Source organism: Oncorhynchus masou, chromosome 18 (assembly GCF_036934945.1).
Source record: "Oncorhynchus masou masou isolate Uvic2021 chromosome 18, UVic_Omas_1.1, whole genome shotgun sequence".
In the NCBI taxonomy this organism is placed as follows: domain Eukaryota; kingdom Metazoa; phylum Chordata; class Actinopteri; order Salmoniformes; family Salmonidae; genus Oncorhynchus; species Oncorhynchus masou.
The window spans coordinates 15891266-15963354 of record NC_088229.1 but is presented as its reverse complement, the minus strand read 5'-3'; the positions used below and the strand labels follow the sequence as shown (position 1 = coordinate 15963354).

At 41.2% G+C, this 72089-nt stretch overlaps 1 protein-coding gene across 1 annotated transcript; it reads right to left on the bottom strand.

The window, feature by feature from the left end:
- Positions 1-12507: 12507 nt before the first annotated feature.
- LOC135504071 (E3 ubiquitin-protein ligase MARCHF9-like) lies at positions 12508-46356 on the bottom strand. Its single transcript, XM_064922350.1, has 4 exons — positions 44542-46356; positions 15231-15386; positions 14531-14723; positions 12508-14049 (listed from the first exon to the last, which is right to left on the bottom strand). The coding sequence occupies exons 1-4, from the start codon at positions 44863-44865 to the stop codon at positions 13721-13723; spliced, it is 1002 nt and encodes a 333-aa protein (XP_064778422.1). The 5' UTR covers positions 44866-46356; the 3' UTR covers positions 12508-13720.
- Between the last annotated feature and the right edge of the window lie 25733 nt (positions 46357-72089).

Here is a 72089-nt window from a genome sequence, read left to right as displayed (position 1 = left end):
GACTAGTCTCTCAAAGAACTTCATGATGACGGAAGTGAGTGCTACTGGGCGGTAGTCGTTTAGCTCAGTTACCTTAGCTTTCTTGGGAACAGGAACAATGGTGGCCCTCTTGAAGCATGTGGGAACAGCAGACTGGGATAAGGATTGATTGAATATGTCCGTAAATACACCAGCCAGCTGGTCTGTGCATGCTTTGAGGACGCAGCTGGAGATGCCGTCTGGGCCTGCAGCCTTGCGAGGATTAACAAGTTCAAATGTTTTACTCACGTCGGCTGCAGTGAAGGAGAGTCCGCAGGTTTTGGTAGCGGGCCATGTCAGTGGCACTGTATTGTCCTCAAAGCTGGCAAAAAAGTTATTTAGTCTGCAGTTTTGGAGCGTGGAATCAGATTGGTCGAACCAGCGTTGAACAGACTTGTGCGCGGGAGCTTCTTGTTTTAGTCTCTGTCTGTAGGCTGGAAGAAACAAAATGGAGTCGTGGTCAGCTTTTCCGAAAGGAGGGCGGGGGAGGGCTTTATATGCGTCGCGGAAGTTAGAATAACAATGATTCAGGGTTTTACCAGCCCTGGTTGCGCAATCGATTTGCTACTAGAATTTAGGGAGTCTTGTTTTCAGATTAGCCTTGTTAAAATCCCCAGCTACAATGAATGCAGCCTCAGGATATGTGGTTTCCAGTTTACATATAGTCAAATAAAGTTTGTTCAGGGCCATCGATGTGTCTGCTTGGGGGGGAATATATATGGCTGTGATTATAATCAAAGAGAATTCCCTTGGTAGATAATGCGGTCGACATTTGATTGTGAGGAATTCTAAATCAGGTGAACAGAAGGACTTGAGTTCCTGTATGTTGTTATGATCACGCCACGTCTCGTTAATCATAAGGTATACCCCCCCCACCGCCCCTCTTCTTACCAGAAAGATGCTTGTTTCTGTCGGTGTGATGAGTGAAGAAACCAGCTGGCTGCAGCAACTCCGTTAGCGTCCCTCGAGTGAGCCATGTTTCCGTGAAGCAAAGAACGTTACAGTCTCTGATGTCACTCTGGAATGCTACCCTTGCTCGGATTCCATCAACCTTGTTGTCAAGAGACTGGACATTGGCGAGTAGTATGCTAGGGAGTGGTGCGCGATGTTCCCGTCTCCGGAGCCTGACCAGAAGATCGCCTCGTTCGCCCCTTTTACGGCATCGTTGTTTAGGGTCGCCGGCTGGGATCCAATCCATTGTCCTGAGTGGAAGGCAAAACACAGGATCCGCTTTGGGAGAGTCATATTCCTGGTCGTAATGATGGTGAGTTGACGTTGCTCTTATATTCAGTATTTCCTCCCGACTGTATGTAATGAAACCTAAGATTACCTGGGGTACCAATGTAAGAAATAACACGTAAAAAAATCAAAATACTGCATAGTTTCCTAGGAACGAGAAAGCGAGGCGGCCATCTCTGTCGGCGCCGGAAGAAATCATGGAGCATGGAGTCTGGAGCGCATCACAAATTTGACTAAATCACCTATCTTTCAGTCTAATCTGACTATTTACTTACTTTTCTAGCTCCTCGTCAGAAGCACGCTTTTTTTAGTAGTTATGCATAACTGTCCTCTCCAAGTTTAGCTGGTATTTATCCAGAAAGGATATGAGAAACGTGATTGGTTGATGATGGGTCTATGTCATTGCCCGCCTATAACTCGTCCTGCGCTGCGAAGAATGTCAGATCTCAACAACGAAGTGTTTAACATCACCAGTACCATATCCTTGTGATATACACTGCTCAAAAAATAAAGGGAACACTAAAATAACACATCCTAGATCTGAATGAATGAAATATTCTTATTAAATACTTGTTGAATGTGCTGACAACAAAATCACACAAAAATTATCAATGGAAATCAAATTTATCAACCCATGGAGGTCTGGATTTGGAGTCACACTCAAAATTAAAGTGGAAAACCACACTACAGGCTGATCCAACTTTGATGTAATGTCCTTAAAACAAGTCAAAATTAGGCTCAGTAGTGTGTGTGGCCACCACTTGCCTGTATGACCTCACTACAACGCCTGGCATGCTCCTGATGAGGTGGCGGATGGTCTCCTGAGGGATCTCCTCCCAGACCTGGACTAAAGCATCCGCCAACTCCTGGACAGTCTGTGGTGCAACGTGGCGTTGGTGGATGGAGCGAGACATGATGTCCCAGATGTGCTCAATTGGATTCAGGTCTGGGGAATGGGCGGGCCAGTCCATAGCATCAATGCCTTCCTCTTGCAGGAACTGCTGACACACTCCAGCCACATGAGGTCTAGCATTGTCTTGCATTAGGAGGAACCCAGGGCCAACCGCACCAGCATATGGTCTCACAAGGGGTCTGAGGATCTCATCTCGGTACCTAATGGCAGTCAGCCTCCCTCTGGCGAGCACATGAAGGGCTGTGCGCCCCCCCAAAGAAATGCCAACCCACACCATGACTGACCCACCGCCAAACCGGTCATGCTGGAGGATGTTGCAGGCAGCAGAACGTTCTCCACGGCGTCTCCAGACTCTGTTACGTCTGTCACATGTGCTCAGTGTGAACCTGCTTTCATCTGTGAAGAGCACAGGGCGCCAGTGGCGAATTTGCCAATCTTGGTGTTCTCTGGCAAATGCCAAACATCCTGCACGGTGTTGGGCTGTAAGCACAACCCCCACCTGTGGACGTCGGGCCCTCATACCACCCTCATGGGGTCTGTTTCTGACCGTTTGAGCAGACACGTGCACATTTGTGGCCTGCTGGAGGTCATTTTGCAGGGCTCTGGCAGTGCTCCTCCTGCTCCTCCTTGCACAAAGGCGGAGGTAGCGGTCCTGCTGCTGGGTTGTTGCCCTTCTACGGCCTCCTCCACGTCTCCTGATGTACTGGCCTGTCTCCTGGTAGCGCCTCCAAGCTCTGGACACTACGCTGACAGACACAGCAAACCTTCTTGCCACAGCTCGCATTGATGTGCCATCCTGGATGAGCTGCACTACCTGAGCCACTTGTGTGGGACTCCGTCTCATGCTACCTCTAGAGTGAAAGCACCGCCAGCATTCAACAGTGACCAAAACATCAGCCAGGAAGCATAGGAACTGAGAAGTGGTCTGTGGTCACCACCAGCAGAACCACTCCTTTATTGGGGGTGTCTTGCTAATTGTCTAGAATTTCCACCTGTTGTCTATTCCATTTGCACAACAGCATGTGAAATGTATTATCAATCAGTGTTGCTTCCTAAGTGGACAGTTTGATTTCACAGAAGTGTGATTGACTTGGATTTTCATTGTGTTGGCTAAGTGTTCCCTTTATTTTTTTGAGCAGTGTATATCCTTTCATAAAGCCAAACGTGACTGCAAGAGACTGGTTGGAATGCCTGACTGAAATACGGGACAAATCAACCTTTTTTTCTAAAGTAGTGGTGTTTGAATTTGTTGATCAAATGCGGGATATGCTTGTTTGGTTGCAGGACACAGGACAAAGGGACAAAATGCAGGACTTCCCCACACAATGTGGGACATGTGGTCACCCTAGTGTAGGCATGGGGGGGTTAGGATTAGGTTTGGGGTTGATGGTTAGGGTTGAGGATAGAGTAAGGGTTGAGCTGGGGTGTGGACATGAAACTAGATAAAGGGGATCTGCTGTCTGACCTGACTCATCTGCTTAAAGAAATGTATTTATTTTTAAACAAAAAAACCTGCATGCTCTGCAACACGTTGAGGAAGTTGTTCATGGGTGACGTCCTTGAAGATGGCTACCAGAAGGGTGGGCGTGATGGCGATGGAGCGGGTCAGCAACACCCGAGAGAAATGGGACAAGTGTAGGTTCAGAAAGCTCTGTAGGGACGAGACTGGGTTCAAAATCTTTAACTCTGATTTTCATTTAGCTACTGTAAGGTTTTATATGATGTTAGTGGTGATGAGGTGCTGAGCCACTGTCATTTTATCTTCTTACCATCACAAACGCTCCACAGCCTGATACCTGGTATTATTTAGTCATCGACAGACAGTTAAAGCAATTAACAGATCAATACATCTAATTGATCCAGGGGTTGACTTGTAAATAGGGCAGAGTTATAGGTGAGTCTAAGAGGATCTCATCTCTCAATTCAATTGACCTTGAATGAATAAATGAATGAGTTCTTGCACAATCCTCCATGACAAACTATCCTGAGCAGGTCCCAGTCATGGTTGTCCCAGGCTAGAACACACCGAGCCTACACCCATTCATTGTCTTACATCAGATCGCGTCACTCACACGCGACGCTCATCCCTTAAACGATCAGTGCAGGTGGAATCAACACGCTCTCTGATTTAAGACAATGTGCCTACACCAGGAAAAACCTGAATGTTGGCATTCAGCCTGAGGGTGAAAGGGCAGCCGTAACCCTTTGAAGATGTTCACCTGCAGTGTCTAATTGTTCAACAGGAACAGATCTAGATGAGGAATGTGTGTTGGTTTACAGACTTAATGCTGAAATAAAGAGCCACAAGACTTGTTAATAACGTCAACAACAACATCTAGAAGCAACACAGCAACTGAAATAAAATAAACTCAGCAAAAAAAGAAACATCCTCTCACTCTCAACTGCGTTTATTTTCAGCAAACTTAACGTGTAAATATTTATATGAACATAACAAGATTCAACAACTGAGACATAAACTGAACAAGTTCCACAGACATGTTGTCACGATCGTTATAAGGAGTGGACCAAGATGCAGCGTGGTATGTTTCCATCCTTTTAATTAGGAAGAGAAAAACTCAAAGAACAAAAACAAAGCTCACAAATGAAACGTGACGCTGATATAATGTTCACTGGCAAGTATACCTAGACAAGATCCCACAAAGCACAATGGGAAAATGGCTGCCAAAATATGATCCCCAATCAGAGACAACGATAAACAGCTGTCTCTGATTGGGAACCATACCAGGCCAACATAGATCAATAATCACCTAGATAACCCGCCCTAGTCACTGTCACGCCCCAACCAACACAGAGAATGAATAGCTCTCTATGGTCAGGGCATGACACATGTGACCAACAGAAATGGAATAATGTGTCCCTGAACAAAGGGGGCACTACAACTTGTCCCTGAACAAACAGAGGGCACTACAATGTTTATCCACTCAGAGAGCACATATAAACTCAGAAAAAAAGAAACATCCCTTTTTCAGGACCCTGTCTTTCAAAGATAATTCATACAAATCCACATAACTTCACAGATCTTCATTGTTAAGGGTTTAAACACCCATGCTTGTTCAATGAACCATAAACAATTAATGAACATGCACCTGTGGAACGGTTGTTAAGACACAAACAGATTACAGACGGTAGGAAATTAAGGTCACAGTAATGAAAACTTAGGACACTAAAGAGGCCTATCTACTGACTCTGAAAAGCACCAAAAGAAAGATGCCCAGGGTCCCTGCTCATCTGTTTGAACATGCCATAGGCATGCTGCAAGGAGGCATGAGGACTGCAGATGTGGCCAGGGCAATAAATTGCAATGTTCGTACTGTGAGACGCCTAAGACAGCGCTACAGGGAGACAGGACAGACAGCTGATCATCCTTGCAGTGGCAGACCACGTGTAACAACACCTGCACAGGATCAGTACATCCGAACATCACACCTGCGGGACAGGCACAGGATGGCAACAACAAGGAAGTTACACCAGGAATGCACAGTCCCTCAATCAGTGCTCAGACTGTCCACAATAGGCTGAGAGAGGCTGGACGGAGGGCTTGTAGGCCTGTTGCAAGGAAGGTCCTTACCAGACATCACCGGCAACAACGTTGCCTATGGGCACAAACCCACCGTCGCTGAACCAGACAGGGCTGGCAAAAAGTGCTCTTCACTGATGAGTCGCGGTTTTGTCTCACCAAGGGTGATGGTCGGATTCGCGTTTATTGTCAAAGGAATGAGCGTTACACCGAGGCCTGTACTCTGGAACAGGATCGATTTGGAGGTGGAGGGACCGTCATGGTCTGGGGCGGTGTGTCACAGCATCATCAGACTGAGCATGTTGTCATTGCAGGCAATCTCAACACTGTGCGTTATAAGGAAGACATCCTCCTCCCTCATGTGGTACCCTTCCTGCAGGCTCATCCTGACATGACCCTCCAGCATGACAATGTCACCAGCCATACTGCTCGTTCTGTGTGTGATTTCCTGCAAGACAGGAATGTCAGTGTTCTACCATGTCCAGCGAAGACCCTGGATCTCAATCCCATTGAGCACGTCTGGTACCTGTTGGATCGGAGGGTGAGGGTGAGGGCCATTCCCCCCAGAAATGTCCAGGAACTTGCAGGTGCCTTGGTGGAAGAATGGGGTAACATCTCACAGCAAGAACTGGCAAATCTGGTGCAGTCCATGAGGAGGAGAGGCACTGCACCACCCCCTTTGTTCAGGGACACATTTTTCCATTTCTATTACTCACATGTCTGTTTATGTCTCAGTCATTGAATCTTGTATGTTCATAAAAATATTTACACATGTTAAGTTTGCTGAAAATTAACACAGTTGACCGTGAGAGGACGTTTCTTTTTTTGCTGAGTTTATAATCACTGCTACAAGGCAGGCAGGTTACATTGTAATGCACATAAGATTGGTGATTATTGTCCTTGTGCTTGTCTCCACCCCCCTCCAGGTGTTGGCCATCTTCCTCATTATCCCTTGTGTATTTATACCTGTGTTGGACCAGCTCTGCAATGCCATCTCCTCCCAAGGAGCCCTCATTGGTAGACACAAGGAGATGCTTCGTGGTCTGATGGAAGGGTTCCAGGACGTGGCCGAACATCACTACCTAGCATTAGATGCTTTGCGGGAGCAATTCCTTTGCTTGCCTACTAGGCAGCCTACAATGACGGTAACCTCCCAGCCCCTCAGTAACCCGGCTGATAGCAGAGCCATCACCCCGGTTTCCCGGGAACTCCCCCAGAGTGCTACGATGGAGATTCCAGAACCTGCCAGGCCTTTCGCTCCCAATGCTGCCTCCTTTTCCAGCTGCAGCCTTCTTTGTTCCCCTCGGACCGATCTAAGATAGCGTACATTACTATGCTGAAGTCCGGTAGGGCACTCGCCTGGGTGTGGAAGCAAAAATCCGGCGCCTGCTCAGTCTGGAGGTATTTGTGAGGGAGGTGAGAAGTTTGAGGCTCTATGCGGTGCAGCAGAGGGTACCTGGAACCCAGAAGCGCTGTTCGACGCGTTCCTGCACAGATTATTGGCAGGGGTAAAGGACGAGCTTGCAGCCCGGGAACTACCGATGGATCTCAACTCACTCATCCCCTTAACCTTCCAGATCCATGGATGGTTATGGGAATGTAGTAGGAAGAAGTGGTCTGATCACAGTCCCAATCGCTCACTCAAGGATCCCTTCTTGCATCTGATGAACTCCGGAATTCTCAGAGAGGATCCGAGCTTACCCGAGTTCCTCCAAAAGACTCCAAAGACCGCTGATTTGCCTCTTCCCGAGCCGATGCAGCTCGGCAGAGCTAGGCTGCCTCCAGCCGAATGCGTACGCAGACTGAACACCCAGAGTTGTCTGTATTGCGGTACTTTCAGTCATTATGTGTCTACCTGTCCCAGGTGGCGTCCCTAAAGAGGGGGGGGGGGGGCACTGTCACGCCCTGATCTGTTTCACCTGTCCTTGTGCTTGTCACCATCCCCCTCCGGGTGTCACCCATCTTCCCCATTATCCCCTGTCTATTTATACCTGTGTTTTCTGTCTGTCTGTTCATCTTGCCTGTTCAAGCCTACCAGCGTTTTGTCTCAGCTCCTGTTTTTCCCTAGTCTCTCTTTTTCGCATCCTCCTGTTTTTTTACCTATCCTGACCCTGTACCCGCCCGCCTGACCACTGCCTGTCTCTGACCCTGACCCTAAGCCTGCCTGCCTTCCTGTACCTTGGCCGTCCTGTACCTGTACCTCTGTTCTGGAATGTCGACCCCTGCCTGCCTTGACCTGTCGTTTGCCTGCCCTTGTGGTTACAATAAACATTGTTACTTCACACAGTCTGCACATGGGACTTACTTTGATTCCTGATAACTGGTTTGGTTTCTGAGATGTGTTTGTCATGCAAACCCTAACTTGTGTGTTGTCTTTTGGACTCCCGCTGAAACAACCAGCCAACGTAACCAAACCTCCTATCATAGTACACTTTACTGTTCTATTTCTAGTGCTCCCTTACCTTCTCCATGCGTTTGTTCCTGGCCTGTGGGAAGACAGAGGTAGAGAAGAGATGTGGATGTTCTCAGGCTGGGGGTTTCTCTCTGCAAGCACAACGTGTTATAATTTAGAGTAGGTTGTGGTGTGGTAGGCTACACAAAAGATACCATAGCTTACTGTATACACAAAACTAATCCAACCCATGTAAAGAGAACTGGGACTTTCCACAAACTGCACATTACAGGGTCTTGCTGAAAAAGGCCACACACAAACAATTGAACTGACTGAGTCAAATAATAAGCATGCACATTTTAGCTGTCAACAATTCATTGTATTATGGTGCCAGTTAATACATATTGCCCTCAAACATGGTGACAATGGAAATATGTTTTATACTTCATGCACTGAATACAGAAATAGCATGATAATGCATTGAACACAACCTGTACAGTACACACGTTTTAATAGTCAATGTAGCAAATCAAATGGTGTCGCTACAGAGGTCTGCATTTTCCTCTAAAGCACTCAATATTACAACCCTCCTGGCACATTACCTGTCATCATAAAAGAGAAGATGTTTTAACTGAAGCTCTTCATCCTCGTCTTCAAAGCGAAAGGTAGGCTACCTGTCCATTTATAAGTCCTCATTGACGATCAGGTATTCAGGAAAATAGTGTGCCTTACTGTATTGAAATAGCCAACTTCGTGAGTTTACACCTCATCCATCCATTCAAATCATAGTTGCACCGTGTTAAAACGTATCTAGTCCACTGGTGTCTGAGCCATTGAGGTTGAGAGGAGGCCAGTAAAGGTGTGTTTACAAAGGCATGCACATTTTGATCTTTTTTCCACTAATTGGTCTTTTGACCAATCACATCACATCTTTTTACATCAGCTCTTTTTCAGAGATCTGATCTGATCTGATTGGTCAAAATATCAATTAGTCAAAAAATATTAAAAAAAGAGAGGGCAAGGCAAAGTCACATTTGGCAATGTTTGATATGAATGTGCAGTATTTATTTCATGTGCCCAGGCAGGGCACGTGATATAAATACTGCACATTCATATCAAACCTGGCTAGCTTTGTCCGAGCCTTAGGACTAGGTCATGTCTAGTATGATTACAGCTTTTGTCAAATTTGAAGTCAAAAGTTTATTTATTTTAGCATTTTAGCTAACCTTAACCCTAAGTCTTTTCCTAACCTAAACCTAATTCTCCTAACTTGCTACGTTCATTCTCCTACCCTGCTGCTTAAGTTATCCTAAACCTGCTACAAAAAGTCAATTTTGACAAAAGCTGTATCCCTTCTAGACAAAACCCTAGGACTAGAGCCGTTGAGGTAACAATGAATGTATGGCATTGGGGCACCATGTATCAGAATGATTAGGCCATACACCTGAATTAGACTGCATTATGAAGAGAGAATTAGGTGGTTCGGTCTCTAGGAGGTGACAAATGAGGCGTCCTTTCCGTCTAGGAGGCGTCCTTTCCACAGTATGCAGAGATCATACTACAGTTTATTACATTGTAATAATGGGCCTATAACAGAGATTCTAGTGTAGTAATGGGCCTATGACAGAACTTCAATGTAATAATGGGCTTTTGATAGAACTTCTACCTACACTACCGTTCAAAGGTTTGGGGTCCTTTCGAAATATCCTTGTTTTTGAAAGAAAAGCATTTTTTTGTCCATTAAAATAACTTCAAATTGATCAAAAATACAGTGTAGACATTGTTAATGTTGTAAATGACTGGAAATGGCAGATATTTTATGGAATATCTACATAGGCGTACAGAGGCCCATTATCAGCAACCATCATTCCTGCGTTCCAATGGCACGTTTTGTTAGCTAATCAAAGTTTATAATTTAAAAGGCTAATTGATCATTAGAAAACCCTTTTGCGATTATGTTAGCACAGCTGAAAACTGTGCTGTATACTACTCCTTTCACAGAACAGTGTGAACTGGCCCTAACCAGAATAAAAAGAGGGGGGGAGGCCCCGGTGTACAACTGAGCAAGAGGATAAGTACTAGACTAGACTGTCTAGTTTGAGAAACAGATGCCTCACAAGTCCTCATCTAGCAGCTTCATTAAATAGTACCCTCGAAACACCCGTCTCAACGTCAACAGTGAAGAGCCAATTCCGGGATGCTGGCCTTCTAGGCAGAGTTGCAAAGAAAAAGCCATATCTCAGACTGGCCAATAAAAATAAAAGATGAAGATGGGCAACAGAACATAGACACTGGACAGAGGAACTCGTTGAGACTGGAGACTTGCGAGTACTATTTAATGAAGCTGCCAGATGAGGACTTGTGAGGCATCTGTTTCTCAAACTAGACAGTCTAATGTACTTATCCTCTTGATGAGGACTTCTTGGCAATTTCTCGCATGGAATAGCCTTCATTTCTCAGAACAAGAATAGACTGATGAGTTTCAGAAGAAAGATCTCTGTTTCTGGCCATTTTGAGCCTGTAATCGAACCCACAAATGCTGATGCTCCAGATACTCAACTAGTTTAAAGAAGGCCAGTTTTATTGCTTCTTTAATCAGAACAACAGTTTTCAGCTGTGCTAACATAATTGCAAAAGCGTTTTCTAATGATCAATTAGCCTTTTAAAATGATAAACTTGGATTAGCTAACAACGTGCCATTGGAACACAGGAGTGATGGTTGCTGATAATGGGCCTCTGTACGCCTATGTAGATATTCCATTAAAAAATCTGCCATTTCCAACTACAATAGTCATTTACAACATTAACAATGTCTACACTGTATTTCTGATCCATTTCATGTTATTTTAAATTCTTAGGTCTTGGCCCCTTTTTTCTCCACTTCCTGTCTGAATGACGTGCCCAAAGTAAACTGCCTGGAGTTCAGGCCCTGAAGCCAGGATACGCATGTAATTGGTACCATTGGAAAGAAAACACTTTGAAGTTCGTAGACATGTTAAAATAATATAGGATAATATAACACAATAGATATGGTAGGAGAAAATCCAAAGAATAACCAATCTGACATTTTTTTTGAGAGAGACTGTCCTCTTAGAAATGCAAGAGTAAGGACATATTGAAAATTCCCTCCCTGGATGCAATTCCTATGGCTTCCACAGGGTGTCAGCAGTCTATGTTCAAGGTTTCAGGCTTGTAAACTTCAAAAACAAACAAGAAATATTAGTTTTAGTAGTGGGACACAGTCGTCTTGTAAATTTGTGTTTGCGCGCGCCATAAGAAGTTACTCACCTGCTAAAATCAGTTTCCTATTGAACATACTTCTTTTCAAAATAAATATTATAGTTTGATTACATTTTAGGGTATCTGAGGAGTAAATAGAAATGTATTTTGACTTGCTGACAAAGTTTAGGGGTAGATTTTTGGATTCCTTTCTCCGCTGTTGAACGAGTGGATTACTCAAATCGATGGCGCCAACTAAACAGACTTTTTGGGATATAAAGAAGGATTTTATCTAACAAAATGACACTACATGTTATAGCTGGGACCCTTTGGATGACAAATCAGAGAAAGATTTAACAGGTAAGTGAATATTTCATCATTATTTGTGAATGTATGAAACCTGTGCCCGTGGCAAAATATTTTGATGTGTGGCGCCGTCCTCAAACAATCACATGGCATGTTTTCTGTCACACCCTGGTCTTAGTATTTTCTTTATTTATTTGGTCAGGCCAGGGTGTGACATGGGTTTTGGTATGTGGTGTGTTTTGTCTTGGGGTTTTTCATAGGTATTGGGATTGTGGCTTAGTGGGGTTTGCTAGCAAAGTCTATGGCTGTCTGAAGTGGTTCTCAATCAGAGGCAGGTGTTTATCATTGTCTCTGATTGGGAACCATATTTAGGCAGCCATATTCTTGGAGTGTGTAGTAGGTGATTGTCCTTGTTCCTGTCTTTGTGTTTGTGGCACCAGATAGGACTGTTTTGGTTTTTTCACATTTCTTGCTTTGTAGATTGTTGTATTTTCATCTTTATTAAAGATGTACAAAACTAACCACGCTGCATTTTGGTCCGCCTCTCTTTCAAGAAGAAAACCGTTACCGTTTTCACTGTAATAGCTACTGTAAATCGGACAGTGCCGTTAGATTAACAATAATTTAAGCTTTCAGCCAATATAAGACATTTATAAGTACATAAATGTTTAAAATCCATAATATTTATGATTATTTATTTGAATTGCGCACCCTCCAGTTTCACCGGAAGTTGTCCAGTTACAATAGTAATTTACAACATTAACAGTGTCTACTGTATTTCTGATCCATTTCACGTTATTTTAACGGGAAAAAAATGCTTTTCTTCATAAAAACAAAGACATTTCCATGTGACCCCAAACTTTTGAATTGTAGTGTGTATGTAATTGTATTTACACCATGAAGCAAGATACAACTTGCAAGAGGGCAGTTTTAATAATAATAAGAATGAGGTAGTCATTTCTAACTGTATAAGTAGATATAAAGAAAAACAATGACACAGGAGTGAGATAGTGAATAGCAAGAGATTACATTGATCTCCAGCTTTAATCCAAATCTGAATCATCAGCACACAGCAGCAAGTCAGTCATCTTTGTTTTAGCTGAAATAACACACTGCTATTTGACAGATTCAAAAAACAGTTTGGTGCAATGAAACCAGATGAATAAAAAGCTTTTCTGAAAAGCACCATTCTGAATGAGCAAATTTGTAGAAGTGCTTAAATGTTATGTGATGATGATGCTGCATAAAAAAAATATATATCCATGCAAAATTCACCATGAAATGTACAGATATCTTTATTGCAGAGAAGATAGGACTAGGAGTAATTTTAATGTTAATAAATAAATAATCTTCATTTTGTAGTCTATCCATTGATCCTTGTATTTATTGTTTGCAGTAATAACTGCTGTTTTCATGTGATGTCTTAGATATGATGTATTTGTTGTTCTCTGGTCTGTAGCCTAATCATCATTATCTACAACAATATTTCAGAACTGCAAAACTCGTAAATGACTTATTATTCAGAGTTTGTTAATGTTTGGTGTGGCCGGTATCTCTTTAAATCATACTGCCACAAAAAAAATAGAAATGAGTAAAATGGAAATCATACCAAAAAACCCTGGAGAAAATACATTAAAGATAAAATAATCTTTGTGCATCCTGAAATTGTCCCGAAAAATCTGTTCTCACCTTGGATTGCGTTGTTATAAAGCCTTGCATGTTTAACGTAGCTCATAATATCAGTTCTTCAATTATTACAAATGTGCACCTCTAAACAAACTCCTGGAAAGATCCTCATAGTTCAGCATGTTCTGTCTGTTGTTGTTTCAGGGAAAACCACTGCTCCAGTAGGATAAATCCACTTGGGAGGAATCATGATGAGCCGAGCATGGCAATGGTCGTTACAATATCACAGTAGCTTGACTGCAGTGCGAGACATGGTCTTGTCTGTACATGTCATTCCCTGGGCTGGGTATTGAAATCCAGTTCCTCAATGGTGTTGACAGAATCACTTGAAAGAACTGGCCAGAAAGAACTGGCCAGAAAACACGATATCCAGTTTTAGTCTTTTCTTCCAGCCCTTCCACGTTCAGTCTCATACCGTTGTCACCCTCATCACCACCTCCCGGTTGGCCGTGGAGCCAAAGCGTGGGTTGTGAGGCCGTAGCTGGCTGAGGATGTGCAGGATGGTGTAGCCACAGTGGTGGTCCAGAATAGTCCTGAACCTCCGGTTCCGTCTCCCACTGCTGCCACTACCCAGGCCATGGGAGTTACTTCGTGAGCCCCGACCCCCACCCTTACTGCTACTCAGCGGGTCCCCCAAGTCATTGGCTTTTATATAGTTCAATACTTTCCACTGCTGATTGACAGCCTGCCATCGCTTGAATATCCGGTACACTGATGAGCCCTCGTGGATTATAAGGCCTGGGAAGAGAGAGAGTTTTTTATTTTTACAGATATGGGAAAGGCAAGATATCTAATGATTTTAAAGGCTTTTGCATGAAATACTTCCAGCAACTAATATGTAAGAATCAGCCAAATACTATAGCACTAGTATATATAACTGGCATTTGGCATAACCACACAGTGCAGATACAAAGCTAGTACCATCTGTTTTCAGGTGGGCAATGCACCATTTCACACAAAACAAATCTATCTACAAAGATTTCCGTGTGTGTGCGTGTCTGTGCGTGTGCATGCATGCCTGCCTGCCTGAATGCATGTGTGTGCATGCCTGCCTGAATGCATGTGTGTGCATGCCTGCCTGCATGTCTGCGTGCATCTTTGTGCATGCCTACCTGCCTGCCTGCCTGCGTGCATGCGTGCGTGTGTATTCATGGGCCTGTATATGAGAATTTGTGTGACCATGCCAACGGTCCAGTTTCACATGATTCATCCCCCTCACCGATGCACACGATGTCCATGAAGCCGTACATGCCGTAGCAGATCTGGAAGAGCAGGTCCTGACGCTGCCACTTGGCCGAGGGGCTGAGGGATGACCAGATGAGCCAGGAGATGCTGGCGATGAGGAACAGGGAGCCCAGGATGATGGCAGCAATCTGGACCTTCTCAATCACCGTCAGGGAGATGGCCTGCCACTGAACAGAACAGCCACAAGGGCCGAGACAGGGACAGTAAGAAAGGGACAATATGGTGAAGTCCAGTCCTCACACCATCATTGTGAGTGCCCACGATTTGTTCTAGCAAAGTGAGTAACTGTAATGCCTAGACTGGTGCACCTGAGCAGAGCACTGCATACTCCTGATTGCGGTATTGTGCATTGTTTAAATCGATGCATTAGCAGAAAACTGTGAGATAAGATCTGTGGCTACTAGAAAAAATATAAATTAATTTGAGATGAGAGTAGACCTTGTGCACAATGAAAATACGACTGGAGTGGATGAGACAGACCCCTAGCCCCTACCCCTTAGACACTTGTGTAGATCTGAAAGGATGGGTGTGAGCAATATGGTGAATATCTTGCAGTTGGCAAGGTGTAGCTACTATCGTATTGTACCGCATGAAGTACCTAGGAGATAAGGTCTGATTCTGGCCAGAGCGTAAGTCCCAGAGAATGAGGGGTTGGACAGGCTGAGGAAAGGTACCTGCAGTGGGTTCTTGGTGCTGATGGCCAGAACATGGTACTTGAAGTAGCAAAGCTCACAGCTCCAGGAGCCTCTCTCGCTGATCCAGCGGATGAGGCAGGGCTGGTGGGTGCAGCGCACAGAGCCCTTACAGCGACACGGGCTCAGCAGCTCTCCCTGCAGGAGACAGGAGTAGAAACAGAATTACTAGAACAGATATTCCTATTCAAGTCAATGTTCTGACGTGGCATAACATACCATAAGTTATTTCTGAATTTAAAATATTTTGAAAAAACAAACAATATTGGATTATGGATAGCCTTCAATGTCTCTCCGAAGCTACTGGTTTGGACGATGAGTGGGTCCACACAGGTTGTGGGACCTTAACTCAACATCACAATCCTCCCACTTAATGTAGACTTTGAAACTGTCAGAAAGCAACTATGAATGACCTATTCATTATTAAATAGAGTATCTTCCTCCTCTTCCACGATTTCCACCTTTGTTAAATGTTGGCTAACTTCCTTCTTAAAAAGTGCTGAAAACGACCGTATTTTAGCTAAATGCCGAGGTTGTTTCGTTACTCCTCATCAATACTGAAATGATTCATGTCTAGGAATCATTAGAGGTCAAATGATTAATGTCTGGAATCACTAGTGCACAAACGATTTATGTCTAGGAATCGTTAGTGCTAAAATGATGAATGTCTAGGAATCGTTAGTGCTAAAATGATGAATGTCTAGGAATCATTAGTGCTGAAATTATAAATGTCTAGGAATCATTAGTGCTAAAATGATGAATGTCTAGGAATCATTAGTGCTGAAATTATGAATGTCTAGGAATCGTTAGTGCTAAAATGATGAATGTCTAGGAATCATTAGTGCTGAAATTATGAATGTCTAGGAATCATTAGTGCTAAAATGATGAATGTCTTGGAATCAGTAGTGCTAAAATTATGAATGTCTTGGAATCACTAGTGCTGAAATTATGAATGTCTAGGAATCATTAGTGTTAAAATTATGAATGTCTTGGAATCATTAGTGTTAAAATTATGAATGTCTAGGAATCATTAGTGCTGAAATTATGAATGTCTAGGAATCATTAGTGCTAAAATTATGAATGTCTAGGAATCATTAGTTCTCAAATGATTCATGTCTAGGAATCATTATTGCTAAATGATTCATGTCTAGGAATCATTAGTGCTAAAATGATTAATATCTAGGAATCATTAGTAGATCAATGCATGCACCCATCTTGATTGTGGCCTGTTGGCCAGAACGAGCCTATTAGGACCCAGCAACATTGGCAGGGGTGCACAGAGATTCGAAGTGCAGGCAAGTGAATGGGAGGTGAGCCATTCAAACCCTACTGTTCACCTAGAACGTGTCTCAAATTGGAGGTCTATTCCCTTTATAGTGCACAACTTTTGACTAGGACACATAGGACTCTGGTCAAAAGTATTACACTATGTAGGGAATAGGTTTCCATTTGGGATGCAGAGACAGACTCTCAGTGAACTCAATCAATACAGGCCCTACTGCAGCACCTACGGCAAACATTGCCCTTTCAACAGACTGACTCTTGAGGAATAGGGAGAATGTTGAGCATTGTAGAAACATTTAAACAGTTATGTATGTGCCTATTTACACACATCTAAAAGGGCTGAAGTTAAAGTCCCAGTGCAGCCAAAATTCTGTTTTCCCTGTTTTTCCTGTTTTATATTATATTGTACAACAGCTGATAAATCTAACACTGTAAACGTGTGAACAAATTTTATCAGTGTTTCATGATTGTTGAAAATACAATATACACAGGACCTTGTAACCAGCAGGTTTACAGGACCAATAACAAAAAGAGTTCAAACCGAGGGAATTAGATCGTCTCCACACCTTATCCAAGAAGAATAGCTGCTGCCTCTGCAAAAGCTAGTGGGAGTTTTCAGTTTTTACTTTCAACCTCCATACTCAAGACCACCCAGTCCAAGCAAATTGTTTGCTTGAGAAACATTTGAGTTGCTAAAATGTTTTGCTCATTTTAATGGAAATCTATTACAGTAAGGTAGTTCATTGTTACCCAGAAATTATTTGATTTTGACATCAATTGGCTGGATTGGGCTTTAAAAGAGTAACCTAGTCATTCCTCTGAATGCAGTTTCCTATTAATTGCTAGCAGCATCTACAGCAAACATCCCATCTGGAGAGATGGGAAGGAAGTCAGGCTGCATCCTGAGGCTTCTCCCCCTTTGCATACTCCCCATCATGGATTTTAAATCATTACAATAGTGGAATATTAGAAACTACCCTCACTAATTAAGTTGGTTGGTTGTCTTGCATTTTTTAATTTTAGTCAAATAGCAGACACTTGTATCCAGAGCATAAATGTTAATTTGTACTGGTCCCCCATGGGAATCAAACCCACAACCCTGTCATTTCAAATGGCATGCTCTACCAACTAAGCCACACTGGACCGACAACTTGCACAACAAACTTAATTTGTTTTTATTACTTTACACATTTATTTTGGGATCCACCCCTGTAAACGTAATTTGCCTGACAATGTGTGTGTGGTTTGTGATTTGTTTATTTGGATTTCCCACTAGCTTTTGCAGAGGCAGCAGCTATTCTTCTTGGATAAGGTGTGGAGACGGTCTAATTTCATACAGGCACTATTTTGTCCACTTTCCCTCGCCTCAACACCTCTCCTCAATTACCTTTGACATTTTTCAAAAGGAGACGAGAGAGGATGGAAGGAGTTGACCAAATTAAATTGAGATAAGGCCATAGTCCCTGATGACTCATGAAAATTATATTTAATAGTGCAATACGAGAAACTACACTCACTGCAGAAATAATTACATCCCAAATCCTTTTCTTTATTTCCAATCACAAATGGAGCACAGTGGCTCATTTAACCCATGTTTATTCCTCCCTAAGTAACCAGGAGCCCTGTTTCTTGACAGGGGGACGATAATTAGACAAAACAATATTCTCCAGTTTTAAATGCCCAGTGATGTCAAAAAAGTGATTTTCCTGTGTGATGTATATATTTCCACACTAGGAGGTTGGAATAATACTGTGAAATTGTGAAAATTATGATAATGTCCTTTTAGTGTAAGAGCTCTTGAAAAGACCACCTGAAATTTCAGTACATGTGGAATGGTATCAAACACATGGCTTCTATGTGTTTGATGCCTTTTAATTTGCTCTGTTCCAGCCATTATTATGAGCAATCCTCTCCTCAGCAGCTACAACTGTCCCAGACAGTCCTAGCTACATTTTTGACCATTGTAATGGAAAAAAATAATAATCACAGTAAGGTACTTCATTGTTACCCAGAAATTATTTGATATTGAGATAAAAACAGCTGTATTGTACCTTCAAAATTGAATTCCCCCCTGTCTCGCTTGTTAAAAATGTGTTATTATGAGATACATTCATTGACTTACCACATACCGATTTGAGTGGGGGAGAGGAGCAACTTGCCCGTCAGTAATGAACGTTATATTAAACGAGCTGAAATGATAAAGACGTTATAATAACTGGGCTGAAATGATAAAGACGTTATAATAACTGGGCTGACATGATAAAGACGTTATAATAACTGGGCTGAAATGATAAAGACGTTATCATAACTGGACTGACATTATAAAGACGTTATAATAACTGGGCTGACATGATAAAGACGTTATCATAACTGGACTGACATTATAAAGACGTTATAATAACTGGGCTGACATGATAAAGACGTTATAATATCTGGGCTGACATTATAAAGACGTTATAATATCTGGGCTGACATTATAAAGACGTGATAATAACTGGGCTGACATTATAAAGACGTGATAATAACTGGGCTGACATTATAAAGACGTGATAATAACTGGGCTGACATAAAGACATTATAATAACTGGGCTGACATTATAAAGACGTTATAATATCTGGGCTGACATTATAAAGACGTTATAATATCTGGGCTGACATTATAAAGAAGTGATAATAACTGGGCTGACATTATAAAGACGTTATAATAACTGGGCTGACATTATAATAACTGGGCTGACATTATGGAAGTTATAATAACTGGGCTGACACTATAATAACTGGGCTGACATTATAAAAACATTAGAATAACTGGGCTGACATTATAAGGAAGTGATAATAACTGGGCTGACATTATAAGGAAGTTATAATAACTGGGCTGACATTATAAGGAAGTTATAATAACTGGGCTGACATTATAATAACTGGGCTGACATTATAAGGAAGTTATAATAACTGGGCTGACATTATAAAAACATTAGAATAACTAGGCTGACATTATAAAGAAGTTATAATAACAGGGCTGACATTATAAAGAAGTTATAATAACTGGGCTGACATTATATAGACATTTAGAATAACTGGGCTGACATTATATAGACATTTAGAATAACTGGGCTGACATTATAAAGAAGTGATAATAACTGGGCTGACATTATAAAGAAGTGATAATAACTGGGCTGACATTATAAAGAAGTGATAATAACTGGGCTGACATTTTAAAGAAGTTATAATAACTGGGTTGACACTATAATAACTGGGCTGACATTATAAAGAAGTGATAATAACTGGGCTGACATTATAAAGAAGTGATAATAACTGGGCTGACATTATAAAGAAGTGATAATAACTGGGCTGACATTATAAAGAAGTGATAATAACTGGGCTGACATTATAAATACATTATAATAACTGTGCTGACATTATAAAGAAGTGATAATAACTGGGCTGACATTATAAAGAAGTTACAATAACTGGGCTGACATTATTAAGACATTTTAATAAATGGGCTGACATTAAAGAAGTTATAATAACTGGGATGACATTATTAAGACATTAGAATAACTGGGCTGACATTATAAGGAAGTGATAATAACTGGGCTGACATTATAAGGGAGTGATAATAACTGGGCTGACATAAGGAAGTTATAATAACTGGGCTGACATTTTAAAGAAGTTATAATAACTGGGTTGACACTATAATAGCTGGGCTGACATTATAAGGAAGTTAGAATAACTGGGCTGACATTATAAGGAAGTTAGAATAACTGGGCTGACATTAAAGAAGTTATAATAACTGGGCTGACATTATAAACACATTATAATAACTGGGCTGACATTATAAAGAAGTGCTAATAACTGGGCTGACATTATAAAGATGTTATAATAACTGGGCTGAAACTATAATAACTGGACTGACATTATAAAGACGTTATAATAATTGGGCAGACATTATAAAGACGTTAAAATAATTGGGCTGACATTATAAAGACGTTAAAATAACTGGGCTGACATTATAAAGACGTTATAATAACTGGGCTGACATTATAAAGACGTTATAATAACTGGGCTGACATTATAAAGACGTTATAATAACTGGGCTGACATTATAAAGACGTTATAATAACTGGGCTGACAGTTATAAAAACAGGGCTGACATTATAAGGAAGTTATAATAACTGGGCTGACACTATAATAACTGGACTGACATTATAAAGAAGTTATAATAACTGGGATGACATAAAGACGTTATAATAATTGGGCTGACATTATAAAGAAGTTATAATAACTGGGCTGACATTATTAAGAAGTTATAATAACTGGGCAAAGATGTTATAATAACTGGGCTGACATGATAAGAGGATAGAATAACTGGGCTGACATGATAAAGGTGTTATAATACCTGGGCTGACATTATTAAGAAGTTATAATAACTGGGCAAAAATATTATAAAAACTGGGCTGACATGATAAAGGCGTTATAATAACAGGGCTGACATTATAAAGAAGTGATAATAACTGGGCTGACATTATAAATACATTATAATAACTGGGCTGACATTATAAAGAAGTTATAATAACTGGGCTGACATTATAAAGACATTTTGAATAACTGGGCTGACATGATAAAGGTCGTTATAATAACTGGGCTGACATTATAAATAAGTTATAATAACTGGGCTGACATTAAAAACAAGAAAATAACTGGGCTGACATTAAAGTGATAATAACTGGGCTGACATAAGGAAGTTATAATAACTGGGCTGACATTTTAAAGAAGTGATAATAACTGGGCTGACATTATAAAGAAGTTACAATAACTGGGCTGACATTATTAAGACATTTTAATAAATGGGCTGACTTTAAAGAAGTTACAATAACTGGGCTGACATTATTAAGACATTAGAATAACTGGGCTGACATTATAAAGAAGTCATAATTACTGGGCTGACATTATAAAGAAGTGATAATAACTGGGCTGACATTATAAATACATTATAATAACTGGGCTGACATTATAAAGAAGTGATAATAACTGGGCTGACATTATAAAGACGTTAGAATAACCGGGCTGGCATGATAAAGACGTTAGAATAACCGGGCTGGCATGATAAAGTCATTAGAATAACCGGGCTGTCATGATAAAGACGTTAGAATAACCGGGCTGACATTATAAATACATTATAATAACTGGGCTGACATGATAAAGACGTTAGAATAACCGGGCTGTCATGATAAAGACGTTAGAATAACCGGGCTGGCATGATAAAGTCATTAGAATAACCGGGCTGTCATGATAAAGACGTTAGAATAACCGGGCTGACATTATAAATACATTATAATAACTGGGCTGACATTATAAAGACGTTAGAATAACCGGGCTGACATTATAAAAACATAATAACCAGGCTGACATGATAAAGACGTTAGAATAACTGGGCTGACAGTATAAAGAAGTGATAATAACTGGGCTGACATTATAAAGAAGTGATATAACTGGGCTGACATTATAAAGAAGTTATTATAACTGGGCTGACATTATAAATACCTTATAATAACTGGGCTGACATTATAAAAGCCTTATAATAACTGGGCTGACATTATAAAAACATAATAACTGGGCTGACATGATAAAGACGTTAGAATAACCGGGCTGACATGATAAAGACGTTAGAATAACCGGGCTGACATGATAAAGACGTTAGAATAACCGGGCTGACATGATAAAGACGTTAGAATAACCGTGCTGACATGATAAAGACGTTAGAATAACCGTGCTGACATGATAAAGACGTTAGAATAACAGTGCTGACATGATAAAGACGTTAGAATAACCGGGCTGACATGATAAAGACGTTAGAATAATAACCGTTAGAATAACAGGCTGACATGATAAAGACGTTAGAATAACCGGGCTGACATGATAAAGAATAACCGGGCTGACATTATAAAGACGTTAGAATAACCGGGCTGACATGATAAAGACGTTAGAATAACCGGGCTGACATGATAAAGACGTTAGAATAACCGGGCTGACATGATAAAGACGTTAGAATAACCGGGCTGACATGATAAAGAAGTTACAATAACTGGACTGACAGTATAAAGAAGTTACAATAACTGGGCTGACAGTATAAAGAAGTTATAATAACTGGGCTGACATTATAAAAGACTTATAATAACTGGGCTGACATTATAAAAGACTTATAATAACTGGGCTGACATTATAAAAACATTATAATAACTGGGCTGACATTATAAAAACATAATAACTGGGCTGACATGATAAAGACGTTAGAATAACCGGGCTGACACGATAAAGACGTTAGAATAACTGGGCTGACATGATAAAGACGTTAGAATAACCGGGCTGACATGATAAAGACGTTAGAATAACTGGGCTGACATGATAAAGAAGTTCTAATAACTGTGCTGACAGTATAAAGAATTTCTAATAACTGGGCTGACAATATAAAGAAGTTATAATAACTTGGCTGACAGTATAAAGAAGTTATAATAACTGGGCTGACAGTATAAAAGCCTTATAATAACTGGGCTGACATTATAAAAACATAATAACCGGGCTGACATGATAAAGACGTGAGAATAACCGGGCAGACATTATAAAAACATAATAACCAGGCTGGCATGATAAAGACGTTAAAATAACCGGGCTGACATGATAAAGACGTTAGAATAACCGGGCTGACATGATAAAGACGTTAGAATAACCGGGCTGACATGATAAAGACGTTAGAATAACCGGGCTGACATGATAAAGACGTTAGAATAACCGGGCTGACATGATAAAGACGTTAGAATAACCTGACATGGGCTGACATGATAAAGACGTTAGAATAACCGGGCTGACATGATAAAGACGTTAGAATAACCGGGCTGACATGATAAAGACGTTAGAATAACCGGGCTGACATGATAAAAGAATAACCGGCTGACATGATAAAGCGTTAGAATAACCGGGCTGACATGATAAAGACGTTAGAATAACCGGGCTGACATGATAAAGACGTTAGAATAACCGGCTGACATGATAAAGACGTTAGAATAACCGGGCTGACATGATAAAGACGTTAGAATAACCGGGCTGACATGATAAAGACGTTAGAATAACCGGGCTGACATGATAAAGACGTTAGAATAACCGGGCTGACATGATAAAGACGTTAGAATAACCGGGCTGACATGATAAAGACGTTAGAATAACTGGGCTGACATGATAAAGACATTAGAATAACTGGGCTGACATTATAAAGGCGTTATAATAACTGGGCTGACATTATAAAAACATTATAATAACTGGGAAGACATTATAAAGAAGTTAGAATAACTGGGCTGACGTTAGAATAACTGGGCTGACATGATAAAGACGTTAGAATAACCGGGCTGACATTATAAAAACATAACAACCAGGCTGACATGATAAGGACGTTAAAATAACCAGGCTGACATGATAAAGACGTTAAAATAACCAGGCTGACATGATAAAGACGTTAGAATAACTGGGCTGACATGATAAAGACGTTAGAATAACTGGGCTGACATGATAAAGACGTTAGAATAACTGGGCTGACATGATAAAGACGTTAGAATAACTGGGCTGACATTATAAAGAAGTTCTAATAACTGTGCTGACAGTATAAAGAATGTCTAATAACTGGGCTGACAATATAAAGAAGTTATAATAACTTGGCTGACAGTATAAAGAAGTTATAATAACTGGGCTGACAGTATAAAGAAGTTATAATAACTGGGCTGACAGTATAAAGAAGTTATAATAACTGGGCTGACAGTATAAAGAAGTTATAATAACTGGGCTGACAGTATAAAGAAGTTATAATAACTGGGCTGACATTATAAATACATTATAATAACTGGGCTGACATTATAAAAGCCTTATAATAACTGGGCTGACATTATAAAAGCATTATAATAACTGGGCTGACATTATAAAAACATAATAACCAGGCTGAAATGATAAAGACGTTAGAATAACCGTGCTGACATGATAAAGACGTTAGAATAACCGGGCTGACATGATAAAGACGTTAGAATAACTGGGCTGACATGATAAAGACGTATAAAAAGTTATAATAACCGGGCTGACATAAAAGGCTGGCATGATAAAGACGTTAGAATAACAGTGCTGACATGATAAAGACGTTAGAATAACCGGGCTGACATGATAAAGACGTTAGAATAACCGGGCTGACATGATAAAGACGTTAGAATAACCGGGCTGACATGATAAAGACGTTAGAATAACCGGGCTGACATGATAAAGACGTTAGAATAACCGGGCTGACATGATAAAGACGTTAGAATAACCGGGCTGACATGATAAAGACGTTAGAATAACCGGGCTGACATGATAAAGACGTTAGAATAACCGGGCTGACATGATAAAGACGTTAGAATAACCGGGCTGACATGATAAAGACGTTAGAATAACCGGGCTGACATGATAAAGAAGTTACAATAACAGGCTGACTGATAAAGAAGTTACAATAAGTATAAAGAAGTTACAATAACTGGGCTGACAGTATAAAGAAGTTATAATAAAGAAGTATACTTATAACTGGGCTGACATTATAAAAGACTTATAATAACTGGGCTGACATTATAAAAACATTATAATAACTGGGCTGACATTATAAAAACATAATAACTGGGCTGACATGATAAAGACGTTAGAATAACCGGGCTGATATGATAAAGACGTTAGAATAACTGGGCTGACATGATAAAGAAGTTCTAATAACTGTGCTGACAGTATAAAGAATGTCTAATAACTGGGCTGACAATATAAAGAAGTTATAATAACTTGGCTGACAGTATAAAGAAGTTATAATAACTGGGCTGACAGTATAAAAGCCTTATAATAACTGGGCTGACATTATAAAAACATAATAACCGGGCTGACATGATAAAGACGTGAGAATAACCGGGCAGACATTATAAAAACATAATAACCAGGCTGGCATGATAAAGACGTTAAAATAACCGGGCTGACATGATAAAGACGTTAGAATAACCGGGCTGACATGATAAAGTTAGAATAACAGGGCTTATGATAAAGACGTTAGGCTGACATGATAAAGACGTTAGAATAACCGGGCTGACATGATAAAGACGTTAGAATAACCGGGCTGACATGATAAAGACGTTAGAATAACCGGGCTGACATGATAAAGACGTTAGAATAACCGGCTGACATGATAAAGACGTTAGAATAACCAGGGCTGACATGATAAAGACGTTAGAATAACCGGGCTGACATGATAAAGACGTTAGAATAACCAGGCTGACATGATAAAGGCGTTAAATAACCGGGCTGACATGATAAAGGCGTTAGAATAACCGGGCTGACATGATAAAGACGTTAGAATAACCGGGCTGACATGATAAAGACGTTAGAATAACCGGGCTGACATGATAAAGACGTTAGAATAACTGGGCTGACATGATAAAGACATTAGAATAACTGGGCTGACATGATAAAGGCGTTAGAATAAACCATTATAAAAACATGATAAAGACGTTAGAATAACTGGGCTGACGTTAGAATAATGATAAAGACGTTAAAATAACCGGGCTGACATGATAAAGACGACATTATAGAATAACCTGGGCTGACATGATAAAGACGTTAGAATAACTGGGCTGACATGATAAAGACGTTAGAATAACCGGGCTGACATGATAAAGACGTTAGAATAACTGGGCTGACATGATAAAGACATTAGAATAACTGGGCTGACATTATAAAGGCGTTATAATAACTGGGCTGACATTATGACATTATAAAAACATTATAATAACTGGGTTATAATAAGACATTATAAAGAAGTTAGAATAACTGGACGTTAAAGTTCTAATAACTGGGCTGACATGATAAAGACGATTTAGAATAACTGGCTGACATTATAAAGAAGTTCTAATAACTGCTGACATTATAAAGAGTTCTAATAACTGTGCTGACATTATAAAGAAGTTCTAAAACTGTGCTGACAATAAGTTCTAATAACTGGGCTGACATGATAAAGACGTTAAAATAACCTAGGCTGACATGATAAAAACTGACATTATAAAGAAGTTCTAATAACCAGGCTGACATGATAAAGACGTTCTAATAACTGGGCTGACATTATAAAGACGCTAGAATAACTGGGCTGACATGATAAAGACGTTAGAATAACTGGGCTGACATTATAAAGAAGTTCTAATAACTGTGCTGACAGTATAAAGAATGTCTAATAACTGGGCTGACAATATAAAGAAGTTATAATAACTTGGCTGACAGTATAAAGAAGTTATAATAACTGGGCTGACAGTATAAAGAAGTTATAATAACTGGGCTGACAGTATAAAGAAGTTATAATAACTGATAAAGACGTTAGGCTGACGGGTACATGATAAAAAGAAGTTATAATAACTGGGCTGACAGTATAAAGAAGTTATAATAACTGGGCTGACAGTATAAAGAAGTTATAATAACTGGGCTGACAGTATAAAGAAGTTATAATAACTGGGCTGACATTATAAATACATTATAATAACTGGGCTGACATTATAAAAGCCTTATAATAACTGGGCTGACATTATAAAAACATTATAATAACTGGGCTGACATTATAAAAACATTATAACTGGGCTGAAATTATAAAAGCATTATAATAACAGGGTTGACATGATAAAGATGTTATAATAACTGGGCCGACGATTATAAAGACGTTCTAATAACTGGGCCGACGATTATAAAGACGTTCTAATAACTGGGCAGACGATTATAAAGACGTTCTAATAACTGTGCCGACGATTATAAAGACGTTCTAATAACTGTGCCGACGATTATAAAGACGTTCTAATAACTGTGCCGACGATTATAAAGAAGTTCTAATAACTGTGCCGACATTATAAAGAAGTTCTAATAACTGTGCCGACATTATAAAGAAGTTCTAATAACTGTGCTGACATTATAAAGAAGTTCTAATAACTGTGCTGACATTATAAAGAAGTTCTAATAACTGTGCTGACATTATAAAGAAGTTCTAATACCTGTGCTGACATTATAAAGAAGTTCTAATACCTGTGCTGACATTATAAAGAAGTTCTAATAACTGTGCTGACATTATAAAGAAGTTATAATAACTGTGCTGACAGTATAAAGAAGTTATAATAACTGGGCTGACAGTATAAAAACATAATAACTGGGCTGACAGTATAAAGAAGTTACAATAACTGGGCTGACAGTGTAAATAAGTTCTAATAACTGGGCTGACAGTATAAAGAAGTTCTAATAACTGGGCTGACATTATAATGAAGTTATAATAACTGGGCTGAAATTATAATAACTGGGCTGACATTATAAATACATTATAATAACTGGGCTGACGTTATAAAAGCCTTAAAATGACTGGGCTGACATTATACAAATATTATAATAACTGGGCTGACATTATAAAAATGTTATAACAACTGGGCTGACATTATAAAGAAGTTCTAATAACTGGGCTGACATGATAAAGAAGTTCTAATAACTGGGCTGACATGATATAGAAGTTCTAATAACTGGGCTGACATCATAAAGAAGTTCTAATAACTGGGATGACATGATAATGATGTTCTAATAACTGGGCTGACACGATAATGATGTTCTAATAACTAGGCTGACATGATAAAGAAGTTCTAATAACTGGGCTGACATTATAAAGAAGTTCTAATAACTGGGCTGACATTATAAAGAAGTTCTAATAACTGGGCTGACATTTTAAAGAAGTTCTAATAACTGGGCTGACACTAAAAAAATTATAATAACTGGGCTGACACTAAAAAAATTATAATAACTGGGCTGACACGGAAAAAAATAGAATAACTGGACTGGCGTTTAAAAAGACGTTATAATAACTGGGCTGACGATTATAAAGACGTTATAATAACTGGGCTGACGATTATAAAGACGTTATAATAACTGGGCTGACATTATAAAGACATTATAATAACTGGGCTGACATTATAAAGAAGTTATAATAACTGGGCTGACATTATAAAGAAGTTATAATAACTATGCTGACATTATAAAAACATAATAACTGGGGTGAAATGATAAGTTATAATAACTGGGGTGAAATGATAAAGAAGTTATAATAACTGGGCTGACATTAGAATAACTGGGCTGACATTATAATAACTGGGCTGACGATTATAAAGACGTTCTAATAACTGGGCCGTCATTATAAAGACGTTCTAATAACTGGGCCGACATTATAAAGAAGTTCTAATAACTGGGCCGACATTATAAAGAAGTTCTAATAACTGTGCCGACATTATAAAGAAGTTCTAATAACTGGGCCGACATTATAAAGAAGTTCTAATAACTGTGCCGACATTATAAAGAAGTTCTAATAACTGTGACGACAATTTAAAAAAGTTCTAATAACTGTGCCGACATTATAAAAAAGTTCTAATACCTGTGCCGACATTATAAAGAAGTTCTAATACCTGTGCCGACATTTTAAAGAAGTTCTAATACCTGTGCCGACATTATAAAGAAGTTCTAATACCTGTGCTGACATTATAAAGAAGTTCTAATACCTGTGCTGACACTATAAAGAAGTTCTAATAACTGTGCTGACACTATAAAGAAGTTCTAATAACTCTGCTTACACTATAAAGAAGTTCTAATAACTGTGCTGACACTATAAAGAAGTTCTAATAACTGTGCTGACATTATAAAGAAGTTCTAATAACTGTGCTGACAATATAAAGAAGTTCTAATAACTGTGCTGACATTATAAAGAAGTTCTAATATCTGTGCTGACATTATAAAAACATAATAACTGGGCTGACAGTATAAAAACATAATAACTGGGCTGACAGTATAAAGAAGTTATAATAACTGGGCTGAAAGTATAAAGAAGTTACAAGAACTGGGCTGACAGTGTAAAGAAGTTATAATAACTTGGCTGACAGTATAAAGAAGTTCTAATAACTGTGCTGACATTATAAAGAAGTTATAATAACTGTGCTGACATTATAAAAACATAATAACTGGGCTGACAGTATAAAGAAGTTCTAATAACTGTGCTGACATTATAAAGAAGTTCTAATAACTGTGCTGACATTATAAAAACATAATAACTGGGCTGATAGTATAAAGAAGTTATAATAACTGGGCTGACAGTATAAAGTAGTTATAATAACTGGGCTGACAGTATAAAAACATAATAACTGGGCTGACAGTATAAAGAAGTTATAATAACTGGGCTGAAAGTATAAAGAAGTTCTAATAACTGTGCTGACATTATAAAGAAGTTCTAATAACTGTGCTGACCTTATAAAAACATAATAACTGGGCTGACAGTATAAAGAAGTTATAATAACTGGGCTGACATTATAATGAAGTTATAATAACTGGGCTGACATTATAATAACTGGGCTGACATTATAAATACATTATAATAACTGGGCTGACATTATAAAAGCCTTATAAAAACTGGGCTGACATTATACAAATATTATAATAACTGGGCTGACAGAATAAAGAAGTTTTAATAACTGTGCTGAAACTATAAAGAAGTTCTAATAACTGTGCTGACACTATAAAGAAGTTCTAATAACTGTGCTGACACTATAAAGAAGTTCTAATGACTGTGCTGACATTATAAAGAAGTTCTAATAACTGTGCTGACAGTATAAAGTAGTTATAATAACTGGGCTGACAGTATAAAAACATAATAACTGGGCTGACAGTATGAAAGAAGTTACAATAACTGGGCTGACAGTGTAAAGAAGTTATAATAACTGGGCTGACAGTATAAAGAAGTTATAATAACTGGGCTGACATGATAATGAAGTTCTAATAACTGGGCTGACATGATAATGAAGTTCTAATAACTGGGCTGACATGATAAAGAAGTTCTAATAACAGGGCTGACATTATAAAGAAGTGATAAAAACTGGGCTGACATTATAATAACTGGGCTGACGATTATAAAGACGTTCTAATAACTGGGCCGACATTATAAAGAAGTTCTAATAACTGGGCCGACATTATAAAGAAGTTCTAATAACTGGGCCGACATTATAAAGAAGTTCTAATAACTGGGCCGACATTATAAAGAAGTTCTAATAACTGGGCCGACATTATAAAGAAGTTCTAATGACTGGGCCGACATTATAAAGAAGTTCTAATAACTGTGCCGACATTATAAAGAAGTTCTAATAACTGTGCCGACATTATAAAGAAGTTCTAATAACTGTGCCGACATTATAAAGAAGTTCTAATAACTGTGCCGACATTATAAAGAAGTTCTAATAACTGTGCCGACATTATAAAAAAGTTCTAATAACTGTGCCAACATTATAAAAAAGTTCTAATACCTGTGCCAACATTATAAAGAAGTTCTAATACCTGTGCCGACATTATAAAGAAGTTCTAATACCTGTGCTGACATTATAAAGAAGTTCTGTTGGCTTGTTGTTGGTACCTCTGTGAGGAACGCATAAGATTAAGACGGGTCTTCCTCCACATAAGCCAACAGCGTCTGACGAACTTCAAGGCTGAAGGCACTCTGACTTCTGCCTCCTGGTCCGGGAACAATGGAGGAGCATAGCCAAACTGACACTCGTGCGGGGACATACCAGTGGAGGAGGAGCGCAAGGTGTTGTGCGCGTATTCGGCCCAAACAATAAAGGATGACCATGTGGACGGGTTGTCACGAGTCATACATCGGAGGGTGGTTTCCAGCTCTTGATTCATCCTCTCTGTTTGGCCGTTGGACTCCGGTACCCTGAAGATAGACTGGCAGAAGCCCCCATGAGTTGGCAGAAGGCCTTCCAAAACCTTGAGGCGAACTGGGGACCTCTGTCAGAAACCATATCTTGAGGAATGCAAGACTCGGAACACATGATTAATTACCAACTCAGCCGTTTCCTTGGCAGAAGGTAACTTAGTCAGAGGGACGAACCTGGCCGCCTTTGAAAACCTGTCGATTATGACTAGGATAGTAGTATTGCCATGGGATGGAGGAAGTCCAGTAATAAAGTCCATGAGATATGGGACCAGGGTCTGTGGGGAACAGGTAAAGGGTGAAGGAGTCCTTGAGGGCGGAGGTGAGAAGATTTGCCCTGGCAGCACACGGGACAGGCATTGACGAAAGTGGCAACGTCTTCTCTTATGGTAGGCCACCAGAACTTACGCTGGATGAACTCCAAGGTGCGACCTACGCCCGGATGACAGGTGAGGCGAGAGGAGTGCCCCCACAGAAGGACCTGAGTCCTCACTGCCTTGGGGACAAACAACCGATTGGCAGGACCTCCTTTCGGGTCCGGTTCGCTAGCTTGAGCACGTCTCACGGTATCCTCAACTTGCCACGAGATCGGAGCCACAATCTTAGCAGCAGGAAGGACAGGCATGTCCGTGTCATCTCGAATGGCAGGAGCGTAGACTCGGGACAGGGCATCCGGTTTGAGATTCTTCGACCCGGGCCGATAGGTGAAGATAAACTGGAATCGATTGAAGAAAAGAGACCATCTAGCTTGTCTAGAGTTCAACCGCTTCGCCTGCTGGATATACTCCAGATTTTTGTGGTCCGTAAGCACTTGAAACGGGTGAGAAGCCCCCTCGAGCCAGTGTCTCCATTCCTTCAATGCCATCTTAACCGCTAGGAGTTCACGATCCCCCACATCGTAGTTCCTCTCAGTCGGGGTAAGCCGGTGTGAGAAGAAAGCGCACGGATGAAGCTTCTTGTCTTCACCCCTCTGAGACAGGACAGCTCCAACACCAACCTCTGATGCGTCTACCTCCACCACAAATGGTTCATCCGTAGTCGGTAGTATCAGGATGGGAGCAGAGAGAACGCGCTGCTTGAGTCCTTGGAAGGCCGTCTCTCGCTTCTCTTCCCCACAAAAACCTTGCATTGCCACCCTTGGTTAAAGCTGAGAGAGGGGCTGCCACCAAGCTGAAGTTCTTGATGAACTTGCGGTAAAAGTTTGTGAAGCCCAGGAAACGCTGAACTTCCTTAACGGATTTGGGGGTGGGCCAATCCGCTACCGCCCCTACCTTCCTGGGGTCCATTTGGACTCGACCGGGTTCCACTACAAATCCCAGGAATTGTACTCGGGATGAATGGAATTCACATTTTTCCGGCTTAACGTACAGATGGCTGTCCAGGAGGCGTTTGAGTACTTGTCTGACATGCTTAGTGTGTTCTTGAAGGGAGCTCGAAAAGATGAGGATGTCATCCAAGTAAACGAACACAAATATGTTAAGCATATCCCTAAGCACATCGTTTATGAGCGCTTGGAACACCGCTGGGGCGTTGGTCAGGCCGAAGGGCATCACCAAGTATTCATAGTGACCAGTAGGCGTGTTGAAAGCGGTCTTCCACTCGTCACCAGGTCTGATCCGCACAAGATGGTATGCGTTCCGCAGGTCAAGCTTAGTGAAAACAACTGCTTCCTGGAGCAGCTCGAAGGCTGTGGCCATAAGGGGTAGCGGGTAACGGTTACGGACGGTTATGGCATTGAGTCCCCGGTAGTCGATGCAAGGACGTAATCCACCGTCTTTCTTGGCCACAAAGAAAAACCCTGCTCCCGCCGGGGAGGTGGATGGACGCATGAGGCCTGCTTCCAGAGCGTCCTTGATGTAGGTATCCATAGCAGCTCGTTCGGGTGGAGATAGGGAAAAGATCCGACCCCTGGGGGGCAAGTGCCCGGAAACAGGTCGATGGGGCAATCGTAAGGTCTATGGAGTGGTAGCATGGTGGCCCTCTGTTTGCTAAACACCAGTTTGAGGTCATGGTAACACTCGGGAACTCGGGTCAGGTCGATGGATTCTAAAGACTCGGGAGTAGAACTCGGGGAATTCTGGAAAATACAAGTAGCTTGGCACGTAGGACCCCACTGCTTGATAGTGCCCACAGACCAGTCGATGTGAGGGTTATGGCTGTGAAGCCAGGGGTATCCAAGGACGAGAGGGAACTCGGAACAGGAGATCAAATGAAAGTTCATCAATTCCTGGTGTTGTGAAACTGAAAGTCGCAAGGAGGTAGTGACATGAGTGACAAGTCCAGATCCCAAAGGGCTTCCATCCAATGTAGTGACCCTCATGGGTTCACTTAGAGGTTCAGAGGGAACGCCATTCTCCTTCGCCCAGACACCATCCATGAAGTTACCTGCGGCTCCAGAGTCTACCAAGGCTTGAAGGTGAAGCTTGTGGTTGTCCCAGGAGAGGGTGACTGGAATGAGCAGACGGGAGTTGGACGGATGGGAGGAGGTTATGTTTCCCGTTACAGTTCCCCCGGTCTGTACGGGACAGAGCGTTTCCCTGGAGCCCGGGACACATGGAACGGAAATGGCCCGGTTTGCCGCAATATAGACAGCGTCGCTCCCTCATCCGGCGGTCTCTCTCAGCCTGGGAGATGCGTCCAATCTGCATGGGTTCCGATGGAGCCAGCGAGGATAAAGGTGGGGACTCGGAGCTGGGACTGATAGGGGCTAGAGGTCTACGGTTGAGTTCTCTCTCTCTCAGACGCTGGTCAATGCGTGAGGCCAACTTGATCAGGGACTCGAGATTGTCCGGTGGTTCCCGAGTGGCCAGTTCATCTTGGATAGTGTCGGAAAGGCCTTTCAGAAAGCACACCGTGAGCGCCTCGTTGTTCCAGCCACTTGCTGCTGCCACCGTGCGGAACTGGATGGCATAGTCCGTCACGCTGCGCCAACCTTGGTGGAGAGTCAGGAGCTGTTTGGCTGAGTCAGAACCACTGCTTGGGCCTTGAAACACTCGTTTGAATTCCTCAGCAAAGGCAGAGTAGCTGGCACAGCAGGAACTATGGGCATCCCACACAGCAGTAGCCCAGGCCAGGGCTTTTTCCGACAGCAGGGTGATGATATAAGCGATCTTAGACCGGTCGGTGGGAAACGACGAGGGTTGTAGCTCAAAGGAGAGAGAACATTGGGTGAGAAACCCTTTACAAGCACTTGGATCACCTGAGAACCGTTGGGGAGGTGGAAGACGAGGTTCAGCCAGGGGGTTAACTGCCATGGGTACGTGAATCTGAGGTACTGGGACGGGAACTGTTGCCGGGGTAAGACGATCAGATATTTGCTTAATGGAAGTCAGCATCTCCGACAGAAGATGAGAATGTCTAGCCATTAAGGCCTCTTGCTGAACCAGGGCGGCTTCGTGGCGTTGGACAGTCTCCTGGTGGTGGGACAGCATGGCAAAAAGGTCCTGGGAACTGGCTGCCTCTGGGTTCATTTTTGGCTCTGTGTTTCTGTCAGGACCCGGTTACGAACCTGGGTCTCCGGAATGAGAAACAGTCACTTAACCAACTGAGCCACGAATAGTCAGGAGAACCCAGAAGATGAGGCAGACACAGCAGTACTTAAGACGGTGTATTTAATAAAGTAAAAAAGAGAAGTCCTTCAATACGGACTTCAATACGGCAAATCCACAAGGTGGTAGGTATAGCACAAAAAAGCCTCAAGAGATACTCAAAAACAAAAACAAAAAACAGAATTCCACAAGAGCGTCCACCGGAATCGACAAGAGCACACAGAACACTAGGGCTGGGTGCTAACATACAAACACAGAGCACAGAACTGAGGGAAACTAAGGGTTTAAATACAATCAGGGGAAACGAGGCACAGGTGCAAATAATAATGGGGAACAAGGGAAAAAACATAAGGTCAAAAAGCACAATGGGGGCATCTAGTGACCAAAACCCGGAACAACCCTGGCCAAATCCTGACACTAATAACTGTGTTGACATTATAAAGAAGTTCTAATAACTGTGCTGACATTATAAAGAAGTTCTAATAACTGTGCTGAAATTATAAAGAAGTTCTAATAACTGGGCTGACAGTATAAAGTAGTTATAATAACTGGGCTGACAGTATAAAAACATAATAACTGGGCTGACAGTATAAAAACATAATAACTGGGCTGACAGTATAAAAGAAGTTACAATAACTGGGCTGACAGTGTAAAGAAGTTATAATAACTGGGCTGACAGTATAAAGAAGTTATAATAACTGGGCTGACATGATAATGAAGTTCTAATAACTGGGCTGACATGATAATGAAGTTCTAATAACTGGGCTGACATGATAAAGAAGTTTTAATAACTGGGCTGACATGATAAAGAAGTTCTAATAACTGGGCTGACATGATAAAGAAGTTCTAATAACTGGGCTGACATGATAAAGAAGTTCTAATAACTGGGCTGACATGATAAAGAAGTTCTAATAACTGGGCAGACATTATAAAGAAGTTCTAATAACTGGGTTGACATTATAAAGAAGTTCTAATAACTGGGCTGACATTATAAAGAAGTTCTAATAACTGGGATGACAGTATAAATAAGTTATAATAACTGGGCTGACAGTATAAAGAAGTTATAATAACTAGGCTGACATTATAAAGAAGTTCTAATAACTGTGCTGACATTATAAAAAAGTTCTAATAACTGTGCTGACATTATAAAAACACTATAATAACGGTGCTGACAGTATAAAGAAGTTATAATAACTGGGCTGACGATTATAAAGAAGTTCTAATAACTGGGCTGACACTAAAAAAATTAAAATAACTGGGCTGACACTAAAAAAAATATAATAACTGGGCTGACACTAAAAAAATTATAATAACTGGGCTGACGTTTAAAAAGACGTTATAATAACTGGGCTGACGATTATAAAGACGTTATAATAACTGGGCTGACGATTATAAAGACGTTATAATAACTGGGCTGACGATTATAAAGACGTTATAATAACTGGGCTGACGATTATAAAGACATTATAATAACTGGGCTGACATTATAAAGAAGTTATAATAACTGGGCTGACATTATAAAGAAGTTCTAATAACTGGGCTGACATTATAAAGACATTATAATAACTGGGCTGACATGATAATGATGTTCTAATAACTGGGCTGACATGATAAAGAAGTTCTAATATCTGGGCTGACATGATAAAGAAGTTCTAATAACTGGGCTGACAATATAAAGAAGTTCTAATAACTGGGCTGACAATATAAAGAAGTTCTAATAACTGGGTTGACATTATAAAGAAGTTCTAATAACTGGGCTGACATTATAAAGAAGTTCTAATAACTGGGCTGACAGTATAAAGAAGTTCTAATAACTGGGCTGACAGTATAAAGAAGTTCTAATAACTGGGCTGACATTATAAAGAAGTTCTAATAACTGTGCTGACATTATAAAAATGTTCTAATAACTGTGCTGACATTATAAAGAAGTTCTAATAACTGTGTTGACATTATAAAGAAGTTCTAATAACTGTGCTGACATTATAAAGAAGTTCTAATAACTGTGCTGAAATTATAAAGAAGTTATAATAACTGGGCTGACAGTATAAAGTAGTTATAATAACTGGGCTGACAGTATAAAAACATAATAACTGGGCTGACAGTATAAAAACATAATAACTGGGCTGACAGTATAAAAGAAGTTAGAATAACTGGGCTGACAGTGTAAAGAAGTTATAATAACTGGGCTGACAGTATAAAGAAGTTATAATAACTGGGCTGACATGATAATGAAGTTCTAATAACTGGCTGACATGATAATGAAGTTCTAATAACTGGCTGACATGATAAAGAAGTTCTAATAACTGGGCTGACATGATAAAGAAGTTCTAATAACTGGGCTGACATGATAAAGAAGTTCTAATAACTGGGCTGACATGATAAAGACGTTCTAATATCTGGGCTGACATGATAAAGAAGTTCTAATAACTGGGCTGACATGATAAAGAAGTTCTAATAACTGGGCTGACATGATAAAGAAGTTCTAATAACTGGGTCTGACATTATAAAGAAGTTCTAATAACTGGGCTGACATTATAAAGAAGTTCTAATAACTGGGCTGACAGTATAAAGAAGTTCTAATAACTGGGCTGACATTATAAAGAAGTTTATAATAAAGTTGGGCTGACATTATAAAGAAGTTATAATAACTGGGCTGACATTATAAAGAAGTTCTAATAACTGTGCTGACATTATAAAGAAGTTCTAATAACTGTGCTGACATTATAAAAAGTTCTAATAACTGTGCTGACATTATAAAAAGAAGTGGTCTAATAAGTTATAATAACTGGGCTGACATTATAAAGAAGTTCTAATAACTGGGCTGACATTATAAAACGTTATAATAACTGGGCTGACGATTATAAAGACGTTATAATAACTGGGCTGACATATAAAAAGTTATAATAACTGGGCTGACATAAAAAACGTTATAATAACTGGGCTGACATTATAAAAAAGTTATAATAACTGGGCTGACGATTATAAAGACGTTATAATAACTGGGATGACATTATTAAGGAGCTTTAATAACTGGGCTGACATTTTAAAGACGTTATAATAACTGGGCTGACATTATAAAGAAGTTATAATAACTGGGCTGACATTATAAAGACATTATAATAACTGGGCTGACATTATAAAGAAGTTATAATAACTGGGCTGACATTATAAAGAAGTTATAATAACTGGGCTGACATTATAAAGAAGTTATACTAACTGGGCTGACATTATAAAGATGTTCTAATAACTGGGCTGACATTATAATAACTGGGCTGACATTATAAATACATTATAATAACTGGGCTGACATTATAAAGAAGTGATAAAAACTGGGCTGACATAATAAAGAAGTTTTAATTACTGGGCTGGCATTATAAAGAAGTTCTAATAACTGGGCTGACAGTATAAAGAAGTTCTAATAACTGGGCTGACAGTATAAAGAAGTTATAATAACTGGGCTGACATTATAAAAAGTTATAATAACTGGTGCTGACATTATAAAAAGTTCTAATAACTGTGCTGACATTATAAAAACACTATAATAACTGGGCTGACAGTATAAAGAAGTTATAATAACTGGGCTGACGATTATAAAGACGTTATAATAACTGGGCTGACATTTTAAAGAAGTTATAATAACTGGGCTGACACAAAAAAAAATATAATAACTGGGCTGACACTAAAAAAATATATAATAACTGGGCTGACACTAAAAAAATAATAATAACTGGGCTGACGTTTAAAAAGACGTTATAATAACTGGGCTGACGATTATAAAGACGTTATAGTAACTGGGCTGACGATTATAAAGACGTTATAATAACTGGGCTGACGATTATAAAGACATTATAATAACTGGGCTGACATTATAAAGAAGTTATAATAACTGGGCTGACATTATAAAGAAGTTATAATAACTATGCTGACATTATAAAAACATAATAACTGGGGTGAAATGATAAGTTATAATAACTGGGGTGAAATGATAAAGAAGTTATAATAACTGGGCTGACATTATAATAACTGGGCTGACATTATAATAACTGGGCTGACGTTTATAAAGACGTTCTAATAACTGGGCTGACGATTATAAAGACGTTCTAATAACTGGGCTGACGATTATAAAGAAGTTCTAATAACTGGGCTGACAGTATAAATAAGTTATAATAACTGGGCTGACAGTATAAAGAAGTTATAATAACTAGGCTGACATTATAAAGAAGTTCTAATAACTGTGCTGACATTATAAAGAAGTTCTAATAACTGTGCTGACATTATAAAAAAGTTCTAATAACTGTGCTGACATTATAAAAACACTATAATAACGGTGCTGACAGTATAAAGAAGTTATAATAACTGGGCTGACGATTATAAAGAAGTTCTAATAACTGGGCTGACACTAAAAAAATTAAAATAACTGGGCTGACACTAAAAAAAATATAATAACTGGGCCGACGTTTAAAAAGACGTTATAATAACTGGGCTGACGATTATAAAGACGTTATAATAACTGGGCTGACGATTATAAAGACGTTATAATAACTGGGCTGATGATTATAAAGACGTTATAATAACTGGGCTGACGATTATAAAGACATTATAATAACTGGGCTGACATTATAAAGAAGTTATAATAACTGGGCTGACATTATAAAGAAGTTATAATAACTATGCTGACATTATAAAAACATAATAACTGGGGTGAAATGATAAAGAAGTTATAATAACTGGGCTGACATTATAATAACTGGGCTGACATTATAATAACTGGGCTGACATTATAAAGAAGTTCTAATAACTGGGTTGACATTATAAAGAAGTTCTAATAACTGGGCTGACAGTATAAAGAAGTTCTAATAACTGGGCTGACAGTATAAAGAAGTTCTAATAACTGGGCTGACATTATAAAGAAGTTCTAATAACTGTGCTGACATTATAAAAAAGTTCTAATAACTGTGCTGACATTATAAAAACACTATAATAACGGTGCTGACAGTATAAAGAAGTTATAATAACTGGGCTGACGATTATAAAGAAGTTATAATAACTGGGCTGACACAAAAAAAAATATAATAACTGTGCTGACACTAAAAAAATATATAATAACTGGGCTGACACTAAAAAAATTATAATAACTGGGCTGACGTTTAAAAAGACGTTATAATAACTGGGCTGACGATTATAAAGACGTTATAGTAACTGGGCTGACGATTATAAAGACGTTATAATAACTGGGCTGACGATTATAAAGACATTATAATAACTGGGCTGACATTATAAAGAAGTTATAATAACTGGGCTGACATTATAAAGAAGTTATAATAACTATGCTGACATTATAAAAACATAATAACTGGGGTGAAATGATAAGTTATAATAACTGGGGTGAAATGATAAAGAAGTTATAATAACTGGGCTGACATTATAATAACTGGGCTGACATTATAATAACTGGGCTGACGATTATAAAGACGTTCTAATAACTGGGCTGACGATTATAAAGACGTTCTAATAACTGGGCTGACGATTATAAAGAAGTTCTACTAACTGGGCTGACATTATAAAGAAGTTCTACTAACTGGGCTGAAATAATCAAGATGTTATTATAACTGGGCTGACATAATAAAGAAGTTATAATAACTGGGCTGACATAATAAAGAAGTTATAATAACTGGGCTGACATAATAAAGAAGTTATAATAACTGGGCTGAAATAATCAAGATGTTATTATAACTGGGCTGACATAATAAAGAAGTTATAATAACTGGGCTGACATAATAAAGAAGTTATAATAACTGGGCTGAAATAATCAAGATGTTATTATAACTGGGATGACATAATAAAGATGTTATAATAACTGGGCTGACAATATAAAGACATAATAACTGGTCTGACATGATGAAGAAGTTATAACTGGTCTGGCATGATAAAGAAGTTATAATAACTGGGCTGACATAATAAAGAAGTTATAATAGCTTGTCTGGCATTATGAAGCAGTTATAATAACTGGGCTGATATTAGAAAGAAGTTATAATAACTGGGATGACATTATTAAGGAGTTATAATAACTGGGATGACATTATTAAGGAGTTGTAATAACTGGTTTGACATTATAAAGAGGTTATAATAACTGGGCTGACATTATAAAGACATTAGAATAACTGGGCTGACATTATAAAGACATTAGAATAACTGGGCTGACATTATAAAGACATTAGAATAACTGGGCTGACATTATAAAGACATTAGAATAACTGGGCTGACATTATAAAGACATTATAATAACTGGTCTGGCATGATAAAGAAGTTATAATAATTGGGTTGACATGATGAAGAAGTTATAATAACTGGGCTGACATTATAAAAACATTATAATAACTTGGCTGACATTATTAAGATATTACAATCATATCAGCAGAAGATGAGGAACTGAATAAAACTTAAACAAACACTTGTTGTACAGTAAAACGTCAATTCAGGTAAAAGTAATCCATTATGCCAAACCACCCATCCATCCATCCATCCTCCCACCCACCCACACACCCAACCCATCCATCCATCCATCCATCCATCCATCCAGGCACCCATCCAGTTTGAAGCAAATGCTGCCAGGCTTTGCCCAGAGCCTTACATTTGGCTTCTATTCAAAATATAAGGCTCTGACACAGCCAATACTGAAGCTAGTTGTGTACACCAGTAAGTCAAGTGGAATGGTTGGTGGTGGTGCACACATAGAAATAGAATTACTAGAATGGGCATAGCTCCTCAGACCACAGAACTAGATTATATTGCTATGCCTCATACCCCTTCACCCATCACCCATATTGACTTGAATGGGAATTTCTATGAGAGAATGGTATTCATTGACTACAGCTCAGCGTTCAACACCATAGTGCCCTCAAAGTTCATTACTAAGCTAAGGACCCTGGGACTAAACACCTCCCTCTGCAACTGGATCCTGGACTTTCTGATGGGTCGCCGCCAGGTGGTAAGGGTAGGTAACAACACATCTGCCACGTTGATCCTCAAGACGGGAGCCCCTCAGGGGTAAGTGCTCAGCCCCCTTCACTCATGACTGCACGGCCAGGCACAACTCCAACACCATCATTAAGTTTGCCAATGACACAACAGTGGTAGGCCTGATCACCGACAACAACCAAACAGTCTATAGGGAGGAGGTCAGAGACCTGGCCGTGTGGTGCCAGGACAACAACCTCCCCCTCAACGTGATCAAGACAAAGAAGATGATTGTGGACTACAGGAAAAGAAGGACCAAGCATGCCCCATTCTCATCGGCAGGGCTGTAGTGGAGCAGGTTGAGAGCTTCAAGTTCCTTGGTGTCCACATTACCAACAAACTAAAATGGTCCAAACACACCAAGACAGTCGTGAAGAGGGTACAACAAAACCTATTCCCCCTCAGGAGGCTGATAAGATTTGGCATGGGTCCTCAGATCCTCAAAGGTTTCTACAGCTGCACCATCGAGAGCATCCTGGTTGCATAATTGCCTGGTATGACAACTGCTCGGCCTCCGACCGCAAGGCACTACAGAGGGTAGTGCGTACGGCCCAGTACATCACTGGGGCTAAGCTTCCTCCTATCGAGGACCTCTATACCAGGTGGTTTCAGAGGAAGGCCCTAAAAATTATCAAAGTCTCCAGCCACTCTAGTCATAGACTGTTCTCTCTGCTACCATATAGCAAGTGGTACCGGAGCACCATGTCTAGGTCCAAGAGGCTTCTAAACAGCCTCTTGGCTCATAAGAATCCTGAACATCTAATCAAATGGCTACTCAGACTATCTGAAAGGGACATGACTCTGTCCCCTGTTGTGACCACTTAAATAATGAAATAACAATTAAATGACAAAGTTGCTGGGTCTAAGATAATAGGTCATCACTGTAAAAAAATGATCTAGTTGTTTCAACTAATTATTATTAAGTAACTGGTTCCACATCCTTTTTTAATGTTTACTCAACTTCGGTTACCTGAACAACAACAAAAATAGTTGGCCCAATCTCTAATTTGAGAAAATGTAGGCAAAAATTAAACTTAAAATTAGCTCATCTTGTCTCATTCACCTAGAAATTATTATTTGGGCATGTTACTAAAAACATTACACACACAGTGTGTGCTTACACACACAGTGCTTTTAACATACTCCTTCCTAATATGGAGTTTGCTCTCAGAAAAGCCTCAATTCATCTGATCATGGACTTTCCAGTGATCCTTCAAGTAATCATTCAATCGAAGTGGTAGAAAGCGGTCCTGAAAGAGAGGTTAATATCATGTCAATCTAAAGAAGATTGATGCTACTTTTAAATGTTTTCTGAATATGTTTGTTTGCCTGTGCTTCATAGTCTATTCACTGAAGGCCCGATCAACGAGCCTGAGAATCAGACAATGTGGTACAACTGGCCAGAGCCAGGTAACAGATAAATGTGTCTTTAATACTTAAAGACACTTTTTTCTCAATATCAAATCATTCTTGGGTAACAATATAGTACTTACTGTGATTGTTTTCAATTAAAATGGTGAAAAGAAACAAAAACAGCTTCTTAGCAAAGAGCAATTTCTCAAGCAAGCAAGAATTTTGCTATAGGACTGTCTGGGAGGGGTCTGAGTGGGGAGGGGTTAATAGAAAATGTGCTGTTATTGGCAGAGAGGTTTGGAACTCTTTCTTATTGGTCCATTAAGTAATTCATTGACTGGTGACGTCAACAGGCAGGCCCACATTTCATCCCACCAAAACAGACTGAAATTTCAAGCAGTCTTTTCAAACAGCTCTTACACTAAAAGAGCATGATCATAAGTGTGGAAATAAACTGAGTGTATAAAACATTAGGAACATCTTCCTAATATTGAATTCACCTTGTCAGTCTGTCATGTAAAGAGCAGGTGTTCTTACTGTTTTGTACCCTCAGTGTATATATAAATCACTGGGCCTTTAAGGTTCAATTACAGGTGTAAAAAAAACGGCCTGTTCTTTTCCATGGTTTCTCATTTCTGCAACATCCCATTGAATTTACAGATGCTATAAATTAGCACCTACTGTATATTGTATTAACACTATGACAAACATCAAATCTTATAAAGTGATTAAGTGGTGATTTCCATCTGTGCTCCAGTGGCACGTACACAAGATATAATTATCTCAAGACCATGATTATCCAGCTCAGCCAGGCTGCACTGGTTATGCACATCTGTTGTGTCAAGTTTTGGCTGAGGACCAAAGATTCGTTCATTGTTCTGCATGCCTATACTTTCCTTGGCTTATAGGCCCACAAACAAGCCTGCGTGCCAGTCTTTTTATGCTCTTCTGCCATTCGTTACAAGTTCATAGCCAGGCCAATTATTATTCAAGTTTACACGTGGACCGTGACATCAGTCATGCAATAATCCACAATGAGTACTACAATACAAATAGTTGTCAGTATTTTCTCAACCAAATCAATTTGTCAACACAGAACACACCAACTCGCAACTGGTCAAAATATAGCCAGGGCATTTAGGTTTAACTATAGGCCTATAGGTGCGCTAACATTCAGCACCATGGACAGCATAGGGCTATTGCCTATGGTTCAATTGAGCAGTGTTGTGTTGTGGCGCGAAAAGCAGGACAACGTGAAGGAGCATGTAGCTATCTCGGACAGTACCTGTTCTGGGCCCTGGAAGCAGATACGACAGCGCAGGCTGCTTGCGGTGCTGGTGAGCGACATAGTGTCCATGCCCACTTGCAGTTTGGGGTCCTTCTCCTCAAAGCCCAGGCTCCGAGGTCGAGGTTCCGTCCCGTAATACTCCTCCTCGTCATCCCGGGAGGAGCAGTCCACAAAGGGAGGCCAGCCGCAGCCGCCCATCCCCAGACCCCGCATGCTGGACGGTCTATCTGCGTCGGATCTGTCGGGCTGTCTCGAATCGTCTCGCATAAAAACCAGCACTTTCAGTTCGTTGAAAAACATTCGGATCCGATATTTGAACATTTTTGGCTACATGAATTCTTCGGAAGGGAATGAAACCTATTTGACAATGTGGTCTCAATCAAATATAAAATACGCCGTTGATTTCGAAATGTTATTATTGTTAATAATAATATTATTGTGGTTATTGGTATTATTATTTTTAGCCAATTATTTTACTACTTAAACTATGACACATTTTCACCAATACGTCTTCTGATTAACATTACCGATGAGCTTAACAAACTTGTAGGTTAGGCCTACCCTACTGTAAATGTGCTGTCAAATGGTAAGACATAAATGACCACGTCTTGGTTGTTGTCTCTGATGGCATGTGTGTCTAAAACAATGCGGATGGGATATTTTTCTCTTGAGACGCTCGAGACACTCAATATTCATTACTGAACAACTCTGCGAATGCAGTCTAGTGAGATGTTTCCTCCACCCCTACCACCACAATTGCGTGACAGGCCTATAACGTACAATGTCAGAGTCCATTGCTTGCACTATCGATCTAAATTCTACACATCGTCAAATGCATTGCACTTGGGGTTTGCAGCAAAAATCCATGTTTTGCTACCCAAAGCAGAAGACAGACAGAGTATGACTAGCGGAAGAGAGAGCAACATAGAGCCATAATCAAATGTAGAACGGGGTGACGTAGAGCCATAATAGAATGTAGAGCGAGGTGTGAAAAACATTCCATTACCAGTTACACAGTCATATCTGAGACTGTTGTCAAGAATCATAATCCAAAAGGGTGCCGAAAGACGATGTAATGGAAGTTAGGTGAAGGCGTGTGATTATATCGTCTTTGTATTGTTCTTAAGTAGCATCCCAGCGGTCAGATCATGATAATTATTTTATATTCTATTCCTCGGTAATGTTTCGGATTGATCCATCAAGAATGATCCACCCCATTGCACCCGACGTCCACACAGAGTGGATCCAATTTACAATCCAGTGCATTTGCATGTTAAGTAGCTGTAAATACAGCCACCCAAAACAGCGATACATCTCATCTTCATTCGATACCCATCAGCATTTCTCTTCTGTGTCTTTTATCTTTGCGTTGAAAATATGGTGCACCGAAATTTCAGAATAACAGACCAGAATTCAAAACAACAGTTGCTGCAATCTTTTAATTACAGACGCATAGATAGAGATGTCTACACATCCGAGAGGGCAATTACAGCAGTAATGCCGTTGATATGGTAGGCTAGCCTCTCAGATGGTGACGATGAGGATGATAGCCTACTGCTCGATTTTGCTGCCTGATTTCTCCTCGAAATGGTCGACTTTGATAATGAATCAACGCAGGACCTATACTTCCGAAATTAATTCTAGCCTTATAGAATGAAAAACTGTATGACACTTTCTATTTTCTACTCTACAGTTATTCGTCTGTTTCCTCTGTATGATATGGATGCATCCTCTCTGTATCCCTGTAGTTAGGGATGGGGAGGGCAGATTTCGTTCGGCTGTTGTAGTGACAGGAGACGCTGTCGCTGTCCAAGGTGCTGATCTCGCCTAGTGACGTATACAGTCACAGTGCCACATGGACTACTACACGCCCGGGAAATATAAAGGGCGATGCCTGTCTGAGTCTTTCTTTCTTTCTTTCTTTCTTTCTTTCTTTCTTTCTTTCTTTCTTTCTTTCTTTCTTTCTTTCTTTCTTTCTTTCTTTCTTTCTTTCTTTCTTTCTTTCTTTCTTTCTTTCTTTCTTTCTTTCTTTCTTTCTTTCTTTCTTTCTTTTTCTTTCTTTCTTTCTTTCTTTCTTTCTTTCTTTCTTTCTTTCTTTCTTTCTTTCTTTCTTTCTTTCTTTCTTTCTTTCTTTCTTTCTTTCTTTCTTTCTTTCTTTCTTTCTTTCTTTCTTTCTTTCTTTCTTTCTTTCTTTCTTTCTTTCTTTCTTTCTTTCTTTCTTTCTTTCTTTCTTTCTTTCTTTCTTTCTTTCTTTCTTTCTTTCTTTCTTTCTTTCTTTCTTTCTTTCTTTCTTTCTTTCTTTCTTTCTTTCTTTCTTTCTTTCTTTCTCTGTAATATTCCTGCACTGTCGGAAACTAGAAGCACAAGCATTTCACTACATTCGCATTAACATCTGCTAACCATGTGTATGTGACAAATACAATTTGATTTGAGATTCATAGTGTCATGGTGACGGAAAAACTACTGAGAAAGCCACACACACTCAATTATTGGTGGTTGTTTGACCGCTGGCCGGCCCCCACATTCAACATTCTGAACCCATAGCAATGCCCTGCCACCCTGCACAGAATTGATTGGAATGGATTTTTCACACATACTCTTTGCACTTGTACATTTTTCGACATGGAGCCTGGCTTGAGAGGCAGTGCCATGGGTAGGCTACTATGTGAAGTCTCCATAAATGGTGGAGGAAGCTGATACTGTATTGGGACTATGTTAGGTATTTATGATATGTGGATGTTTGTTTTACGTACCATTATTACCATAATTCTCATTGCCTCTCACAGATCATATTAGCTCTGGTCCAGGTAGTTCCTCCATGCTCACTAAAGCCCTGGACCAGAGCTAAGATCATATTTGCTTTCTGTATTCCTACACAAAAACCCCTTACAGTAATTTGAGGTCATTTCAGTGACTCACAAATACCCTGCCCCACCCCGACTCTTCACCTGCCCCCATATGATCACTTAATGTACCATTCCTACCAATGGCTCTATGGGATGTGATTCATACTGTAATATAATGATGGGATCACAAGATATCCTTCCTCTCTCCCATACTGCCAAGCATAGCAGGTCTGTCTATATGTAATGAGCCCTGTAACAATCACCCACCACCATCGCCATGGAAGAAGAATGATCACTACAGGATATCGTCTCCCATACTGCCAGTACCAGGCATATCAGGGCAAAGCCCTCTTTAGGAGCATCCTGTCTCGTACATTAACACAGTGCTAGGCTGGTTAGTGCAAGCTATCCTCCCTCCCATAGTGCCAGATGTAGCAGAGCAGCCCTCTTCTCTTTATGAGCACTAACAACATCCACCCACCCACCAACGTACCCAGTTGGTCTGTTACATTATTGATAGGCTTGTTGAGCTGTTTGTCTCCTCTTACTGAACCGATGACAATGATTTCCTCTCCTGTTGGTCCTGGCTGCATCGTGACTGAGAGGAGTCTACATCTAAATCCAGACACATCGTTGTTATCTCTTGTCTCATGGTCACATGGTTTCATCTATAGAAATAGTGTGAATTACATTCTTATCATTCTATTTCTATGGTTTTAACATAATTCTTCCTTCTGTTATTTGAAGAGCTCAGTATAATAGAGAAATATCAGTTACTTTTATGTGGGTATTGATGTATATTATAATAATTGACAAATAAACGGCCATGTAATCAGATCTATAATATAATCTATAATTTTAACATAGGATGCATATGATATTCCTTACTTCAAGCTTTGCAAAGGCATTGTACAGCACACAACACAGCCACATAAAATGGTTGACTACAGTATATTCAGTCATTTCCACATAATGCAAAATGTGTGTTTTATCTCTGGTCTTCCTTTGTGTGCTGCCTTGCAGAGCTCTATGCTATATCTGTATGGGCCCAGATGGTCGTCCCTGTTGGTGTGAATCTCCACAGCTCCTCCACGTTAATACTCCCGGCATATGGACATTCATCACAGGGTAGGGACAGGGCTTCTTCCCAAATGGCACCCTATTCACTATATAGTGCACACCATGGGCTGGCCCTATGAACCCTGGTCAACAGTAGGGCACTAAATAGGGAATAGAGTGCCATTTGTAACATGGACTGGCAGAGGGCCCGCCGGAGAGCACACTGACAGGATGGGGATGATGGGAACCAGCTAGGTGTCTGAACCCCCCCCCCCCCCCCACACACACACACACACACACACAGCAAGGTGTCTAAACCACACTGCTGTACGCACACAGGAAACTTAGAGGACCAAAAGCCCTTACTAGGCACATTTCACTTACATTAATGTTCCTACTACACCCCAGGGGATAGGCCCGGGTAGACCACCCAGCCAAGTTGTATACATAGACTATTAAAAAAACGCCATGTGATTTGGTTACACTTAAAACAACCCATCTAAGGGTGGGTGTTGAAAATTAGCATGAGCTATGGTGCAACTAATCACAAGATTGTTCAATATGTCAATATCGTTCCCCTATCCAGATAGCCATATTATCAATGTATAACTATGGTGGTGGCAATCTGTCAGGCAGGGATGGAATAGGGAATTAGGAAATCTCAAGTTATGTTCCCATTGTTAATAAACTTGTTCATGCTTACTCAACAGGATTTGCCATTAATTTGAATTGGTAAAGTAATGCATGCAACGACATGGTCTCTTGTGTATTTTTACCCAGAGTCTTCTGTCATGGGAACCAACAAGAGGATCAATAGACTTACATTATAGGCTTAAACACATGCAGCCCAATTCTGATATTTTCCCCACTAATTGGTATTTCGACGAGTCACATCAGATCTTTTTCAAAGCTAATCTGATTGATCAAAATAAAAAATGATTGAAAAAAAAATCAAAATTGGGCTGCCTGTCTAAACGCAGCCTTATACTCATAGATTCATATTTCCAGACACAGGTTAACCCTAGTCCTGCATTCAAAAGCACTTTCAATGGAGATTCTCCCCCCCCCCACACACACACACACACACAAACTAGGCGTAATCTGTGTTGGGAAACTGTCCCATACCCTTGTCCCTGGAAAATATCCTCAATATTTGTTCCAGTCCCAATTCTTTTTAACCCGACATCACACTTACAGCGAACCACTGCTTTTAAAACAGGGCAAGGTGACCGGAAACGGGGCGGCAGGGTAGCCTAGTGGTTAGAGTGTTGGACTAGTAACCGGAAGGTTGCGAGTTCAAACCCCCGAGCTGACAAGGTACAAATCTGTCGTTCTGCCCCTGAACAGGCAGTTAACCCACTGTTCCCAGGCTGTCATTGAAAATAAGAATTTGTTCTTAACTGACTTGCCTGGTTAAATAAAGGCAAAATAAAAAAATTAAAAAACATGACCGAATACAAACAGTGCAGCTATTCCCTCCGCAAGTCAATCAAACAAGCTCAGCGTCAGTATAGAGACAAAGTAGAATCTCAAATCAACGGCTCAGACACAAGAGGTATGTGGCAGGGTCTACAGTCAATCACGGATTACAAAAAGAAAACCAGCCCCGTCACGGACCAGGATGTCTTGCTCCCAGGCAGACTAAGTAACTTTTTTGCCCGCTTTGAGGACAATACAGTGCCACTGACATGGCCTGCAATGAAAATATGTGGACTCTCCTTCACTGCAGCTGAGGTGAGTAAAACATTTAAACGTGTTAACCCTCGCAAGGCTGCAGGCCCAGACGGCATCCCCAGCCGCGCCCTCAGAGCATGCGCAGACCAGCTGGCTGGTGTGTTTACGGACATATTCAATCAATCCCTATCTCAGTCTGCTGTTCCTACATGCTTCAAGAGGGCCAACATTGTTCCTGTTCCCAAGAAAGCTAAGCTAACTGAGCTAAATGACTACCGCCCCGTAGCACTCACTTCCGTCATCATGAAGTGCTTTGAGAGACTAGTCAAGGACCATATCACCTCCACCCTACCTGACACCCTAGACCCACTCCAATTTGCTTACCGCCCAAATAGGTCCACAGACGATGCAATCTCAACCACACTGCACACTGCCCTAACCCATCTGGACAAGAGGAATACCTATGTGAGAATGCTGTTCATCGACTACAGCTCGGCATTTAACACCATGGTACCCTCCAAGCTCGTCATCAAGCTCGAGAGCCCAGGTCTCGACACCGCCCTGTGCAACTGGGTACTGGACTTCCTGACGGTCCGCCCCCAGGTGGTGAGGGTAGGCAACAACATCTCCACCCTGCTGATCCTCAACACTGGGGCCCCACAAGGGTGCGTTCTGAGCCCTCTCCTGTACTCCCTGTTCACCCACGACTGCGTGGCCACACACGTCTCCAACTCAATCATCAAGTTTGCGGACGACACAACAGTGGTAGGCTTGATTACCAACAACGACGAGACGGCTTACAGGGAGGAGGTGAGGGCCCTCGGAGTGTGGTGCCAGGAAAATAACCTCACACTCAACGTCAACAAAACTAAGGAGATGATTGTGGACTTCAGGAAACAGCAGAGGGAACACCCCCCTATCCACATCGATGGAACAGTAGTGGAGAGGGTAGTAAGTTTTAAGTTCCTCGGCATACACATCACAGACAAACTGAATTGGTCCACCCACACAGACAGCATCGTGAAGAAGGCGCAGCAGCGCCTCTTCAACCTCAAGAGGCTGAAGAAATTCGGCTTGTCACCAAAAGCACTCACAAACTTCTACAGATGCACAATCGAGAGCATCCTGGCGGGCTGTATCACCGCCTGGTACGGCAACTGCTCCGCCCACAACCGTAAGGCTCTCCAGAGGGTAGTGAGTTCTGCACAACGCATCACCAGGGGCACCTGCCCTCCAGGACACCTACACCACCCGATGTTACAGGAAGGCCATAAAGATCATCAAGGACAACAACCACCCGAGCCACTGCCTGTTCACCCAGCTATCATCCAGAAGGCGAGGTCAGTACAGGTGCATCAAAGCTGGGACCGAGAGACTGAAAAACAGCTTCTATCTCAAGGTCATCAGACTGTTAAACAGCCACCACTAATATTGAGTGGCTGCTGCCAACACACTGACTCAACTCCAGCCAATTTAATAATGGGAATTGATGGGAAATGATGTAAAATATAATCGCTAGCCACTTTAAACAATGCTACCTAATATAATGTTTACATACCCTCATTATTCATCTCATATGTATACACTGTACTCTATATCATCTACCGCATCTTTATGTAATACATGTATCACTAGCCACTTTAACTATGCCACTTTGTTTACATACTCATCTCATATGTATATACTGTACTCGATACCATCTACTGTATCTTGCCTATGCTGCTCTGTACCATCAGTCATTCATATATCTTTATGTACATATTCTTTATCCCCTTACACTTGTATATAAGACAGTAGTTTTGGAATTGTTAGTTAGATTACTTGTTGGTTATTACTGCATTGTCGGAACTAGAAGCACAAGCATTTCGCTACACTCGCATTAACATCTGCTAACCATGTGTATGTGACAAATAAAATTTGATGTGGTATTTTTATTCAATAGACAAAGTAGGACTAATTATCACAGGGTTTCACAACTGGCAGCCTGCAGTATTTTAGTTTTTTTCTCTAAAAAGAAAAATCACCAGGAATTTAGCTAAAAATCGGTAGGATGGTCAGTTTTACGAGAGTATGTTTGGTAGCATGAGTGAAGGATGCTTTGTTCCCAAAATAGGAAGCTGATTCCAGATTTAATTTTGGATTGGAGATGTTTAATGTGAGTCTGGAAGGAGAGTTTAGTCTAACCAGACACCTAGGTATTTGTATTTGTCCACATATTCTAAGTCAGAACCGTCCAGAGTAGTGATGCTGGACGGGCGGGCAAGTGCGGGCAGTGATCGGTTGTAGTGCATGCATTAGTTTTACTTGCATTTAAGAGCAGTTGGAGGCCACGGAAGAAGAGTTGTATGGTATTGAAGCTCGTCTGAAGGTTAGTTAAGACAGTGTCCAAAGAAGGCCCAGAGGTATACAGAATGGTGTCTCCTGCGTAGAGGTGGATCAAAGAATCACCAGCAGCAAGAGCGACATCATTGATGTTCCTGTAACGGCTTTCTTTATGTGAAGGAGAGTCGGACCAAAATGGGGCGTGGCTATTTAGATTCATGTTTTAATAAAACAAAGGAAACATCAATCAATACAAAAACAATAAACGTAACACAAAAACCAAACCAGCCTATACTGGTGCAAAGTAACACAGAGACAGGAACAAGGACAATCACCCACAAAACCCAACACCAAACAGGCTACCTAAATATGGTTCCCAATCAGAGACAATGACTCACACCTGCCTCTGATTGAGAACCATATCAGGCCAAACATAGAACTAGACAAACTAGACATGAAACATAGAATGCCAACTCAGCTCACACCCTGACCAACCAAAACATAGAAACATACAAAGCAAACTATGGTCAGGGTGTGACAGTTCCAGAGAAGAGAGTCAGCCCTCCAATTGAACCCTGTGGCACCCCCATAGAGACTGCCAGAGGTCCGGACAACAGGCCATCCAATTTTACACACTGAACTCTATCAGGGAAGTAGTTGGTAAACCAGGCGAGGCAATAATTGTTTTATTTATTTATTTCACCTTTATTTAACCAGGTAGGCTAGTTGAGAACAAGTTCTCATTTCCAACTGCGACCTGGCCAAGATAAACGCATAGCAATTCGACACATACAACAACACAGAGTTACACATGGAATATACAAAACATAGTCAATAATACAGTCGAACAAAATAAAAATAAAAGTCTATATACAGTGAGTGCAAATGAGGTAAGATAAGGGAGTTAAGGCAATAAATAGGCCATGGTGGCAAAATAATTACAATATAGCAATTAAACACTGGAATGGTAGATGTGCAGAAGATGAATGTACAAGTAGAGATACTGGGGTGCAAAGGAGCAAGATAAATAAATACTGTATGGGGATGAGGTAGGTAGAAAGGTGGGCTGTTTACAGATGGGCTATGTACAGGTGCAGTGATCTGTAAGCCGGTCTGACAGCTGGTGCTTAAGCTAGTGAGGGAGGTAAGAGTCTCCAGCATCAGAGATTCTTGCAGTTCGTTCCAGTCATTGGCAGCAGAGAACTGGAAGGAAAGATGACCAAAGGAGGAATTACAGTGCCTTGCGAAAGTATTCGGCCCCCTTGAACTTTGCGACCTTTTGTCACATTTCAGGCTTCAAACATAAAGATATAAAACTGTATTTTTTTGTGAAGAATAAACAACAAGTGGGACACAATCATGAAGTGGAACAACATTTATTGCATATTTCAAACTTTTTTAACAAATCAAAAACTGAAAAATTGGGCGTGCAAAATTATTCAGCCCCTTTACTTTCAGTGCAGCAAACTCTCCAGAAGTTCAGTGAGGATCTCTGAATGATCCAATGTTGTAAGTCGCTTGGGGTATGTCTCTATCAGTTTTGCACATCGAGAGACTGAAATTTTTTCCCATTCCTCCTTGCAAAACAGCTCGAGCTCAGTGAGGTTGGATGGAGAGCATTTGTGAACAGCAGTTTTCAGTTCTTTCCACAGATTCTCGATTGGATTCAGGTCTGGACTTTGACTTGGCCATTCTAACAGCTGGATATGTTTATTTTTGAACCATTCCATTGTAGATTTTGCTTTATGTTTTGGATCATTGTCTTGATGGAAGACAAATCTCCGTCCCATTCTCAGTCTTTTGCAGACTCCATCAGGTTTTCTTCCAGAATGGTCCTGTATTTGGCTCCATCCATCTTCCCATCAATTTTAACCATCTTCCCTGTCCCTGCTGAAGAAAAGCAGGCCCAAACCATGATGCTGCCACCACCATGTTTGACAGTGGGTATGGTGTGTTCAGGGTGATGAGCTGTGTTGCTTTTACGCCAAACATAACGTTTTGCATTGTTGCCAAAAAGTTCAATTTTGGTTTCATCTGACCAGAGCGCCTTCTTCCACATGTTTGGTGTGTCTCCCAGGTGGCTTGTGGCAAACTTTAAACGACACTTTGTATGGATATCTTTAAGAAATAGCTTTCTTCTTGCCACTCTTCCATAAAGGCCAGATTTGTGCAATATACGACTGATTGTTGTCCTATGGACAGAGTCTCCCATCTCAGCTGTAGATCTCTGCAGTTCATCCAGAGTGATCATGGGCCTCTTGGCTGCATCTCTGATCAGTCTTCTCCTTGTATGAGCTGAAAGTTTAGAGGGACGGCCAGGTCTTGGTAGATTTGCAGTGGTCTGATACTACTTCCATTTCAATATTATCGCTTGCACAGTGCTCCTTGGGATGTTTAAAGCTTGGGAAATCTTTTTGTATCCAAATCCGGCTTTTAACTTCTTCACAACAGTATCTCGGACCTGCCTGGTGTGTTCCTTGTTCTTCATGATGCTCTCTGCGCTTTTAACGGACCTCTGAGACTATCACAGTGCAGGTGCATTTATACGGAGACTTGATTACACACAGGTGGATTGTATTTATCATCATTAGTCATTTAGGTCAACATTGGATCATTCAGAGATCCTCACTGAACTTCTGGAGAGAGTTTGCTGCACTGAAAGTAAAGGGGCTGAATAATTTTGCACGCCCAATTTTTCAGTTTTTGATTTGTTAAAAAAGTTTGAAATATCCAATAAATGTCGTTCCACTTCATGATTGTGTCCCACTTGTTGTTGATTCTTCACAAAAAATACAGTTTTATATCTTTATGTTTGAAGCCTGAAATGTGGCAAAAGGACGCAAAGTTCAAGGGGGCCGAATACTTTCGCAAGGCACTGTAGCTTTGGGGGTGACCAGTGAGATATACCTGCTGGAGCGCGTGCGACGAGTGGGTGCTGCTATGGTGACCAGTGAGCTGAGATAAGGCGGGGCTTTACCTAGCAGAGACTTGTAGATAACCTGTAGCCAGTGGGTTTGGCGACGAGTATGAAGCGAGGGCCAACCAACGAGAGCGTACAGGTCGCAATGGTGTGTAGTATATAGGGCTTTGGTGACATAACAGATGGCACTGTGATAGACTGCATCCAGTTTGAACCCTGTGGCACGCCCATAGAGACTGCCAGAGGTCCGGACAACAGCCCCCCGATTTGATACACTGCTCTATCAGAGAAGTAGTTGTGTTGGAGTGTTGGAGGCTATTTTATAGATGACATCACCGAAGTCGAGGATCGGTAGGATGGTCAGTTTTACGATGGTATGTTTGGTAGCATGAGTGAAGGATGCTTTGTTGCGATATGGGAAGCCAATTCTAGATTTAATTTTGGATTGGAGATGCTTAATGTGAGTCTGGAAGGAGAGTTTACAGTCTAACCAGACACCTAGGTATTTGTAGTTGTCCACGTATTCTAAGTCAGAGCCATCCAGAGTAGTGATGCTAGATGGGCAAGCAGGTTCGGGCAGTGATCGGTTGAATAGCATGCATTTAGTTTTACTTGCGTTTAAGAGCAGTTGGAGTCCACGGAAGGAGAGTTGTATGACATTGGAGCTCGTCTGGAGGTTAGGTAACACAGTGTCCAAAGAGGGGCCAGAAGTATACAGAATGGTGTCGTCTGCGTAGAGGTGGACCAGAGAATAACCAGCAGCAAGAGCAACATCATTGATGTATACAGAGAAGAGAGTCGGCCCAAGGATTGAACCCTGTGGCACACCCATAGAGACTGCCAGAGGTCCGGACAACAGCCCCCCGATTTGACACACTGCTCTATCAGAGAAGTAGTTGGTGAACCAGGCTAGGCAATCATTTGAGAAACCAAGGTTGTCGAGTCTGCCAATAAGAATGTGATGATTGACAGAGTCGAAAGCCTTAGCCAGGTCGATGAATACGGCTGCACAGTAATGTCTCTTGTCGATGACGGTTATGATGTCGTTTAGGACCTTGAGCGTGGCTGAGGTGCACCCATGACCAGCTCTGAAACCAGATTGCATTGCGGAGAATGTACGGTGGGATTCGAAATGGTCGGTAATCTGTTTGTTAACTTAGAAAGACAGGGTAGGATAGATATAGGTCTGTAGCAGTTTGGGTCTAGAGTGTCACCCCCTTTGAAGAGGGGGATGACCGCGGGAGCTTTCCAATCTTTGGGAATCTCAGATGATACGAAAGAGAGGTTGAACAGGCTAGTAATAGGGGTTGCAACAATTTTGGCAGATAATTTTAGAAAGAGAGGGTCCAGATTGTCTAGCCCGGCTGATTTGTAGGGGTCCAGATTTTGCAGCTCTTTCAGAACATCAGCTATCTGGATTTGGGTACAGGAGAAATGGTGGGCGCTTTGGCGGGATGCTGTGGTGGGTGCCGGGAAGTTGACCTGGGGTGGGGGTAGCCAGGTGGAAAGCATGGCCAGCCGTAGAGAAATGCTTATTGAATTCTCAATTATAGTGTATTTATCGGTGGTGACAGTGTTTCCTAGCCTCAGAGCAGTGGGCAGCTGGGAGGAGGTGCTCTTATTCTCCATGGACTTTACAGTGTCCCAGAACATCTTTGTGTTAGTACTACAGGATGCAAATTTCTGTTTGAAAAGCTTGCCTTAGCTTTCCTAACTGCCTGTATATATTTGTTCCTAACTTCCCTGAAAAGTTGCATATCACGGGGGCTGTTCGATGCTAATGCAGAATGCCACAGGATGTTTTTGTGCTGGTCAAGGGCAGACAGGTCTGGAGTGAACCAAGAACTATATCTATTCCTAGTTATAAATTGTTTGAATGGGGATTGCTTGTTTAAGATGGTGAGGAAGGCACTTTTAAAGAATAGCCAGGCATCATCTCCTGACGGGATGAGGTCAATGTCATTCCAGGATACCTCGGCCAGGTCAATTAGAAAGGCCTGCTCACAGAAGTGTTTTAGGGAGCGTTTGACAGTGATGAGGTGTGGTCGTTTGGTCGCAGACCAATTACAGATGCAGGCAATGAGGCAGGGCAGTGATCGCCGAGATCTTGGTTGAAAATAGCATAGGTGTATTTGAAGGGCGAGTTAGTTAGGATGACATCTATGAGGGTGCCCGTGTTTACGGATTTGGAATTGTACCTGGTAGGTTCATTGATAATGTGTGTGAGATTGAGTGCATCAAGCTTAGATTGTAGGATGGCCAGGGTGTTAAGCATGTCCCAGTTTAGGTCACCTAGCAGCACGAGCTCAGAAGATAGATGGGGGGCAATCAATTCACATATGGTGTCCAGGGTCCAGAGGGTGGTCTATAGCAAGTGGCAACAGTGAGAGACTTGTTTCTGGAAAGGTGAATTTTGAGAAGTTGAAGCTCGAATTGTTTTGGTACAGACCTTGTTCTGAAATGTTTATTGCTTGCCTACATTTTACTCCCTCCTCTATGTTTATTACAACACACATACATGAATTATTCATTTTGGTTGCATATCCTGATGTGAAGTTTGTTCTATAGAAAGTATTTGACTCTGATGTGTGCCACAGAAAGTATTTGACTCTAGCCACAAAATTAAGGACATTAGAAGAGGGGGAGGATTTCGGCAAGGCAATTTTCTTTTCTATCCTTCCTAAGCCCTCTATCAATGAGATCACTGACTAGTGACTAGTGTCTTTGACATAAGATGGGAGATTCTCAACCATCGGTTTAATGTAGAAATGTTGGATTTCACAGAGTCAATTGCTGCTACAATGGGTCTACCTGGAGGAGGAGACACTTGTTTGTGTAATTTTGCAACTGTCTAGAAAGTTGGTATCTTGGGAGATTTCACACATACAAATTCAACCTCTTTTTTGGTGATTTGTCCTGATTCCAAACAGCTTTCCACTGTGGATGAGAAATGATGCTGGAATTCTAATTAACTTAATCATCATGACACACCCCTCACTATTGTCATTGGTTGCACTAATTGCACTTTGTCTACATAACCTGGTTCAAGAATTCATGACATTACCCTGAGGAAGGCACAGTGATGCCGAAACGTTGGATAAAAACCCATTAAATTGCTGAGAGTTTATATATTGAGTGTGAGACTTTCTTTATTTTGATAGTTTATAGTTTATTCACGGTTAGTCAGCACCTCCACACAACTAATTTTTCTGGGTGTGCGCCAGCTGATGTTTTTTAATAAATCAAATATAAAAAGATAATAAATAACATAAACAAATTGGAAAGCTGCAATAGCTCGACTGACCGTTTAGTCCACATTTTATGGAAAGTTTCCCAGGTGATACCGCCTGGAACTCAAACCTAACCTCGTCCTGACAGGCAGCGCAGACATAATCCTCCAATGATGGGATGGTTTTCATACAGGACTGGTGGAACCAACGTGGGTTACAACCAATCTGAAATTTATGATGAAAAATGTTAATATATTTAAAACATTAAATACATTTTCTTAAATTACAATTATTTAATTATCAGACAAAGCGGCTAATACTACCTCTAGAAATATTACTGCTTATACAAATTCGTACTCGTAAAAATTTGCCAATAGAAGTGAACAAGCAATCACCCAGTTAGTGTCTTCCTCATTATTGTCCACCTCCCCACAGAAGTGGCACAGTTAGCTCATGTCATCTAGCAAAACATAATGTCAAGTAGTTTATACATCATTACGTGTATTTTTCTGAACAAACAGGGAACAGGCAACAAGGGAATAGAATAGGTTTCTTGTAACAAAATTATTTCAATACATGTGTTTTAGTGGCCATTTAATCAGAAGTAGGATCAAAGAACCTTGAAAGATCCATATAAATGTTTTTTTAAATCTACAATTATATTAAATTAGAAATTGAACATACCAGTGTTTTGGAGGAGAGTGACTGCTATTTCTTCTCTCATGATGTTAAACATCTTTGTCCGTATTTGAAAAGACAATCAACTCCTCCTTCAGAACACATTCAGCAAACTGCGGAAAAAAATGTGATGGGCATTTCAGTTTCCCCAACAAAATGATGTTACACTTAAGATTATAATCACAAGTATACAACGACACAGCTATAATATTATTTGACAGTTCTGTTTTGCATTTTAGTCAGTATACCTTCAGTAGGTTAATTGTGCATTACTTAAACTCTCATACTTACTTTCAAGGCAAAGACCCCACAAGAAGCAACATCTTGTTGGCATGGGTGAGGAAGAGTACCACACGCCCATCTGGAGATATTACACCCCTTCTCTCTCAGGAATGATCTGAACATATATGTTAATAAAAGTACAGCATTTTGAAACACTTTATTGATTACAATATAGAGAGTAATAACAGTATAGCATTTCAAAGACTTTATTGATTGTCAATTTTCAAATGAAAAGCAGTTTTTACATAGTCACCCCCTGGCATCTTTGAATCTTTCTGGCCCTTTCCCCCATTGGGTCGAGGAACAGAGCCCTCTTCTGGGATGACAGCACAACCTTTCAAGTTTAGACAGACAGACACACACATTACACACACATACAGTACATACACACATATTACACACACATAAATACACACATACAGTACATACACACATTTTACACACGTGTATGTGTTCACATGTATATTCTGTATTATGTATGTATTTCTTAGTTCTTAGTACTCCCTTAGCGGCTCTTACTGTCACAGTACAGTGGTTGTGTTCATTGATGATGCCAATAATGTACTTGTACATCATTGGATCTATCTGAAATGTAAAAGTAGGTAACATTTGCTTGAGTTCAAAATCTGTCAAATATAACATATAATATGTAATATTATGATATTATGAGAGTAATCCAACCAACCTTAAGTTTTGATTTCTTGCTCCCCCAACTGCCAGTAATTTTAAAGGTGTCAATGTAGAAAGCTGCTCAGTTGACTGCCTGTTAAAATTCCGCACCAGATGGAACATGTAGGCATTGATGGTCTGACAGAAAAAAAGAAACACAATGAAGGTAAATCTGTTACATGGAAAAACAACAATTTAGATTGCACATATACACCTTTTCCTCCCCAAGCCTCTGCAACACCTGGAAAAAATGTGCCTGCAAGTGTACTGAGATATATAAATGGATCAACCTGACAAAATTACATACATACATTTGTTTATATCAGTAGCTGGTGTGGTGGTTGTGGAGGTGGAGTCCGCTGGTGTGGTGTCTGTGGAGGCTGCACCTGCTGGTCTGGTGGTTGTGGAGGACGCTGGTGTGGTGTCTGTGGAGGTGGAGGACGCTGGTGTGGTGATTGTGGAGGTGGAGTCCGCTGGTGTGGTGTCTGTGGAGGTGGAGGACACTGGTGTGGTGTCTGTGGAGGCTGCGCTTGCTGGTCTGGTGGTTGTGGAGGTGGAGTCCGCTGGTGTGGTGTCTGTGGAGGTGGAGGACGCTGGTGTGGTGTCTGTGGAGGCTGCGCCTGCTGGTCTGGTGGTTGTGGAGGTGGAGTCCGCTGGTGTGGTGTCTGTGGAGGTGGAGGACGCTGGTGTGGTGTCTGTGGAGGCTGCGCCTGCTGGTCTGGTGGTTGTGGAGGTGGAGTCCGCTGGTGTGGTGTCTGTGGAGGTGGAGGACGCTGGTGTGGTGTCTGTGGAGGCTGCGCCTGCTGGTCTGGTGGTTGTGGAGGTGGAGTCCTGGTGTGGTGTCTGTGGTGTGGTGTCTGTGGAGGTGGAGGACGCTGGTGTGGTGTCTGTGGAGGCTGCGCCTGCTGGTCTGGTGGTTGTGGAGGTGGAGTCCGCTGGTGTGGTGTCTGTGGAGGTGGAGGACGCTGGTGTGGTGTCTGTGGAGGTGGAGGACGCTGGTGTGGTGTCTGTGGAGGCTGCGCCTGCTGGTCTGGTGGTTGTGGAGGTGGAGGACGCTGGTGTGGTGTCTGTGGAGGTGGAGGACGCTGGTGTGGTGTCTGTGGAGGCTGCACCCGCAGGTCTGGTGATTGTGGAGGTGGTGGAGGCTGGTGTGGTGTCTGTGGAGGTGGAGGACGCTGGTGTGGTGTCTGTGGAGGCTGCACCCACAGGTCTGGTGATTGTGGAGGTGGAGGACGCTGGTGTGGTGTCTGTGGAGGTGGAGTCCGCTGGTGTGGTGTCTGTGGAGGCTGCACCTGCTGGTCTGGTGGTTGTGGAGGTGGAGGTGGTGGACGCTGGTGTGGTGTCTGTGGAGGCTGCACCTGCTGGTCTGGTGGTTGTGGAGGTGGAGGTGGTGGACGCTGGTGTGGTGTCTGTGGAGGCTGCACCTGCTGGTCTGGTGGTTGTGGAGGTGGAGGTGGAGGACGCTGGTGTGGTGTCTGTGGAGGCTGCACCTGCTGGTCTGGTGGTTGTGGAGGTGGAGGTGGAGGACGCTGGTGTGGTGTCTGTGGAGGCTGCACCTGCTGGTCTGGTGGTTGTGGAGGTGGAGGACGCTGGTGTGGTGTCTGTGGAGGCTGCACCTGCTGGTCTGGTGGTTGTGGAGGTGGAGGTGGAGGACGCTGGTGTGGTGTCTGTGGAGGCTGCTGATTTTATTTTATGAGGGATCCGATGAGTCTTCTCTATATTATCCACGCGCATTTCCCTTCGAGACCTCAAACCGTATATGGGCCGAGAGAGTTGGGATCTAGTTTACCCTCTTTCCTCTGCACTCATCTTGACTTATATATTTGAATTGTATTTTTCACCCAGAGTACACATTTACTCTGGGTGAATAGCCTCGTTAGCCTCGTTATTGTTATTCTGTTACTTTTTATTCTTTTCATTTTTTACTCTACTTGGTAAATATTTTCTCAACTCTTCTTGAACTGCGCTGTTGGTTAAGGGTTTGTAATTAAGCATTTCACGGTAAAGTCTACACTTGCTATATTCGGCGCATGTGACAAATACAATTTGATTTGATTTGATTGCTGTGTGAATGTGAGTTAGTCAGCTGATCTCCCAGGAATATACTGCTATCAAGTCTATATTGAGCAAAAATATAAATGCAACATGCAACAATTTCAACAATTTTACTGAGTTACAGTTCAAATAAGGAAATCAATAAATGTAAATAAATTCAGTAGGCCCTAATCTATGGATTTCACATGACTGGGCAGGGGTGCAGCCATGGGTGGGCATTGGAGGGCACAGCCCCACACACTTGGGAGCCAGTTTTTCCCCACAAAGGGTATTTATTACAGACAGAAATGCTCCTCAGTTTCATTAGATGTCCGGGTGGCTGGTCTCAGATGATACCATAGCTGAAGAAGCCAGATGTGGACGTCCTGGGCTGGTCGTGGTTACACTTGGTCTGTGGTTGTGAGGCCGGTTGGATGTACTGTGAAATTCACTAAAATGACATTGGAGGCGGCTTATGGCAGAGAAATGAAGATTCAATTCTCTGGTAACAGCTCTGGTGGACATTCATGTCATTAGCATGCTAATTGCACACTCCCTCAAAACTTGATACATCTGTGGCATTGTGTTGTGTGACAAAACTGCACATTATAGACTGTGATTTATTGTCCCCCAGCACAAGGTTCACCTGTGTAATGATCATGTTGTTTAATCAGCTTCTTGATATGCCACACCTGTGTGGGCCAGTAACCAAAAGGTTGCTGGATCGAATCCCCGAGCTGACAAGGTAAAAATCTGTCGTTCTGCCACTGAACTAGAAGCACAAGCATTTTGCTGCACTCGCTTCAACATCTGCTTACCATGTGTATGTGACCAATAAAATTGGATTTGATTTGAGCAAGGCAGTTAACCCACTGTTCCCAGGAAGCCGAAGATGTGGATGTCGATTATGGCATCCCCCTGCATCTCTCTGATTCAGAGGGGTTGGGTTAAATGTGGAAGACACATTTCAGTTGAATGCATTCAGTTGTGCAACAGACTAGGTATCCCTGTCAAGCGGATGCATTATCTTGGCAAAGGAGAAATGCTCAAATTTGTGGACAGAATTAGAGAGAAATAAGCTTATTGTGTGTATGGAACATTTCTGGGATTTTTTAGATCATCTCATGAAACATGGGACCAACACTTTACATGATGCGTTTATATTATTGTTCAGTATAGTTCCTCTCCGCTCCTTTTAGACAAGTGAATATGGATGTTATGCAGTTGAATTGGTATAAGTGCTGTGCTACCACCGTGTGGTACATAGATAGAGGTGCACATTGTAAAAACAAGCTAATTCTTAGCTGGCCAGGGATAAAATTACACAATAATTACTAATAATAATTTATTACACAATAATTACTAAAATGTGAATTGAGATCATTTCCTGCCCAGAAGTGAGTCTCAGATAAGTCAATGTAAAACACTTCTCTCATCTTGTGATTTTTATTTGGAAATGTAATAAACTCCAGATCAGGTACAATTGGGATAACAAGTACACAGAGGGTTTACAGTAGGGTACATGGTCCATAAGGCACATAGTTAATATAATGCATTCACATACACACACACACACACACACACACACACACACACACACACACACACACACACACACACACACACACACACACACACACACACACACACACACACACACACACACACACACACAGTACCAGTCGAAAGTTTGGACACACCTTCTCATTCAAGGGTTTTTCTTTATTTTTACTATTTTCTACATTGTAGAATAGTAGGAACTATACAGATTGACCCTAGCCCCCTATTGCAGCATTGATACTGGAGACTGAAACAGGGGTGGGTTGGGGGACACTGCGGCCCCGTCCGCTGATACTCCAGGACAAGGCCAACCAGGTAGGTTATAACCCCACCCACTTTTCCAAAGCATAGCGCCCACACAACTAGAGGGATATCAACAGACCACCAACTTACTACCCTGAGACAAGACTGAGTATAGCCCACAAAGTTCTACTCCACCGCACAAGCACGAGAGGGCGCAAAACCAGTCAAGAAGATCACGTCTGTTACTCAACCCACTCAAGTGAAGCACCCCTCCAAGGGATGGCATGAAAGAGCACCAGTAAGCCAGTGACTCAGCCCCCATAATAGGGTCAGGGGCAGAGAATCCCAGTAGAGAGGGGAACCGGTCAGGCAGAGACAGCAAGGGCGGTTCGTCGCTCCAGTACCTTGCAGTTCACCTTCACACTCCTGGGCCAGACTACACTCAATCATATGACCCACTGAATAGATGAGTCTTCAGTAAAGACTTAAAAGTTGAGACCGAGTCTGCGTCTCTCACATGGATAGGTAGACCATTCCATAAAAATGGAGATCTACAGGAGAAAGCCCTGCCTCTAGCTGTTTGCTTAGTCATTCTAGGGACAATTAGGAGGCCTGCATCTTGTGACCGTAGCGTCCGTGTAGGTATGTACGGAAGGACCAAATCGGAGAGATAGGTAGGAACAAGCCCATGGAATGCTTTGTAAATTATCAGTAAAACCTTGAAAGCACATATTGTTTAAGTTTATTTAGTGCATTATCTGGGGAGCCGGAGAGTAGAGCATTACAGTAGTCTAATCTAGAAGTGACAAAAGTATGGATAAGCTTTTCTGCATCATTTTTGGTCAAAAAGGTTCTGATTTTGCAATGTGAAAAAAGCGGTCCCTGAAACATCCCTGATATATTCATCAAAAGAGAGATCAGGGTCCAGAGTAACGCCAAGGTTCTTCACATTTGAAATGACTGTACAACCAAGATTGTTCCTTATGTCTGAAACACAGTCTTCCAGGGTAGGCAATTTTGGGGCTTCACCACGTTTCATCGAAATTTACAACTGTGTGTCGTCCACATAGCATGGGGCCACAGTGTCTCCTGACCCCTCCTGTCTCAGCCTCCAGTATTTATGCTGCAGTAGTTTGTGTCGGGGGGCTAGGGCCAGTCTGTTATATCTGGAGTATTTCTCCTGTCTTATTCGGTGTCCTTTGTGAATTTAAGTATGCTCTCTCTAACTCTCTCTTTCTTTCTCTCATTCTTTCTTTCTTTCACTCTCTCAGAGGACCTGAGCTCTAGGACCATGCCTCAGGACTATCTGGACTGATGACTCCTTGCTGTCCCCAGTCCACCTGGCTGTGCTGCGGCTTCAGTTTCAACTGTTCTGCCTGCGGCTATGGAATCCTGACCTGTTCACCGGACGTGCTACCTGTCCCAGACCTGCTGTTTTCAACTCTCTAGAGACAGCAGGAGCGGTAGAGATACTCTGAATGATCGGCTATGAAAAGCCAACTGACATTTACTCCTGCGGTGCTGACCTGTTGCACCTTCGACATCCATCCATTACTATTTGACCCTGCTGGTCACCTATGAACATTTGAACATCTTGGCCATGTTCTGTTATAATCTCCACCCGGCACAGCCAGAAGAGGACTGGCCACCCCTCATAGCCTGATTCCTCTCTAGGTTTCTTCCTAGGTTCCGGCCTTTCTAAGGAGTTTTTCCTAGCCACTGTGCATCTACACCTGCATTGTTTGCTGTTCGGGGTTCTAGGCTGGGTTTCTGTACAGCATTTTGAGATATCAGCTGAAGTAAGAAGGGCTTTATAAATACATTTGATTTGATTTGATAGCAATGAAAGTTGACATTGTGTTTCCGATTGACATCACCAAGAGGTAGAATATATAGTGAAAACAATAGTGGTCCTAAAACGGAACCTTGAGGAACGCCGAAACTTACTATTTATTTGTCAGAGGGCAAACCATCCACAGATACAAACTGATATCTTTCTGACAGATAAAGAGCTAAACCAGGCAAGAACTTCTCCGTGTAGAACAATTAGGGTTTCTAATCTCTCCAAAAGAATGTGGTGATCGGTGGTGTCAAAAGCAGCACTAAGGTCTAGGAGCACGAGAACAGATGCAGAGCCTTGATTTGACCCCATTATAATGTAATTTACCACATTTATGAGTGCAGTCTCAGTGCTATGATGGGGTCTAAAACCAGACTGAATCATTTCATATACATTATTTGTCTTCAGGAAGGCATTGAGTTGCTGTGCAACAGCTTTTTTTGTTAATTTAGAGGAATGGGAGATTCGATATATGCCGATCATTTTTTTTACATTTTCAGGGTCAAGGTCTGGATTTTTCAAGAGAGGCTTTATTACTGTCACTTTTAGTGAGTTTGGTACACATCCAGTGGATAGGGAGACATTTATTATGTTCAACATAGGGGGGCCAAGCACAGGAAGTAGTTTAGTTGGAATAGGGTCCAGTATGCAGGTTGAAGGTTTAGAGGCCATGACTATTTTCATGATTGTGTCAAGAGATATAGGATTAAAAACTTGAGTGTCTCCCTTGATCCTTGGTCCTGGCAGAGTTGTGCAGACTCAGGACAACTGAGCTTTGGAAAAATATGCAGATTCAAAGAGGAGTCCGTAATTTGCTTTCTAATGATCATGATCTTTTCATCTAAGAAGTTCATGAATTCATCACTGCTGAAGTGAAAGCCACCTTCTCTTGTTGAATGCTGCTTTTTAGTTAGCTTTGTGACAGTATTAAAAGTTGTATTGTTCTTATTCTCCTCAATTAGGTTGGGAAAATGATCGAGCAGCAGTGAGGGCTCTTTGATATTGCACGGTACTGTCTTTCCAAGATAGTCGGAAGACTTCCAGTTTGTTGGAGCGCCATATCTGTTCCAATTTTCTGGAAGCTTGCTTCAGGGCGCGGGTATTTTCTGTACACCAGGGAGCAAATTTCTAGTGACAAATGTTTTTTGTTTTTAGTGGTAGGACTGCATCTAGGGTATTAAGCAAGGTTAAATTTAGATCCTCAGTTAGCTGGTTCACCAATTTTTGTACTCTGATGTCATTGGGTAGCCTGGAAGGGCATATACAGTAGGAATCTTTGGGTTGTCCGAGAATTTTCTTTAGATGATTCTTGGTTGGGGTCTGAGCAGATTATTTGTTACGATTGCAAATGTAATAAAATGGTGGTGTGATAGTCCAGGATTATGAGGAAAAACATTTAGATACACAATATTTATTCCATGGGACATTTAACACAGTAAATTCATCAGGCCTGAGCCATGTTTCAGTCAGGCAAATCACATCAACATTATGATCCGTGTTTAGTTATTTGACTATGACTGCCTTGGAAGTGAGGAATGTAACATTGTTAACATATTTTGAGATGTGAGATATCACAATCTCTTTCAATAATGACAGGCCTGCACCCTATCTCATTGTGGATCTAGAAAAGTTAGAGCCCTGTCTATGTTGATCAATAAGATGACAGCACCCCTCCAGTTAGGATGGAGTCCGTCACTCCTCAGCAGGCCAGGCTTGGTCCTGTTTGTGGGTGTCCCAGAAAGAGGGCCAATTATCTACAAATTCTATCTTTTGGGAGAGGCAGAAAACAGTTTTCAACCAGCAATTGAGTTGTGAGACTCTGCTGTAGAGTTTAAAAGGAAGTGCATAAGAGATGTTGTATCCACTGTGACTATTATAACCTACCCTAACCAGAAACCGTGGATGGAGGCATTAGCGCAAAACTGAAAGTGCGAACCACCGCATTTAACCATGGCAAGGTGACTGGGAATATGGCGGAATACAAACAGTGTAGTTATTCCCTCCACAAGGCAATCAAACAAGCAAAATGTCAGTATAGAGACAAAGTAGAGTCGCAATTCAACGGCTCAGACACGAGACGTATGTGGCAGGGTCTAGAGACAATCACGGACTACAAAAGGAAAACCAGCCATGTCATGGACAGCGACATCTTGCTTCCAGACAAACTAAACACATTCTTTGCCAGCTTTGAGTATAATTCAGTGCCACCGACGTGGTCCGTTATCAAGGACTGTGGGCTCTCCTTCTCTGTGGTCGACGTGAGTAACATTTAAATGTGTTAACCCTTGCAAGGCTGCCGGTCCAGACGGCATCCCTAGCAGCATCCTCAGAGCATGCGCAGACCAGCTGGATGGTGTGTTTACCACCATATTCAATCTCTCTCTATCCCAGTCTGCTGTCCCCACATGCTTCAAGATGGCCACCATTGTTCCTGTTCCCAAGAATGCAAAAGTAACTGAACTAAATGACTATCGCCGCGTAGCTCTCACTTCTGTCATCATGAAGTGCTTTGAGAGACTAGTCAAGGATCATTCACCTCCACCTTACATGTCACCCTAGACCCACTTCAATAGGTCCACAGACAATGCAATCACCATCACACTGCACCCTGCCCTATCCCATCTGGACAAGAGGAATACCTATGTTCATTGACTATAGCGCAGCATTTAAAACCATAGTACCCTCCAAGCTCATCATTAAGCTTGAGGCCCTGGGTCTCGACTCCGCCCTGTGCAATTGGGTCCTGGACTTCCTAACGGGCAGCCCGCAGGTGGGGAAGGTAGGAAACAACATCTCCGCTTCGCTGATCCTCAACACTGGGGCCCCACAAGGGTGCTTGCTCAAACCCCTTCTATACTCCCTGTTCACCCATGACTGTGTGGCCATGCGTGCCACCAACTCAATCATTAAGTTTGCAGATGACACAACAGTAGTAGGCTTGATTACCATCAACAACGAGACAGCCTACAGGGAGGAGGTGAGGTGCTTTCGGAGTGTGGTGACAGGAAAACAACCTCTCACTCAATGTCAACAAAACAAAGGAGATGATCGTGGACTTCAGGAAACAGCAGAGGGAGCACCCCCATCCACATCGATGAGACAGCAGTGGAGAAGGTGGAAAGTTTTAAGTTTTTACAGAAGCACAATTGAGAGCATCCTGTCGGGCAGTATCACCGCCTGGTACGGCGACTGCACCCCCACAACCTCAGGGCTCTCCAGAGGGTGGCGTTGTCTGCACAATGCATCACCTGGGGCAAACCACCTGTCCTCCAGGACACCGACAGCACCCGATCTCACAGGAAGGCCAAGAAGATCATCAAGGACAACAACCATCCGAGTCACTGCCTGTCCATCCCGCTACCATCCAGAAGGTGAGGTCAGTACAGGTGCATCAAAGCTGGAACCAAGAGTCTGAAAAAAAGCTTCTATCTCAAGGCCATCAGACTGTTAAACAGCCATCACTAACACAGAGAGGCTGCTGCCTACATACAGACTTGAAATCATTGGCCACTTTAATAAATGGATCACTAGTCACTTTAATATTGCCACTTTAATGTTTACGTATCTTGCATTACTCATCTCATATGTACGGTTGAAGTCAGAAGTTTACATACACCTTAGTCAAGTACATTTAAACTCAGTTTTTCACAATTCCTGACATTTAATCCTAGTAACAATTCCCCCCTGTCTTAGGTCAGTTAGGATCACCACTTTATTTTAAGAATGTGAAATGTCAGAACAGTAGTAGAGAGAATGATTTATTTCAGCTGTTATTTCTTATTTATATCTTCACAGTCAGAAGTTTACATACACTCAATTAGTATTTGGTAGCATTGCCTTTAAATTGTTTAACTTGGGTCAAATGTTTCAGGTAGCCCTCCACAAGCTTCCTACAATAAGTTGGGTGAATTTTGGCCCATTCCTCCTGACAGAGCTGGTGTAACTGAGTCAGGTTTGTAGGCCTCCTTGCTCGCACATGCTTTTTCAGTTCTGCCCACAAATTTTCTATGGGATTGAGGTCAGGGCTTTGTGATGGCCACTCCAATACCTTGACTTTGTTGCCCTTAAGCCATTTTGCAACAACTTTGGAAGTATGCTTGGGGTCATTGTCCATTTGGAAGACCTATTTGCAACCAAGCTTTAACTTCCAGACTGATGTCTTGAGATGTTGCTTCAATATATCCACTTTTTTTTCTCATGATGCAATCTATTTTGTAAAGAGCACCAGTCCCTCCTGCAGCAAAGCACCAAAGCTTTGGATACTTTTATACCTGTTTCCTCCAGCATCTTCTCAAGGTCCTTTGCTGTTGTTCTGGGATTGATTTGCACTTTTCTCACCAAAGTACGTTCATCTCTAGGAGACAGAATGTGTCTCCTTCCTAAGCGATATGACGGCTGTTGTAACTAGAAGCACAAGCATTTCGTTACACTCACAATAACATCTGCTAACCATGTGTATGTGACCAATAACATCTGCTAACCATGTGTATGTGACCAATAACATCTGCTAACCATGTGTATGTGACCAATAACATCTGCTAACCATGTGTATGTGACCAATAACATCTGCTAACCATGTGTATGTGACCAATAACATCTGCTAACCATGTGTATGTGACCAATAACATCTGCTAACCATGTGTATGTGACCAATAACATCTGCTAACCATGTGTATGTGACCAATAACATCTGCTAACCATGTGTATGTGACCAATAAAAGATAATTTGCTTTTAAAATGTATTTTTTTATTTAACCTTTATTTAACCAGGAAAAGCCCATTGAGACCCAGAGTCTCTTTTTCAAGGGAGACCTGGCCAAGAAGGCAGCAACAATCAATACATTACATCATTAAAACATACAACAATACAATAGAGCACAACATGATCCAGCCTGTAAATATGTTAGCAAGCTAGCTAATGTTAGTTACAGAATTTGACAGTTAACGTTAACTAGCTAAGATGTCCCACTTCAATACTCACAATGTAAACCAGCAGGTAAATCCACCACAGACCATATTCGTAATTTTATAGAAATCCAAACACCAATACTTTACTTTCCTAGCAAAGCATTGTCAATTTATTTGTGTAATCATTGAGGTGGTTTGATTAATCTTCTTCATTGATGAGGTTTAACTGTGGTTGGCATCCAATAAATGTTGCTTTACCGCCTCCTACTAGACTGGTGTATAACTCTCTTATATTTTGCTTGAAAAAATAAATAAATAATACCACCATTTAAATCTATTTGGCACTACTTCAGGCCAACAGCCTGAAAGGATCACCACTGTAACTCTTCTTACATCAAGTCTTGAACACCCAAATACCTCTCTGCAGCTTCCACCAGAAACTCACTTTTCTTCTACTAATGTTCCATTTTTTTAACCTTTATTTAACTAGGCAAGGCAGTTAAGAACAAATTCTTATTTCCTATGATGGCCCAGGAACAGTGGGTTAACTGACTGTACAGGGGCAGAACGACAGAACAACCTTGTCAGCTCAGGGATATGAACTTGCAACCTTTCCGGTTACTAACCCAACACTCTAACCACTGGGCTACCCTGCTGCCCCATTGCTGCAGTACAGTTGATAACCATTACTATAAATGCTAAAAATCCAATCTTACTGAAACAGACAGTAAAAGTCCAAAGTTTGGACACAACTACTCATTCTACTGTTCTACTATTATTCTACTATTGTAGTCAAAACTATGAAATAACACATATGACACACATGGTGGCTACTTTGAAGAATCTCAAATATAAAATATATTTTGATTTGTTTAACTCTTTTTTGATTACTACATGATTCCATATGTGTTATTTCATAGTATTGTCTTCACTATTATTCTACAATGCAGAAAATAGTAAAAAATTAAGAACAACCCTTGAATGAGTAGGTGTGTCTAAACTTTTGACTGGTACTGTAAATTGCCCTATCCCTCTGTACAGGTACAGATCTACTACTCACACCACTGCTTTCCGGATCCCTCCCCCTTGACCCATCTATCTACTTTCTTCACTGCCTCAGCATATGACAACTTCCACACTTCTCTAATCCTAGAAACCACAACCTGCCTCTCGCACGGGACATTTCTGATCCCCAGCCCCATGGGCACCCCTACATTTAACACATACCACTACTTTCCCCAATGCTACACATTCCTTTGTCTCATGCCCTTCTGCACACT

Bases quoted from the DNA above. Each gene is read 5' to 3' on its own strand.
- LOC135504071 (XM_064922350.1), bottom strand. From the start codon at position 44,865: ATGTTCAAATATCGGATCCGAATGTTTTTCAACGAACTGAAAGTGCTG. The intron at 15,387-44,541 runs GTACTGTCCGAG...TGTCTCCTGCAG, and splicing joins GCTTCCAGGGCCCAGAACAG to GGAGAGCTGCTGAGCCCGTG. The intron at 14,724-15,230 runs GTACCTTTCCTC...TGTTCTGTTCAG, and splicing joins GCACCAAGAACCCACTGCAG to TGGCAGGCCATCTCCCTGAC.